The sequence below is a fragment of the Onychostruthus taczanowskii genome, unplaced genomic scaffold (assembly GCF_017590055.1).
Source record: "Onychostruthus taczanowskii isolate IOZ18803 unplaced genomic scaffold, ASM1759005v1 scaffold139, whole genome shotgun sequence".
Taxonomy (NCBI): domain Eukaryota; kingdom Metazoa; phylum Chordata; class Aves; order Passeriformes; family Passeridae; genus Onychostruthus; species Onychostruthus taczanowskii.
Genome location: NW_024498562.1, coordinates 1159718 through 1230274, shown reverse-complemented (window position 1 = coordinate 1230274; position 70557 = coordinate 1159718). Strand labels below are relative to the sequence as shown.

At 43.1% G+C, this 70557-nt stretch overlaps 3 protein-coding genes across 3 annotated transcripts in view; 2 read left to right on the top strand and 1 right to left on the bottom strand.

Annotated features, from left to right (window-relative positions):
* DYNC1LI2 (dynein cytoplasmic 1 light intermediate chain 2) overlaps nucleotides 1-17615 on the top strand; it is a 26567-nt gene extending 8952 nt beyond the window's left edge. Inside the window, exons 5-13 of the mRNA XM_041397383.1 lie at nucleotides 4960-5126; nucleotides 5468-5561; nucleotides 6186-6321; nucleotides 6619-6730; nucleotides 7419-7478; nucleotides 8192-8233; nucleotides 8638-8755; nucleotides 9728-9844; nucleotides 14617-17615. Of these exons, the coding sequence (XP_041253317.1) occupies nucleotides 4960-5126; nucleotides 5468-5561; nucleotides 6186-6321; nucleotides 6619-6730; nucleotides 7419-7478; nucleotides 8192-8233; nucleotides 8638-8755; nucleotides 9728-9844; nucleotides 14617-14723 (953 nt within the window). The 3' untranslated portion in view covers nucleotides 14724-17615. The remainder of the gene's footprint in view (nucleotides 1-4959; nucleotides 5127-5467; nucleotides 5562-6185; nucleotides 6322-6618; nucleotides 6731-7418; nucleotides 7479-8191; nucleotides 8234-8637; nucleotides 8756-9727; nucleotides 9845-14616) is intronic.
* A 10175-nt stretch (nucleotides 17616-27790) lies between these two features.
* CMTM4 (CKLF like MARVEL transmembrane domain containing 4) lies at nucleotides 27791-65293 on the top strand. The gene is made up of 4 exons (XM_041397387.1): nucleotides 27791-28378; nucleotides 45990-46166; nucleotides 55818-55916; nucleotides 56756-65293. The coding sequence occupies exons 1-4, from the start codon at nucleotides 28193-28195 to the stop codon at nucleotides 56927-56929; spliced, it is 636 nt and encodes a 211-aa protein (XP_041253321.1). The 5' UTR covers nucleotides 27791-28192; the 3' UTR covers nucleotides 56930-65293.
* A 3725-nt stretch (nucleotides 65294-69018) lies between these two features.
* CMTM3 (CKLF like MARVEL transmembrane domain containing 3) overlaps nucleotides 69019-70557 on the bottom strand; it is a 15048-nt gene continuing 13509 nt past the window's right edge. The window contains exon 5 of the mRNA XM_041397384.1: nucleotides 69019-70557. This exon is cut by the window's right edge and continues 109 nt beyond it. The gene's annotated coding sequence lies outside the window, so the exon portion shown is untranslated.

Genomic DNA, 70557 nt, shown 5'->3' with positions numbered 1-70557 from the left:
AGGAGGTATGGCAAAGCTTGAGTGCCCTGTCTGAGGAACTTAGAAGGCCTTCCAATAGTGATATCTTAGATAGAGAATTCTAAATTAAAGTATCATAGAAACTCCTGGTTTGTTCTGAGCTCTCCTCGAGTCAAGGGAAGAGGAGATGGGAGAGAGGCTGAGTTCCCTCATGCCTGGCTCCAGCGCCATCTCCTGTTCTCAGGCCTTGTGCAGGACCCTTGTGCCACCTGAACACATCTCTGACTTCTTGCAGACTGTCCCTAGGGCCACCTCTGTGCCCAGAACTTTAGCCATCATGTCCTGTAGTTCTCTTAGTAACCTGTGCTGAGGAAGGGCCCATTGTAACTGTGTCAGGGTAATGCACTGGCCAGGGTACTGCACACCAGGATGCCTGGTGACTGCTTTGGGACTGCTGCCCATCCTAAAGCCACACAGCAAAACTCTCCTTACTGAAATCCTGCTGCCTGTGCCTCCTGGGGTAGGCTGCCACTAAGAAAATGAAGTCACGGGCTGCCTGTGCCTCCTGGGGTAGGCTGCCACTAAGAAAATGAAGTCACGGGCTGCCTGTGCCTCCTGGGGTAGGCTGCCACTTAGAAAATGAAGTCACTGGCTTGCAACAACCCAAATATGTAAAAACCAGGACAATAAAGTTCACAAGGGCAGCTGCAACATAGAAATGGAGTGCAGAGTGATGGGAAGTGCTGAATTTAAACCCCCTGCAGCATAAGGCCACGTGGATGGATGTGTTTCCTGACTTCTCCGGCAGAGTATTCCCTTACTCCTGCTCCTCCATCCCAAGCTGAATGTCCACAGTGCTTTCTCTGGCTGTCACACTCAGCACCAGGACCCCTGAGGAAACACTGCTCAGTCCTGCCCCACTGGCATCCACTGGAAGTGCTGCAAGGTTGTTCTCCATTGCTAAGGTCCTGAGAGTTTCCAGACATGCCTTTGTTAGCTCACCCTTGTCAGTGCAGCTGGACTTTGGACTGCTTGTCTCTGCTGGCAGGGTTTGGGAGGCCTTTCTGCACCCAGCCCTTGCTTCTGTGTTTGCTGGTTGAGATTCTGACTCTTGGCTTGCCTGGCTGGGTGAGAAACTTCCCTTTGGAGTTAAAGAGCTTCCAGAGTGGGCAGCAGGACACACATGGAAGCCACAGGCTGCCTTCTTGGAAATGTACCCAGAGCATTGCTTGCCTGCACTCACTCCATCACTGAGCTGCTCTGGGGGTTCCTTGCTGAGAGCTTGGCTAATATGAAGTCCAGGTACATAATTTGAAATATGTGCATTTAATTCAGGCTCAGTTGTGATCATTCATTATTTGAATAATAATTTCAGGGATGTTGCCTCCCTTTTTAAGACAGCAGAGCAGATAAGGTGGCTGTCAGGAATCAAGAACTGCAGAAAGGAGGTGTACTGGTGAAATGGCAATTACACCAATGACCTCTGGGGTGTTTGAAGCTAAAGAATTGAAACAATAACATGTTTTTGCAAATTGTGTACTGTCCTTTTCAAGCTGAATTAGTTTCAGATTGTCTACCTTTTTGTTTTTCTGATGTGACATAGAGCTGAAAGATTTCTTAAGCTAAAAGATTTTTAAAAAATTAGTTTATCCAGGTATCATTTGTCTAGGAATTCTTTTCACAAGACTAAAATTTTTAATGATCAATAAAGATATGGCACAAAAAAGCTAAAAGTGATTGTGAAGCTTGAAAGAGTGTAAATATGGAATGATTGTCTCAGAAAAAGATTCTTAATTTTTCTCATTCTGCTGTTCAGGGCCTTTGGGATGTATCCATTAAGTTGTAGTATTTGCCTGCGTTTCCACATTGCAGTTAAAGAGCACTCCAAGCCTGAGATTACTGTTACTGGAACAGCCAAACCTAATCACTGAGAATTGCTGTCTCAGTGCAATGCGTGTCCTGAGTGATGCAGCAGTTTTTGGTGGAGTTACCTTGCAGTGCCTCATGTGAGCAACAGCAACAAAACAGTTTGCTGCAACCTCACTTTCATTTGCTGTGTTCAATGCAAAGCTCTAAAGAGCCACAAGTTTGGTAGATAAATCAGCACTCTAGTGGAGGTATGATTTTAATGGCACATCATCACCTGGTGAGAGTTTTTTAAACAAAATGGGCCATTCTGAGTACTCAACCTTAGTGATGGGTGGCAGAATATTACAGATTTCCAAAGGATCTGTTGGTTTTCTGGCTTCCTATTTTATATGCATCATCTTAGGGGTATTTTCTGTTGGAAAACCTAAAAAAGTAATTTTCACTACTTCTTAATAAAGAAAATAGTTGGTTTTCATACCATAGAGAAGATGATTCCTCAGTTAGTATTGTGGGGAGGAGACAATATTCATAGCTCATTAGAAAAAAAGGAAAAATAAAAGACTATGGGGTGTTTGGACGTACGACTTTATATCAATTAAATATGGATACTTTATGTCCATTAAAAGCCTGAGAATGGAGCTCAAATGAGACAGAGCTGTGGGAGGTAAGAAAAGGTATGAAATTGCTGTGTGTCAAATAAATGTTTTAACTGCAGTGAGCTGCTTTATTACTTGGCGAGAGTGCAGTTTATTCATCGGAGCATCTGACAGTGCCTGAGGTCCAGGTTCACTTGGATTTCTTAGGACTGAATTCTGAAGGGAATGGGGGTTGAGTGGAAGCCTGGAGTAGTGTTGAAGAGCCTGTTGCTGTCAGGCACTCCCACTTGTTCCTGGGTTCAGGTGGTGTCTGTGCTCAGGGTGCTGTAGTCAGAGGTTCTTGCTGTGGCTGCTACCTTGTGTAACCCAGCAGTTGTTTGCTCAGAGCTGCCCCTGTTGGCCCCAGTGTTGTGTCCCATTGCTCCATGTCTGGCAGGGGTTAATGCCAGGTCCATCCCTGGGAATCCACACAGAGCTCAGCTCCACACCGAACCCTCCCCTTTGGTGCTGCTGCTGGGTCCTGCTGACTCCTGGGGAGAGGTGGGGCTGGGAGTTGTGGCTCTCTGGGATTGTGCCCTTCATTCCCATTCAGCAGAAATTCATGAGGATGAAACCATCAGACTTCTGAAATTTCCGCCTTGCATTTGCTCTTATTTACATTTCTAAAATTCTTAGAGCATCTAGTGTTTTCTCATGTTGTCGAGTGTTACTCTTTTCAGGAGAGGCCTTTTTTCCCCAAATTTGAAGGGGTTTATTCTCAGTAAAGATTATTTTGCTTTGATATGAACAAAACCCAGGAAAGGAATCCTGTCTGATTAGAATGCTGTGGTAAATTGAGAGCTGTATTGTCAAATAGTCTTTTCTGTGTGATTAAGTCAGAGAGACTCATCCGAACCATTGTGGGACACGCAGATGCTGTTCTTTAAACTGCTCTAATACACTTGGCCTCAATAGTAAATAGTAATGGGAAAGCTAATAAAGGAAAGAGGTACTTCAGAAAACTCCTTTTCTAGTTAAATGCTTTTGGTGAGATAATAAACACGTGGAATCTGCAGAATGTGTGATGGAATTCTGATTGCCTGTCGCAGATTAAGAAACAGTCCTGGAGAAAGCATCCTTTAGAGCACTGCTGTTTCTTCTCCACAAGAAGGCACTGCCTCCCCATGTTAAAAGCAACTACATTTAATTTTCATTTGTTTGTATTTCCTTGCACCCTGGCATATATTGAATTGGTGATTGGAAGTTTTATGGTCTATATTTAGTTTGGGGTTTTTGGGCTTTTCTCTGGAATAGAGCTCTCTTCCACAATAATCACACAATTTTATATTTCAACTAAACATTGTAGAATGTGCAGCTTTAAACAGAAGAGTTTTCTGATTTGTTCTTCTTCCATGCACTCATACCATTGCAGGAATGTTTTGAAAAGGTACCACAACTTCTTTTTGCAAGGTTTGTATAAGAAACTTCCCTGAGGTTTTATCACTTCCTAAAGCTCAGGAGGCTCAGTGCAGTGAGCCTGGTACAGAGGGTGTTCTGAGCAGCCTCTCTGTGTGGCTGGGCTGGAGACTGGTGGCTTTTCCAAGGAGCTTTCCTCACTGTCCCTACAGTTACTCTGCTCCCACTGTTTCTAAAATGAAGGAGCCTTTGTGGGAACAGATCATGGAGTTTGCTTGGCTCTTTGTGTGAGAGCTCTTTATGGCTGAGTGAGGAGAAGGGCCCAGGGCTCCAGCCTGGAGCAGCCACATCCAGGACACAGATTTAGCTGGTCTGTAGCTTTGGTCTTGAATAAAAGACATTAAAGTGTAGATTGTAGCCCAGATTTGATAAGCATGTGTGGGCTCACAGTGCATTTCCAAAAAGGCCGTAATGCTATTCCTTAGGTGCTTCAGTATTGGATAGTATTCAGGATTATTGGAACACTCACTGTTGCCATGAAATCAAATTACTGAAAACATAAAAAGCATTGAGTTTCCTCCGGACACCACTGTAGTTTTGCAGAATACAACTGAGTCTCTTCTGGTAGCCTGCAGATGCCCTTGAGTCTGTGTTTATGCAGGTAGGTTTTATATTTCTAGCATTGGATGCCTGCAACAGAAATGTAGAGTAGTAGGAACTAAAGTAATTGTAAGAAAAAGTGGCTGTTTCAAGTTGGTCTTTTCTGTGTACATTTACATTTTCACTGTGCTTTCTTCCACAACAGGTACCAATTGCAGGGTATAGGCCATGTTGCTAAACCACATTTATGTTTTCTGTTGTCAACTGCCCTATAATGAAACGTTCAGGAATATGTATTTTTGCAGATAATTGTGATTATTTATAATGGCTTCAGCTCCCACTTGATTTAGCTTCCTGTAAGTTTTGATGGAGGAGTGTTGTGGTGTTGAAAAGGGAAGCAAGGCTTAACTTGCATTCAGTTCTCATGTAGTATAAAAGTAAAAAAAAACACCCTTGGGATATCTAGTTAGTTGTAGATTAATTATGGTTTAAAAAGAACTAGTTTCTTTGTTGCAGCCTAAGAATCTCTCTCTTTTGATAGTTATAAAGGAGTTTCAGGAGTACGTAGAACCTGAAGAGGGTTACCAAGGATCACCACAGAGGAGAGGCCCCTCATCTGGCCAGGAGGATGAACACGTTTCCCTTCCCCTCGGAGACAACGTGCTGACTCACAACCTGGGCATCCCCGTGCTCGTGGTGTGCACAAAAGTGAGCCTCTGCTTCTCTTTGCTGCTGTGCTGGCTTTCATTACTTCTCTGTTAAAGGCATGCTTTCTGCAGACATGCAAAATGAATTCTGGATTAGCAGTAGAGGGATTTGTTCTAAAAGTGAGCTTCTGCCATCAACATCAATTTTTACTTTGATGGAATAGTAATAACTTTATCAATTATATGTTAATTGCTTTAGCATTTGATATATCAGTGCTATTTTAGAACCAGAGACTCAAAGTAAATGTGATGGGAGTGTGTAAGATAAGGGAAGGTATTTTAAGATATATTAAATGGGATTAAATGCCTGGGTTTTTCTGGCTTGTTTTCCTGTCTGTCCAGTGTGATGCAGTGAGTGTCCTGGAGAAGGAGCATGACTACAGGGAAGAACACTTTGACTTCATTCAGTCACACATCCGCAGATTCTGCTTACAGTGTATCCTTTTCTGTGCTGAGGAAATTGCCTCTAATCTGGAAGCAAGAAGAGATGTTTTCATGTTGAATTGTACATAACATTCATCCAAGAAATTGCTCTGCAAGATTGCTTGGTATTTAGTTATTTGTTAGAGAATGTGCTACACATACCTAACCTTAGGTGAGTATGTATATTGTTTGGGTTTTTGAAAATGTTGACAGACTTATAAAATATTTTTAAATAGTACATGGGACTTGGACCTTTTGTCCCTTTACAAAGGATTTGCCTTACATTTTGTGAAGTGTTCTTTCTTGATTTTCCCCTCAGAATTTGCGATTTCCATGTAAGTGAGGTCTCATGTGTATATTAAGTTTTTGACATTTTCCAAGTGAAGTAGGATGCAGTTTTCATGTAAGCCTGGGAGGATGGATAACTTTTGTGTATGTCAAAGAAAAGTGCCGTGAGCCTTGCCCTGTTATAGCCCCTCCACCCCTGCATACTAAATGTCTCTAGTTTTGCCTTGAACTACTGTTCAAAGCTAAGTCTAGTACCTATAAATCTATTAATTCCTCTTAATAGATATAATAACTCTTATTATCATTTAGAAACTGTATATTACCTAATTTTCCTTAACTTGAAGCCCAGATGGGGCTGCCTTGATTTATACATCAGTTAAGGAGGAGAAGAACCTTGACCTGTTGTATAAGTACATTGTACATAAAACCTACGGTTTCCAGTTTACCACGCCGGCCTTAGTGGTAGAGAAGGATGCAGTTTTTATGTGAGTCACTGGGACAAGCAGCATGGTGTCAGAAGGGGTTTTATGTAGCACTGCACTGCATGTAACATGGATAGAAAAGCAAATTGAATGGTATGTTGTTCAAAAGCTTAGTATGTGGAATCCCAAATCTAAACAGCAACTGAGTGCATTTTACTTAGACTCCAGTTTTTGCATCCTTGGAATTTAGCTGAGAAATAGGGCTGATCTGTAAGAAAATTGCCTTGTTTAAGTAGAGGGCAGTAAGTAAATATTCTGTGTAGAAGCTGCAGAAAAGGCAAAGCTTTATTCTCTTTACAGACCTGCTGGTTGGGACAATGAGAAGAAAATTGCCATTTTACATGAAAACTTCACAACAGTAAAACCAGAAGATGCATATGAGGACTTCATTGTAAAACCTCCTGTCAGAAAGGTAAAAAGGGGTTATTTCTTCCCCCAAAAAATAAGTACAGTTCACTTGAATGGTTGCTAAGGACTATTAATATTGAAGAACTCCAAATATAAATGTAACTTTTAAAAAAATCTAAATATGTGAAATGTCATGCTTTCATTTATTAGTTATTTCAAATACTGCAAGAAAACCCAGAAACCATTCACCTTATTGAATGAAATAGCTATTTTAGCTATTTTATAGTCCAGGAGTAGCTATTTTACATTTTCCATTTTTGCATGCATGGGGCAGAAACACGTTCAGAAAATGGAGAATTCTTTTGTAGGACATTTCCATTTATACCCACATGGCTTTGAGATTGCCATGTGAAGGCAAAGCAAGATCATCTCAGTTTGTTGAAGAGATGCTGATGAGATTAATATCCAAACTTAAAAAGAAGAATGTGGCTACTTACCAAGAGCTGATCTCTGTAGGACAATGCCGGCATCACTGTCCATCTGCTCCAATATTTTTTATTTTACAGTATTTTTTAATGGCAACTTCTTTAATGATACTATTATTTTAAATGTGAAAGAACAGTTTAAAAAAAAAAGTGAACAATAGTCTTCAAGATTTGCCCCTCTCTCTTCCCTTTTGATCACCAAAGCATAAAAACCAGTTATGATAATTTCAGTTTTTACTTATAACAAAAAAATGTTTTGTTCAACAGTTAGTCCATGATAAAGAGCTGGCAGCAGAAGATGAGCAAGTATTTCTTATGAAGCAGCAGGTAAGAATGGAAAAATGAAAAGAAGTCCTTACTATGTAAGATTTCACTTTAATTTCTTGTTATTGCCTTTAGTTTTTCATTTCTCATTTAAATCACCACGTAGCTGTTTCTCAGCTTTGCAGATTCAGATGTATTTGTGAAGTCAGACTTTATTCTAACAAGTGCAAGTAGGAAATATGGTCACTTAACTTGGCAAGTTGAAGGGAAGAAAAACAGAAAGAAGGTACATGGAGAAGAGGAAGAAGAGACTTTGTATTTCACCACACAGTTGTATTGATCTGTGAAATAGAAATACCTTTAAAACCTAACATCTGAACATTGCAGTTTCATTACAGCCAGAGGCTTGAAAGACTTTAATGTGTGAAATTTGGCTATGCTGTAACTTATTTTCTTTATTACTCTGTGGTTTAAAAAAATATAGCAATACTTCCCTATCCAGGTGATTATAAATGTCCTGGAGGTTGCAGACTGGGGTGTCTGTGGTTCTGGCTTTGAGTTCTGGACTGGCTGTGTGAGACAAAGGCCCAAAGCTTATTTACTCCTTGCACTCAGTTCTCTAGAGGCAGAGTGGGGAAGTATGGAAATATCAAAGAGGAATCCTGTAAATATCAGGAAAAAGATCAAGTAAATTTATGGTTACTCAGCTTCACTGTATTTTATTCCTCTGTATTCTTTGAAATATATTTAATATGCTTAATGTGTTGTTTTTGCAGTCATTCCTTGCCAAACAGCCGGCAACGCCTACAAGAGCATCAGTAAGTAGATCCAAGGAAAAGAGTAGGAGGTGTTTTGTTTCCTTCAAGGGAAAAGGGAATGATTCTAACCTGCAGAGGTCCATTTCTAAATGTAACCTATATAATCTCCCCAAACTGCAGAAAGGAAATAAATAATGAGGCAATATTTTAAAATGTTGCTTATGAAATCACTGTGAAACATTGGATTATTGAACTGAAAATTTCCTGCAGTGATTCAGCCTTTCTTGTAGTAGAGGCACATCCCCAAAATAACTGATGTTTTGGGTGCTTGTTTGTTTTATTTTTCCAGCATGCATCACTACAGTGCCAGTAGAAAGGCTGAAAAAGTACGTGATGTTAAACTTGCTTAACATAACTAATCCTTTGAAATTCTTCTCTGATTTGTGTGATTTGGACTTTTTAAGGAATCTCCTGCAAGAGGCCCTGCAGGATCCCCAAGGACTCAAGGCAGAGCTGGTCCCACCAATGTACCCAGTGCCTCACCAATCACATCAGTTAAGAAACCAGATCCAAACATTAAAAGTATGAATGAGCATTTTACTGTTCTATCATGTGTTATTTCCCTTAACGTGAATCCTCTTCTGTAGAAAGATTTGGGTATCTATTCACTAATGGTATAGTTAGTTTAATAGCAGAAATGCATTTATGATATAACTTTGGATTTATTTTTTTTCTTGTCATTTGTGTGACTTGGAATAGAGTTCTGTTACTGCTAAGCAGTCATACAGAGGTCAAATCATCCTAATTTCCTTAAATTGCCTCAATATATTTATTATGCATCAGGTGGATTATTAGGATGGAGACTGCTCTAAACTACAAACCATTTTATACTTCATATCACTTATTCTGGAATCCACAGTGAACCCTGTTCCACTAAGCCCTCTCTGGAATGTCATTTGCTGTAGCAGATGGAGTCAATTGGAAAGGAAATCTTTCCCTGAGATGCAGCTCCATGGTATTGAAGGGTTTTTTTTCCCCTCTGGGTATTAAGAAGGTCTGCAGGGCCAGTGTTGCTTTTTGTTGACCACTGTAGGGCCATGTCTCACTTCCAGTGGGTAAAATGCCTTTCTGGATCCTGTCACATTGCTGATTTGACAAGTTTTGATTTATTAAAAGCAGTGTGGCATGAAAAGCTGCACTAGAATATCTGTGCAGGTTGTTAATGGGCTTACCAGTCTTTGAATTTCATGTCTGTACTTAATCATCTTGCTCTTGACTTTTACATTTATTAAAAACTTTAAAACATAAAAATATTTAGATTAAAATTTCATTACATCCCCCCATCATTCCAGAAAAGCAGGACTGTATATTCAGCCATATCTGCCTATGCCAAGGTATGCAAAGGACTGGGGTATTCAAACTGAACAAGGATGAACTTTCTCAGAGCTGAGGTTTATTTCCTTGATTGGCAAGCAATTTGTATGTATGTGAAAATAAGTTATAATTTACCAGCTCTCAGTGTTCTGTGTAATCTGTATTTGTTTTTTTCTTTAGATAATGCTGCAAGTGAAGGTGTCTTGGCTAGTTTCTTTAACAGTCTCTTGAGCAAAAAGACTGGCTCTCCTGGAAGTCCTGGTGCTGGAGGAGTGCAAAGCACAGCCAAGAAATCAGGTAATGGGCTTGTTATTGCAGTTTGTTTTTAATAGTTTATTTGGCTCCTTGGTCTCTGGGTGTGTCTCTTACACTGGTCAGGAAAGTGACAGACCTTGACAGATGACAGTACCAAAATGTCTTTAAAAGAAGAGCTAAACTACTGCAACTTCACACCTCCAGGGCTTCTGTTAAACTCTGTTAATTCTTTGAGTGAAGTTGCACTGCTGGGATTTCAGTGACATTTGAGTCTTGATCCTATGCCAAAAGTGCTGATTTATTTTTCAACTTCAGAATTCCTTCTTTTCTTTTCTTGATGCTTCGCTGTTGCACAGGAGATGCAGTTTTTTGGGTTTGGACTGGAGTTAGCAGTGAAACTATTGAAATCTCCCCAGAGCTCAAGTTGAAATGAATCACTGCTTGTGACAGCTTGAAGTTGTTCACTCATTAATTATTTAGTATTTTCTTGCAATCCAACACAGCTGGTAACACTGACAAATGGGTGCCTTCTGTGTGTGCTGTGACTGCACTGTGGGAGATCCTTGCTGATAAATAATGCAGCAGTTCAGTGAAAATGAAAGAAACCTGTCAGAGTGGTTGGTACCTACCCAGACCTTGGTGGTGCAAAGTGCATTGTCCACCTGACAGATGGAATTTACTGCTCTGATTCTTTGACTGTTACTGTTCAATACTGGCATTCCCATCACACTGAGTGTTCAGGAGCCTTCCTTCCAGAATTCTTTTCCTATTAAATTATAGATAGATGCACTACTTCTGATCCCAAGCTTGTGCAGTCTTGTGGGTGTTAATGGTGATGCCAAATGCACAGTGCCTCATGCTGAGAGGGGAAGGTAAGGCCCAGACATTCTGAACTGGAAATAAGAAATATCTGCTCCCAGCCACACTGATGGTTCTGTCAGTCAGAGAGCCCAGGCAGCTGGAGTCTGGGTATTTTTAAATTTCTTTTTAATTGGGAAGGTTTATATATGACATTTCATGTTCTAAAAGCTCAAAAATGCCTAGGATTTGACTTAGAGCAAATCAGGTATGATTTTCTGTGTTTTGTTTCAGCATGATGAATCCTGTAATTTTGTCTTTATTAAACTTAATTATGAAGATAACAAAATGGATTTGTATTATATATTATTTCCATAGTAATATTATTTCCATGTTATAAAAATGCTGAACTAATTCTTTCATAATCCAGAATGCCCTCTTCAGTTAAACACTGAAAGATGTCCCCTGCTTCATCAAATGCAGCCTCATGTGTTACTCACAAAGTCAAAATAGCTTTTATAGAAATAGAACTGGAAATATTTTTAGGTGTTATTTCATCCATGCTTTCTATCTGAAGCAAAATCAGTTAGGGAGTACCTGGCTAGTGATTAAAAAACAAACTCAAAAATAAAAGCTGTAATGTCACCTTTCCAGGGAGCCTATTCCAGTACTTAACTTCTCAGTTACTTTTTTCCCTTGCCCAGTGTTTTTGAATGCCAGTACTCTTGGTCTTGTTTGGGTGGCAGTGGAGCTCGGTGTAGCCCCTTTGTGTTTGCAGCAGTGTTTGGGTTTGAAGCTGTTCCCCTCTGCCTGTGACTTGTGTGTGGCCTGCAGGAACAGATTTGTGTGCGGGCCGTGTTGTTTGGCTGTGACAGTTCTGTCCCCCAGTTTGCTTTGTGCTCAGAAACAGCTGGGGGTGGCAGACAAGGCCCTGCCTGCCCTGAGAAGGGGTGAGCTGATCTGTGCTAAGATGTGTTCTGTTCACATCTCTCAGGGGGACACGGGGTTGATTTCATCTGTGTGACACTGAGCGTGATTTTTTTATAACAGTTCAGCCAGTTTAATACATTTTCTGCCACCTCCTAGGAGGGTTTCTAGTCTGTATCAAATTCAGTGTCTCAAAAGCTTGTGTGTTTGCTTGATCATTGTCTTCTATTCTATCATCCTGCACTGCTTTGGTAATTTATGTATATAACTTTTTCCCCAATCCTATCTTTCCAAATCCTTTGTTGTCTCTTCGGGCCTACATATCTGCTCTCTTCAACAGTGGGACAGGGTAGATTGCTGAAAAAAATACTGACCAGTGCTATGGATAACTAGTGGGTAATTTTATGAATTAAAATTATATTTTTTGCTCCTTCCTTAACTTCCTTGATTTTGATAGACTAAATTAGACAAGTTCTCTTCTGGTCTCCTGCTAGAGGCTGAGCTCTGTTTTCACCACTAGCTTGTTTGTTAGTTCCCATCATTGGCTTATTCTTGTCCTGAACAAGAATGATCAGAATATTGTACTGAGCTCTCAGATCTACCTCGTTGTAGTGCCTTCTGCAGCAGTCCTCTTTCTTGGGTGGAAGTGCTTCTCCTGAATGATCTCAGGGTTGTTTTTTCTTGGCTACATTGAGTTGGCAGCTCCTATTCCTTTGCTGGCTTTGGAAGCAGAGCAGTTGGCTTTCACTCACAGGAGAAGGTGCCTGTTCTTGTCACCTGCTGTGCTCACACCTTACGTGAACCAGTGTAAGATTAAACAGTACTGAGAAGGTAAGGGCTCCTTATGCTGCTCCCTGAAAAGCTCTTGGGTTTGTGAGGTACCTGGTGCTGGTGAGAGCACCTGTTCCTTTGTGGAAGAGTTGAAAAGAACATCTTTGAGAAACCATTATTTCCAGCAGCATTCTCTGTGCAAGTAAATGTGCTAAAATTATCTCTGTAAGCATTTCAAATGTCTAAACTGTTTAAGGAGCCTGACGTTTTCAGAAGGTTGATGACAAAAATATTTTGCTTTAAAGAGACCATCTGTTTCTCTCACAGCTAGGAATAGCCTGAGGTTGAAATGTTGAGATTCTGTCCCAGGATGAGAGTGACATTGTGGGTCTTAACAACACTGGTCAGACTCATTGATGGATTGGTTTCTACTGTGACAATTCTTACCTGAGAAAAATCTGTCTTCTGGGCAGTGTCATGTCCATTTTTCCTGCTGTGCAGTGCTTCTTTTTTGTCTTTGTTTCTGGACTCTCTTTTATGTCTAGACCATGATATTTCAAAAAACTTCAATTGGTTTTTTCTGTGGTGGATTATTTTTCCACATCTGAACTTCTATAGTCACACAGTTATTTCATTTATATTCATAAGAAGATTCTTTCAAATTCTAAGTCTGCCTTCCTTCTCTATTCCTGTACAGAGATAAAGAACTCAGGTTCCCTGCTCTCACTCTGATCTAGCAAGGGGAATTAATTGTACACAGCTGGGGGCGTGTAATTGTCCAGAACACATCTCACTGAATGAGGCCATCACTCCTTGACAAATTTGTAGGGAAACTGAAAGCAAGTGTCACTCACATTCATAATTGAGGAGAAACTCTGATTTTCTTAAAAACAGCTCCCTGTGTTTCTTCTCCTTTGGAAGGTGCTCCCCGTGGTGGTAAAGGGGAGTGTATTCCCCTGCATTGGGAGAGTTTTTCCTGTCCACATGGAATACATGAAGTATTTGCAGGACACTGCTTGGGGTTATTTTGGAGTCCTAAGGAACCAGTTCATCCAGCATAAAAAACAAAGTTTTAGTTTTTGTTTAGATTTGTTCTTGTTTAAGTGAGGATTTTGTGTGGCCTTTATTGTTTTAGGGTTTAGGCTCTTTAAACTCCCAGGTGCCATGAGTCTGCATGTGAAGTGTTTTGTATTTTAAGTTCTGTTACAGAACATTAATTAATGAACTCCTAAATTTTGCTTAAATACTCCTCCTTTGAGTAGATGCTACGTAGAGTGCTGTGGCTTATGCCTAGTGCTTAGGTCCTGGTTTCCTATTGATTAAAGGTAACCTTTTAACTTGGTTATGTCTTTGTACTTTGGAAAAAAACACTTGAATCTCTCCCAGTCAAATCTTGCCTTCTTAATGTTTTCAGCATGTACCCTGGAAAAAATCCACCTAATATTTCACACACATTTGAGCTGGAAAACAGATGCTTGTTAAATTCTTTGGCTATGTAAGGAAGCTGTACATGGTTATATAATCTACTTTTTGTCTAAAAATATAGCTTTTTAATCTTAAATGCTTGTATGCTCCATGCATTAGGCTATATTGTTCCAATTTTGGTGATGAATTTGTCTGTGTGGGTTTATAATTTTCAGAAACACTGAAGTAAGCTGATGGTTCAGTTAGGGAATTGTTAAAAAGTTTTGAGTCTAATATAGAAATGTAAGATATCCCTTTCCATGAAATACTTCAGTGTGTCTGGTTCCAATTGAAGAAGTGCTTTGAAATGCCTGCTTGGAGATATTACATGAGTATGCAGTTCCTGTCCCCTTTTTAAGGGAAGCCTTGGCTGCAGATATGAGACTTCTTCCTGTTACTTGTTTCATATTCAAATGCAGCGGGTACAAGTGCGACCAAATAAATGGGATTTCTTTTTTAGCAGGTGTCCTACATACCTTGTGCTTAAAGTTGGGTTTAAATAAAGTCCTTGCTATCAGTGCCAATAATAGAATTGTGAATGGTTGATTTTTACGGAAGATTCTAAATACAGGTTTTTAGAGTGTTAGTTGCTATAAACACATCACTGGTGGTGTTGTGCTTTTTCCTGCTGTGTAGTTCAGCTTTTCATCTCTCTAAAGTGAATCAAACCTGAGTATCAGTTTTTACACAAAAAACATCCTGCATTGTGCCAGGCTCTGTGGCCTTGGGAAGGTGGCAAAATAACGAGAAATAAATCATATATTGCCATCTAAAGGTGATTTATCGAACACTTACGCTTCTTGGTTAAAACATTTCATTGAAACTCAATTGCTTCGTGTTCTTTTTCTCTCCAGGACAAAAGACAGTTTTGGCAAATGCTCAGGAGGAGCTGGACAGGATCACTCGCAAGCCTGACCCCATGGTAACAACAAACTCTCCTCCAACAGAGAACGAGGCTTGATGGGCAGAACAATGCAGATGTAAATGACCAAATAACTATGTATAGTGATCTGATAAGACCAGGAATTTTCTGCTATGGCAGATGCTATCAGTTTTCTCTGGGCAGGGGAAATGAGCTTACTACATCATTGCCTTGTCCCAGTAAAAAGTGCACATTCAGGAAGTTTGCATATAAAATCCCTCTGTATAAGATAACCATTTAGAGTTTATATAGGGCAATTCTTTTGGTTTGGAGGTAAAGCAGGTGCAGCTGCATTTCCTGTTGTGAAGAACACAGAGAAGCAAAATGGAGAATTCTCTTAAAAGTACTACTGACTGCACACGAGGCAAGAAAGAGAACTGAAACCCTCTTTCAGAGTTTCTGGAATTGGCTACTTGTATGTTTGCAATGCATTATATTCTTGGAGTGGTGGTGGTGGAACAGCATTAACTGGGGGAAAGAAGCCAAGGTGGGGAATGGAGCCCTAAAAGGGGAAACGGATTTGGGACAGCAAGAAACCAGAATGTTGGATTGACTGGAGAGGAGCAATGTTGTCAAATCCTGTGTTTCACAGGGGTAAATAGTCACTGTTTTTAAAAGACTACTTTACATTGGAGAATTCCAGGCCAAACACTAAGAACCATGGGAATTTATTCTTGTTATAAATCTTGTTTTAGTTTTTAAAGAAGTCTTAAGAGTGTGGATGCCCTTTCTGGTGTAGCTGACAAAGGGAGAAACTAAACTTGTTTAGCTCCAAGTGCCTGGCACAGTATGTGATGTGTCCTTAGAAGGTGCTTGAACTTATTGTGCACTGTAGTACAAACAGTCACTGTTTGGTTTTATTTGAAAAACAGTAGTTTGTCAATTTGTATTTAATTTTAAATCCTGTTTTCTGATAGCTTCTGCCTTTTTTATGCCAAGAGGTTGGCCTATGAAGAATGGTGGGTGACGGATCATTTTCCCATAATGAAATGTGCTACAGAACACTCTCAGTATTTTTCTTTCTTACTTTTTTGTAACTAAATATTAGCTACCAAGCTAAAATGGATTCCTGCCTTACACCTGTGGAGGTTTTTAAAAAAAACTTTCAAGGCCCTAGTTCCAACAACATCTGCTGCAGGTGCAGCCAACTCCAATTCTGAAGATAACCTAAAAAGTATGAATGTGTACACGATGGACATCCTGAAGAAGTTGTTTTGTGTTTTCTTTCATGTAGCATTTCATTTGGAAAGATGGGTTGTGGTTGTCCCTATTGCTTTAAGGGAGCCCTGTCCATGGTCACATAAACCCTCATTCTGTACAAACACAGCTGCAGTGGTTACTGAAATGGCACTTTGATTTTATACACGGTATGCTTGTTTTACATGGACACACTACCAGAAATTAAAAATACCAAGCATATTCTGTGCTCTTAATGCTGAAGGGAAAAACCACAATTTGGATTATACAGAGTTTACTTTTTATTGATATGAACTTGTTGTACTAAATCTGATGTCTGGATATAACTTCCCTAATATATATTGTTACTTAAAGATACTGAATTAGACTGACCACTAACACAGTGCTGGGTGTTAACCTCCACTCCTATATTACAGCAAGAGGCTGTTCATGTGAGTCTGTCTAGACATCTAGAAAGCTAAGAGTATTTACTTGCCTCTGACAAACTATCATGAGTATGTTACTTGTGCCAGTTTTTGTTGTTGTTGTTGAAAATACTCTATTTTTCTTTTTCTTTTGTCTTTTTTTTTTTTTTTTTTTACTTTTTTAAGAAATTGTATGACCTGAAGTTATACAGTTGTCTAGATAACAGTTAGACTAAGACTGTGGCTGGCTGATGGTGATGTGGATGCACTTTCTGGTGTAATGGGTGCCAGTTGCAAGTTACCACACCAGAAGTAATTACACACTGTCCTCCTGACACTGAGAAGTGAGATTGGAGACTAAACCATCAAAAATTGGACAGGAAAACTGAAGTGTGTGATTGTAATGGCATAGTTTGAAAACCTCAGTCTGAAACTGCCTTTTTTCTCATCTAACCTGATAAGCACTTTTCTAGCAATATGGCTAAAACTTACAATTGAAGTATTTTCCAGATGTATAAAAATGTTGAGTATACTAAAACTGATCAAAACTGTTACTGTGTCATAACTTATCAGCTTTGAAGAAAGACAAAACAGGGACAGATTTCCAGTTTCTAATTGCAAGTGAATGCTCCTAGTTTACTGAAGAGAGGTGTAAGTAATGTAGCATCCTGTGGGTGCCAAAGTCTGCTGGCTTTGGTGAGCTGCACAGTTGTTATTCTGGTGTCTTCAAGCATTGGAACCAAAGGCCAAATGCAAACAGCCTTTACATTTTCAAGTGAAACTTCATTTTATTTGCAGATACACTTGTATGGTAGACTGTTTAAACTATTATATGCCTATATTTATATGCATTATAGTGACTGCATCTACTGTTCATGTTTAAACTAAGAAAACAAAAGATGAAAGCATTCAACTTGAAGCAAATAGAAAACTTTAAAGATTGGCCCTCCATAAAAATGCTGTGGTTATGCTGCTTGATTTTAAGTTTGCACTTTTTTTATTGGCATTTAAAAAAAAAACAAAAAAACAAAAACTGTTTAAACTGAACAGAATTTCGTATTTTATTTAATTTAACTACGTTGAAAGTGACTGCTCTGTACATGTGAACTTAACAATATACATGCTGTAAATGAAAGTTCACTGTCCTGTATACTAAGTTTATTGGTTTTTCTTCCAACTTACAATTAGGACTGCAAATGTATGAAACAAACCTTAGTCCACTTGTATGGCTTTAACCAGGTGCAGTATGCAGTCATGTGGAACCTTGCTTTCTAGTGCTGGCAAAACGAGGACGTCTTTAATTACTGGCTTCAATAAACATGAATCCAGACTGCTTTCTGCTGTGCTTTTGTCCGGGAGATGCCCTCCTGGAGCTGTCTGTGTGGGAGCAGGGTGTGGGTGAGCTCTGTGAGCAGGAGGAGCAGATTGGCTGTGAGCTGTGTCCCTGGCTTAGTGACAGCTGCCAGGCAGGGGATGGCCCAGCCCCTGCCAGTGCCAGTCCTCTGAAGCTGGGAGCTGTGTCCTGTGCCGGTGGAGCAGAGCTGTGCTTGTGGCAGCTCACAGCACTACTGCTTTGGTACAAAATAATGCATTTCATGGGGCTGGGGAGACAGTTGTGTGCTTCACCAGCTTCAGATGTATTTTGTGGAATGCTGTTCCCAAGCACAGCACTGATCCTGAATTAGCAGGATTCAAATCCAGGCTATGGAAGTTTAAGGAGTGAATTGCTGGAGTGTTGGAAATTCCTCTTCTCTGCCAGTAGTCAAGTGTTCTCACTTGGCTGGACGTAAGAAGAGCTTCCCAGTAAGCACAGAAGGAGTGGGCATTTCATTGGGATTCTGCTGCTGGTTTTCATTGTTTGTTCCATTTCATATCAACTGGATGCCTCTGTTCCCCTGCATAGATTGGAGCTCTAGATATGAAGGTTTGTTGAGTCACCTGCCTCTGAAATATAAATCAGCTAACCTTTGGCTTTGTGGAATATAATTTCTCCAGAAGAGAATCCTTATGAGGCCATGAAACAATTATCATTTTAGAATTGCCGTAATGTTTTCGTTAGCTTATTATTGTGAATAATCCATTTTCGCCTTTAAGATGGGCTTTAGAAAATGTTTGAGTATATGAAGATAATTATATTATATTTATGATTTGAGATATGATATTATATGAGTTTGGAAGAAAACCAAGTGAAGACTTCATCTTCAGATGAGGTGAAGTTGAAAGTAACTTTGAAAATATGGTGACAGTGGATGGAAGTGGAAGAACTTCTTATAACTCTTACATTTACTTTGCTGCTCTTCAACTGTGATTCTTTTTTTTTTTTTTAAAGCGAAATGTCGCCAAGTTAGAGGAAAAAAATTGGGATAATAAGGCTTTGGTGCAGAAAAATCTTTCTGAAGGCTGCTCTAAGGCTGCCCTGAGGGCTGCTTTAAGTTTTCTAAGCTGCTCCTAGAAGAGGAGTCTTTCACTTCCTGTGCTGTTCCAAATGGCAGCATTAACCCCTCTGGCTTTTCAGGTGTGGCAGGGTTTTGTTAGAGAATGAACTGCTCAGGTAAGAGCCTCTGCTTGAATAAAATAGTGAATTTCTGAGTCATTGCAGTTCAAATACCTGCATAGGAGAAGCTGGGGTTTGAGGTTGTTACCAATGACCTGAAGGAGACTGCTTGTCTGGGTCTGTGTTTAGAGCTGAATGGACTGTTTGGTACCAAACCCAAACTTGTCTGTTATATGGTCTTTTTCATTTAAAAATAAATACATTCATAGGATAGACACAGTTTAATTCCAAAAGCACTCTTTTGCTGGAATTCGGTTTCCCTTCAAGGAATTGACGTTAAAATTCCAGCCTGACATGCTACAGCCTTTGTAATAATGAACTTCTCCTTCACTGACCCACTCAGATTGTGTGGAGAAGACAACAAGCACAAATAATCACAAAAGCCAACAGTCTGAGCTGCTGCTTTGGGACACCGCTGGCTCCTGTGAGATTCTTGCACCCCCTGTAAGTGGTTTATCAGCAGCTCCACGGAATGGGCACTGCAGGTGAGCACAGGATGGGATCCAGTGGGATTTCTGCTCCCTGGAAGAGTGAAAGGAAGTGATCTCTGCTTCCAATGTACCTCAGTGAAATTCAAATGTTTAGAAAAAAGCTCAAGGCATTTTCTCAAATGAAGTTCTTCGCAAGTGGTAGCATAAATAAGGTGTTATAATGCTTCCAAATCAGGCACATCTCCAAAAACCTGAAGGATAGGGCACCTAATTTGGCTTCACCTGTCCTGAAAGAGTAAAAAGGCTTGCAGTATCAGCACCAGAGCTGTGGCCAAGTGCAGCAGTGCCCCAGGAGCGTGGTGCTGCTGTGGCCAACAGTGACTGATGCCAGGTGTGACCTGGCAGTGCGAGTGGCTCTGGAGCACTGTCACCCTCTGACAGAGCTGTGTAATCCCTGGTTTGTTCCAGAGCTCCAGGCTGTGAGTTCCTGGAGGGCTTTATGGGAAGCACGTTAGTAATTACATGCAGGAGGTCTGAGATGATGTCAGAACCAAGGGAAGCAATTAATTTTCTCTGTTGCCTTTGGTAGCAGACTTTGTGCAGCAGAACCAACACTATGAGTAGTAACACTATATCTGAAGGAAAAGATCCCTCACTCCCCTTTCCCTGACATTTAATTACAATTATGTTTTGCTGAATGTTTCTGGAGCTCAAATATTCCAAGCCCAGGAGGTGGCAGGCGTGGGATTGGTGCCTGAAGATAACAAAGCTGGATATGCCTGCAAAGGCACTGGCAAAAGGCAAAGGCACTGCTTGTCAGCTTCCCTCAGTAATTCCAAAGATATGTTTGGCAAATTATTTTTATCATCCAAGTATCTTCCAAGGAAGAGAGTGAGCTGCTGATATTTTTCCCCCCAAAAAGTTATTTCGTTCAATTCTATGAATTTTGTTAATATAAGTTAAGCTGTTCTCCTTTCTAATTTCGAGTTGATTAAATTGACACTGGTTTGACTGGTTTGTTTCTTTCAGAACAAAAGCTGAAATAGCAGTGTCCTGCAGTGAAAGCCAACTGTCCACAAGAAAGCTGAATTAGCTTGGACAAGTTGCCTTTGAGTTTTCAGTACAAATGTTTTGTAAGTAACATGCAGTGTAGCTTTATGACATAAAAATGTCATCTTTAACTTAGGCTTGCCCAAAACAATCTGTAGCTATGATATTTTATGAAAAATCCTTTGCTAGGATTTTTCCCTCTTGAGGAGCTGGGAACCCCAGGAAAGAAATGTAAACAATAACTCTCTACTGCTGTAGAATGCAACAGGTGCATCTTCCATTGGTCCATGTGGATTGTTTTCTATTGATGACCAATCACAGCCACCTCTGCCGAGGCTGTGAGCAGTCACAAAATTTTGTTATGCATTCTATTCTTGTTCTTTCTAGCTTGCTGATCAATCTTTTCTCTCTGTTCTTTTAGTATAGTTTTGATGTAATATTTTAATATAATATATATCATAATAAACCAACCTTCTAAAACATAACATCAAGCCTCGCGTCTCCACACGTGGGGAGTCCTCAACAACAATCCCTCAAAATATGCCAGAAATGGAGCTGCAACTACTGCAAGCATGTGCAGTGAAATATTGAAGCTGAGGAAAGGAACATGCCATTGTAGATCTCTGGCACTCACCTGACCAGTCTGACAGCATTCCAAAAGCCAAGGACTTGCCTTTGAGAGAGGGAGTGGAATGGACTTAATTGACAGAACTGAGGGAGTGAGACCACTGAGAAATGATGGATGGATGGATGGATGGATGGATGGATGGATGGATGGATGGATGGATGGAGAGGGCTGCTGCTGAGATCAGATCCACTGTGTGTTGTCCATGGCCTCAGTGAGAGGGACTGCAGGACAGTGCTGTGCCCTGGGGGCACCACATTAAAACCTCTCTTTTCCAGAGGAAAATGATTACCCACAAAGGACTTGGTATACTGATGATGCTCTGGAGATTATTAGAGAGTGAAGATGTTCCAAATTTTCTGACGTTCTGAAAGAGTTCAGTTACTGTGGCTACAGGCAGAGAGGGAGAAATAGGAGAGAATTCCATTTAATTAAAGACCAGTCACTGCACAGAAAATCTCTTGAATGCAAAACAAAGGCAGAAGTCCTGGAGGGAGAGCTCTGGGCACTTCCAACCAAACGCACAAGTGGCTCTTTCTCGCTCAGTTGTGGAGGTCAGTGGTGGAGCCTGACCTCCACAGCTGGGCTCAAGTTTTGGTAAGAGCCGGGAGCTCCTGTAGTGATGGGCTGGTTTGGAAACAGGCAGTGGAATATCAGCCTTTGATTTGTGCAAGACATGGGGGCTACTGCATTAATACTGGCAGTTGTTTGTGCAGTGAACCTGAATTGTTACTCCCAGGTTTGTTTTCCTGGGAAGAGCACACACGCCCCAGCACAACACTGGATTGTCAATAGGTGACTGTAATTAGCTGTGCTTAACTGGCTGAATCAGGGTGTTTTAACCAGTACCTTGCAATGCTGGGAAACTGGCAGGATCTGAAATACTTAAAACAGCAAAATCCTGTCAAAATCTCTCCCAAGTCACCTTTCAGCTGAACAGAAGTACAACATGACTATTAAGAGAATGCTGTCATATTTGAAATATTTTTAGCATAGTTTCCACTGCTTTTGCATTTGTACTCTGTCCTGTTCTACCCCCTCCCCAAAAATAACTTAAATATTTTGGCCAGTTTCAGTGACAAGAAAGATCTCGCAGACAGCTTACTTAATCCCAGTTGCATGAAAATTAAGGGCTTGGTGGAGACGATAAATCCCAAGATTTCCTCTGCTTTAGGCAAGGATTGCCAAGGAAGTTTGGCTGGTTCCTAGGCGAGCCCGGCCAAACAAAGATCTGTGGTCTGCACACACGGAACCTGGCGCAGTGCTGGCTTCCTTCTCTCCAGCAGTAGTTGGAGGACAGAAATAGGAGCTAAGCTGCTCCCTGTGCAAGGGGACCCTGGGGAGGGGGCTGGGGCAGTGGCCTCGGTGGGAGGGGTGAGGTGGGGAAGGTGGGAAGAGAAGACAAGCCTGCAAGGAATCAGGATTTATTAGTTCCTCTGTGTATGGCTGTGGAGAGCTGGGCCATACGCCTGCCTTGGGTTTATAGCCAGTGATGGAAGACTTGAAATTATTTTTCCTGTTGAAAAAAAGCAAAAAAGCCAAAACCTTCCCTTCCGTGTAGAAAACCCATGTAACCAAAGAAATACCCTGTGAAGGAATGAGCCAGATGAGCTGAATACAGAATTCTATCATATGGAGAAATTAGGTGCTGTTGCAAAAGGGAATATTCTTTGAACTGCTGTTATGGTTGCTGATGTTAGCAATCAGCTGCAGGTTAGCTGTAAGTAAAACAAATTCAGGAGGGTAATTAAAGAATGAGCTTCTCTACCATGTGCAGTTCCCCAGGAGGAGTGCAGGGGACTGGCTGGGTTGTTGCATAACAACACACACAGGATTCAAACAGTTGAGGTCAGTTGTTTTCACTGGCCCATTCCGTCCATGGAAAGAAAGAATGTAGTGAGTGTACTTCATCTTTTTTTTAAGCCTGCTAAGGGACCTTTAAAACTTTTCTTATAAAACATGGTTTATACAATTTTTTCATCTTTCCCTTCAGTTTCCCATCTCCTCAAAAAATAAACCCTGGATCTTGCCCTCTAAAGTCTGCTGTACCCTGCGTGCTGCATCACTTGCTATAAAACTACTGATGGTGCAGGGGCAGCATTCCCCTGTCCATGAAGAGGGAACAAGAGTTTTCTGGCCTTCTGCTCTAGGTCTGTATGGTTTTATGGTGTTATTGGAAGACCACCACCTCAGTCTAGGGCTTTTTTTCCCCTCAGTTCCCTGGATAAATGTAGTGCCATGAATAAAATAAACACTGCTGTCAGTGTCTCAGCATATTTTTTCCCTGCGCTTCATTATACAGGATTCTTTCAAAAGAAATATAACTCACAGTCTTGGCTGGTTCCCAGCACCATTAAAGGTCTGCTGGCACTTTTCTTAAGAATCTGGCATTTTGCTTCTCTTTTTTATAGAAATTCATTTCACCCTCTGCTCTGTAGAATTTCTGCTGCCCTTTAGCCCAGCTGTGGCTGCATGGTAACCCCTCTCTGGCACTTGAAGATTGCAGATACCCTTAGAAGTGTTTAGAGGTGAAAGGAGCAAGTGACTTCTTCATTCACTACCAAACTGGCCCAGTAGATGATACAGAATGAGATGTCAGTCGCTAATCTTGGAGTAAAAAAAAAAAAAAAAAAAAAAAAAAAAGGTTCTGTGAATGGTTCTTTTTAAAAAAACACGAAGTTGTGTTCTTGTCTGCAAGGTAAGGGTCTGACTGATCCATTTGGCAGCATTGCCTTTCTTGGTTTTGTTTCTGGGGGGTGGGGGAGGGAGAGGACTTTTTTTTTTTTCTTTTTGGTTTGTTTTTAAAAGGGAACACTGTTTGCTGACAGTGATGGTGAAGTTTCAGCAGTGATACTTTTGGCTGTCCCCTTAATCCTGCACAGCTCCTTGGCAGGGTGCCGTGGGGACTTCAGCAGCTGCTCCTCTGCTCCAGCCGTGCGAGCTGGTGGCACCCCCGGGCTGGGCACTGTCCCCAGCGGCTGCAGCCGGGGGGGCTCCCGGGCTGCTCGGTTTTCCAAGGCCTCAGGGCTGGAATCCAGGTGGAGGTGGTGAAAGTCTGCACGGGGCAATGTTGTAGCTGAGGAGAGGAGTAAGAGTCACTACCACTGCTGGCTACTGAAGCTGCACTTTTCTAAGCAGGTGAGAAGCCCGGGAGTCCCTCACTGCTGTGGTGTATGCCCAGAGACCCTGGCCAAAGGGCACGGTGCGCTCGGCCCGTGGAACTGCAAGAAGCTCTTAGAGGCTGCCCTTCATCTCAGCTTCTTTCCGTTCTCCTCTCTGCTTGTCCCTGAACTCTCCTCAGCTGGCAGGGCTGTGCTTTGACCCCTTTCCTCCGTTGGTAGGACTGGTTCTGACTCCCAGCTGTGCAATCCGGGTCTCCTCACTGTTCCCCAAGTGATTGTCACACTGTTCAGCAGCATTACAGAGAACTGACCTCACAACTCCGCTCCAGCCCAGACAGTTTTCCTTCTCCTTAAAGTCTGTGCCAGAACTTGCAGTTTCTTCTTCTTGTATTAATTCCTACTTCTGACTCGGCAAAATGATTTGCCTACCTCCCGTGCTGCTCATGGCTTCAGAACCACTGTGCACACCATGCTCCCACACTGGGAAAATGCACAATTCCATGCACTGAGGCACTTAAAGCTACCAGATGTTTTCCTAAAGCAAGTTCTTTATTAGCTTTTGAGGGTGGGGCTTGGCTTTTTTCTTTTCCCCCAACTGAAAAGCTAAGAAAAAAGCTTCAGCACTTTTTACATCGAGAATTTCAAGGAGAAAAAAGCCTCCCGTCTGATGCCGAAGTTAAACTCTAATCACCGCTCAGCTCCGCTGGAATTTGGCAGCGCTCCTTCCCTTGGAGGTCACGTGGAAATCCCGGAGCCTTTTCTTAAAGAACCTCCCGGCTCTGTTCAGGTACTCGCACAGATGGAACTTTCCCGTTAGGATTCTAATGCCTTTTACACTCTCCACTGCATTAAAGCACCATTCCTAATAAGCACCGTTCAGATCTACAAAATTTTATGTTTAAGCATTAAAATACTTTTAAGTGTGTTTAAACTACATAAAAGCACTTTAAAATCTGGTTTGAATTGATATTCCTATTCTGCTGGAATAGAATCACAGTTTTAATCTTGGAAATAGCATTTATATGTGCTTAATGAAAAGAACCCACAATTGGTTCACAAGTTCATGAGAGGCTGTAGGAATATCTGAGATGAAGGTTGAGAGATGAGGGTCTCTGTTCATTTTGTTCACTGAGAATATTTAAGATTCTCTTTCAACTGCCTTTTACACCTAATTCACCAGCTGGGTTTAATTTATGACCAGTGTCTTGGAGATTCTTTCTGATGGGGAGTTTTTAATTCTGTCAAAGCTGACCTAACTGTTCTGTAACAAACAGATAATTTAATTACAGTGTCTGTGAACAGCATACTTGGTTTTTTCCCTCAGTGCTGCTTCTTCCTTGTTTTCACTCTTCAGTTGCATTTTAGCTGGATGTGAAGAACTCAGTGATTAATTCCCTGATCTGATTAGCTCGATACTACGGTGGTGTCTTGAGTGCTGATCAGTGACCCAGTTCCCCATTTTCCTGGTCCCCGTGAGCAGGCACACAATGGAATGGCAGGCTATGCTGGAAACTCGCAAAGCCGAAGTTATCTAAGAGCGATCTGATCCGGGATGAATGCAGTGACCTTTTTCCTGGATCATTACTCCTATTTACATATTAAACGTAGACATTTTTTTCCTTCCCGTGCTGCAGAGCTGTAAAGGTGCCGTATCAGGCAAGAACGTGTGTAAAGGATTCCTTTGTTAAATGTTGGCAGCAGCCTCGGCAGGCCTTGCCAAGCCAGTCCAGCCCACCCACCCATCCAAGAGCGCGCCAGGGATCCCAGCCCAGCCTGGGCTGAGTGTGGACACTCCTGGCAGGGCTCTGCCCTGGAGCCGGGACACTCAGGAGCTGCCCTGGAGCCGGGACACCCAGGAGCTGCCCTGGAGCCGGGACACTCAGCACACGCTGGGACCAGCCCTGCTCTTGCCCCAGAACATGCTGCTGGAGCAGAGCTCACTCGCTGTGCTCTCCCTACCCCCGGAATTGGCTGCCCAAAACCAGACGGGTTCAGTGTGTCTGCGCCTCCCAGCACCCCCAAACTGCTCTCGTGATTTAAATACATTTACACTTCATGTCCTCCACTCCAGGGGAGAAGAAAGTTATTAAAAAGTTTGCAGAAGGGTGTGCTGGAGGAACTAATCAACAAGCCAGAATAAAGATCTCCTACCACCTCACCTTTTGCTAAACCACTCAACCACCTTCCCCCTTTGTCCTTCTTCACCACACCTTTAGATTCTCTTTCAACACACTGACGTGTTTTGGTTAGAATTGCAAAAGATTGACCACACTAATACTAGATGTTTCAGAGATGTTTTCCTTGTTTTGCTCAGGACAGTTTTTCAGAACTGCAACAGGAGTCCTGCAAAATAAAGGTTAAATGTCTCTGCAAGTAAATATGCATAACCTGTGTTTCTGAAACAGCCATGGAGCCCTCAGTTACAATCCAGAGACACTCTCCTAAATGACAACCACATACTCGTGATGCTTCCTGCAAGAAAAAGAGCTTTGTGACAGTTCTGATTTCCCCAGAGTTATACAAGAACTGAAATAAGAGACTGTAAACACCTATTAGTCCAGCCCTGTGCCACAGCGAGATTTTCCCCTTACGTGATTTCCTATTGTTAGGCCGGGTTCATGTGACACAAGCAAGAGTTACCCTCTTTCTCTATGCTTTGCTCAAGTTTTCTTATTTTTTTCTTTGCCTGCCTTTCTCCCTTCACCAAAGGGCAGTGACTTTCTTTTATACATCTCCCAACTCTTCACCTTGCTTGAGAATATTTGCCTCGCCCTGCTACACAGGGTGTAGCAGAGAAGCCGTGGAAGGACTTTGCACAGTCAGCTGTAGCTCCAGTAAACCAAGCTGTGACTGTTAGTGGTGAACAAACCCCTGGCTCTTTCCCTGGTTCTCTCTCCTCGCCCCTCCTTCTTTGGAGATGTTTATTCAGAAGCCAAATGACACAAGAAAAATATCTTGAAATTAAAAATCATGTGTACAGGGCAGAACCTATGAAAAGAGGGATCAAAGGGAACTGAAAGGGAGACATGAAGTAGAACACACAGGTAACTGGAAAGCAAATCCCCAGGTGGATAATCCACAGTGTTCATGGAAAACAGAACTGTAGCAGTCAGACTCTTGGAGGCCAGAGGAAGATGCTAGAATAGTTAATGTGTTCAAGTCCTGTAACGTGGAACAGGTGACAGTGCAGACTATCAGTGACAAGAACAGGAGCATGGGTCCATCAGAGCCTGGCTGATAACCATGGCAGATCACAGGATGCAACTCTGAACACGTGAACTTCACCATGGTACACAGCAGTACGGCTGTGTTTAAAAAAACCCCAATCCTTAGCAGCATTTCCCTCACCTGGATTTGCCAGGTTATGCTGCAATTTGTCATTATTTGTCGTGACATAGCACAAGGAAAAGCACCCCCAAAACCTGATTCAGAGCCAGTCAAGGCTACCTTGGAAAACGTCACTGTCTCGAAAGACAACACTCATGGAAGAACGGCGCGGAGGTTTCCGCTGCCGGAGCCGCTCGGGCGCAGTGTCGGCGCAGGGGCTCGGCCGTGAGCCCGGGGCAGGTCCCGGAGCCTTGAGCGTGCTCCGAGCCGGCCCCGAGCCGGCCGAGCTGGGGCCGCTGCGCAGCTCGGTGCCAGCAGCGGCTGCAGAAAGCCGGGGGGGCGGGCCCTGCCCGCCCTTTCCGCTCCGCGCAGGGGGAGGAGCGGCTGCGGCGGCGCCGCTCGGAGCTGGGCTTCTCTGCCGGGACCGGGACCAGAACCAGAACCGGGATCGGATCGGTACCGGGATCGGGACCGGCATCTGCATCGGGATCAGAACCAGGACAGCGGAGCCGGGAGCGCGCCTCCGAGCGGCGGGGCGGGCTGCGGCGCTCCGGGCTGTGCGCCGCCGGCCGGGGCACGGCTCTGCACCGGGACGGCGCGGCTCCGCTCCGCGCACCCTGCGCGTCTCTCCGCACCGCAGCGCGGCCCCGCTCCGCGCGATGCTGCCCGGGCGCTCCCCGCACCGCTGCGCCTGAGGCGGGCGCGGGGTGGTCATGCAGTCCTCGCTGCCTTAGCTGAGCGCGGCGCTCGGCCCGGAGCCCGCGGCCATTCCCCGGCGGCACTCGCGGCACCGGCACCATGAGGAACGGCGATGACCTGGAAGGCTTCGACGGCGAGGCGTCCAGCGCCTCCATGATCTCGGCGGCCAGCAGCCCCTACCAGCCCACCACGGAGCCCGTCAGCCAGCGCCGCGGGCTGGGCGGCCTGCGCTGCGACCTGGACTACCTGCGGGGCACCTTGGGCAGGCTGAAGCTGGCCGAGGTGGTGAGTAGCGCGGCGGGGCGCGGGGCTGCGGCCGGGCGGAGTGAGGGGCGGGCCCGGCCGGGCCGTGCGGCTCTGCCGGCGCCGCGGGAGCGAGTTCCACCGGCGTGCCGAGCAAACCGCTGCAGGGCCGGGGCAGCACGGCAGGCAGCCGCGGTACCAGCAGCACACCTTCTGACCCCGCTCATGGCGTCCCGGTGCCCGGGGTTGCCTCCCGGCCGTGCCCGGGTGAGGCTCCGCCGTTCCCCCGTGGGACCCGCCCGGTGCCGGGTGCGGAGCGCGCCGGGCCCGGGATCCGCCCGGAGCCCGCAGAGCCCTCGCTCGCCTGCTTGCCCGTAGGGGGCTGAAGTTCTCCTCAGTGCCTCTAGTAAAAAGAAAGAAACCCTTAAAAACTCTGGAACACCAAACGTGAGGTTTTGTATTGTGAAATTAAACGTGAGCTGGGTTCGTTCGTGTGCTTTGGACATCTGAGCTGGTTCAGTTTGATGGAGCCCGTGCAAGGCTTGGACCACCCCAGCAGTGAAACACGTAACAAACACCAAAGCATTTCAGCAGTTTCTGTGGTGCTAGTGCTGATGTTTGCCTTCATCTGATCTGCTTTCCAAGTCACTATGATTTTTATATTTTTCAAATCAACAAATGTGTTTTTCAGGATATTAGGAAAAGAGTCATTTTATGAAAATGGCAATCACCTTGAAATAGATTTTGAAGTGATTTCTTACATTGTGTTGCAAATTCTTGCAACTTAAGTTCTTTGAGAAATGTGATGCCAGAAACGTTTTAATATTTCGTATTTATAACTTTGGCATTTTAAACCGCTGCTGGTTAGTACAAGGCAAAACTTGCACATACAGGTTTCATGAAAAACGCATTGGAAGTATCCTGGCTTCAGATGCACACAAGTTTATAGAGGACTCTGGTGATGAATTCATTTTTTATGACTGCCCAGTAAAATCCAGCGTTTGGAAGTGTGATTTGTTTTCATCTCATCTCCTCAGCGCAGGGTAGGATCTGTGCTCTGCAAGTGGTAGCAGTGAGCGTGTTAGCCCAGTAAAACAACAGGGACCAGCAGTGTGTGTGTTGTGTGTGTTCAGGACTGGAGCCAAAGGATCTGTCATCACTGTGCAACATCTACCTGTCTTCGAGCTGTTAAAAACTGTCCATGTGGTGGAAATCCTGGGGTGGTGCTGCCTGATACGCTGAAATAATCTGCCCTCGGGATTTTTGTTTCAGTTCCTACTGCAGATCCTTTCTGCAGTACACTAATAACCATGGCAAGTCTTGTTAAAAACTTGTCAGTAAAATGACTAATTACTGATTGTAACTAAATCCTTTATTATTAAATCTGACTTGCTTGGAACAAATCCCAAAGATACTTGGAGTACACCTCGTAAGTTTTTAAGTCGTGTAAAGAAAGATGGGGGAAAACCAGGCTGTGCTGGAGTTAGCGAGGTTTCCTTGTCCCTGCACAAAGACACTGCTGCTCCCAGTTCATCCTTGGGGAGATTGATACTTGCAGAGCTGTGTCTTGAGAGGAGCTGAGCCGTGCTTTGTGCCCTTTTCATAAGAATGATCTGAGCTATTGCATGTGGTTCCCAGGAGTGTACGAATGCAGAGGGGCAGCAGTTAAGAAGAAATTAAATTAGCTACTGTGGGGTGGAAGGCTGTGTACCACTTCAGCCTGGTTACTCGTACTCAAAAAAACTCCTCATTCATGGTAATGGAAGAGCAGACTACTGACATTTGCAAACCGATGGAAAACTGAGCAGTGTTGGAAAAGAAAGGAGAGAGAGCACATTCCACTGTGTACTTAAGTTGCTTGTTTGCCAAGTATAATTATTTCAATTACAATATTCAATAATGCCTTTACAAAAATACTGTAGGAACTGAAATGTAACAGAGTCTGTGGTGTAGAACTCTATGTCTTTAAAACAAGAAGGAACTCCTGGCACTCAAAAAACATTACAAAAAGGAAAAAGGCAAGTATTGGTTAAGATAAAAGTCTCTAAGTGTATTTTAGTAAAAAAAGAATGTTACAGGAAATACTACAATGCATGTGCTTCATTTAGCATCAAGATTTATCTTAAAATACATTTGTGATTGACAGGCAAAATATCAGCTCAAGGCAAACATTGCTGCTGCTTGTTCTAATCTTTCCTTGAAGGGCTTCCCACAAACTGCCCTGTGGTGCTGAGGGAAGGAAAACTGCTGCTCTGTGGCTTGGATGGCCCTGCTTCCAAATGCCCATTTTTGACTGTCAGAAGGAACAGGAAATGGGGAAAACCCCACATCGCTTAAAATAGGTGTAAGGCTCTGTTAATTTATTGTAGATTTATCTTTATGGTTCCAAATAAAGGGGTTGTTACAAGAAGGAAACTGCGATGACATTGTAGGCATGTGGAGTAATGTAAGTCCTGCTAGAGGGGACAATAGTTTTAACTCATTAACATTTCAAGACAATATGCCCATAAGCGTCCTTTGAAGGGACACCAACATAAAGGGTTGTGATGATATTTCTTGTATGGTATTGTGCAGCTTATTTCTCAGCCTTGTTTTGGTTTTTGCTAAGTTTAGATTTGGTTGCAGACTGGAAAACTACAATTCAGAGCTACATCTCCTCTTTATGGCCAAGCTGAGGAGTTCCTAGTCCTTGGCCGGTGGTCAGTAATAACAGTGTGAGGAGCAGTGAGGGAGTGCGGGAAAGGGCCCATGTGGAACAGCTTAGCGTTGAACTGATTTCCCTGGATTTGACAGTGTTATTGCCAGGTGGGTGAGCTTTTCAGAAAGGAGTCCTTTGCCTGTGTCTCAGTGTTCTGTTGAAATAGTTGTGTGTGTTTGTTGGGATCTGTGAGGGAGCACCTGCTGCACTGGGGCTGCAGCCGTAGCCTCTTTACAGCAGCAGCTTGGAGGAAGGTGGGGAGTGTTGGACCACGTCAGGAAAGGAGTGTGCAGGGCTCCTGACACCCGAGGGTGTCACTGGACAGGTGGGGAGTGACACACGAAGGGCATGAAGGGAAATGGAAGGGGGCAGGACTTAAGGTAGCTTGGAGCTTTCATGTTTGCTTTGTGCCTTTTGGTTTTGTTCTTATGGGACTCTGAACTCCAAAGGGAGGTCAGGGAGAAGCCAGTGCATTTGTGTGCTAACCAGAGAAATGGTTTTCCTTTGGAGAGGTTGTCTCTATTGACCTTCTGGCAATTAAAAGGAGCAGTACCTTTTCTCATGGAAGGAGTGAGAGGTGGCTGTCCTTGGAGAGCAGAGCAGGAATGTTCTTTAGCATTTATTCTCATTTCTTTCTGGCATGAATTTGTTTCTCATGCTTTTGAGGGCTTTAATACTTCCCACAGAGACTGCTGTACGGTGATGAAATGAATATCACTGGAAAACTTTGCTATGGATGTCCTCAAATTATTTATTTCAGTACTTTCTGCCCATTCCCCTGAATTCCCTAAGGACAGTCTCTCCTTTTCCTGAGTGTGCTTGCTGAAAAGAGGTGTTTACTGTGGAGAGTCAGGAGGGGCCCATTCTGCCATGCCAGGGAGATGAGCTGGTTAGCAGGTACCCCCTTTTTGCTGGAAATAGTTTCAGTTTAGATGAGACTGTCTGCTTCCCCCCCCCCCTTTGTTTTAGTTTTCAGCTTTTCAAAATGCATTATTTTTCCTTGGTTATTGTAATTGTGCACCTTCAAGGATCTTACTGTCGTTAAAGCTGGGCATAGACATGTCCTACTGAAATTCCCGTGGCCAGTCATGGCTGCCCTATGTCTGCTGCTCAGTTTTCCTGGGAGTGTGGCTCCAGGTGGGCTGCTCATAGGCTTGAAGGAAAGGAAAACTAGGCAGGATCCTGTTGGGAACCCTGTTGGTTCTCACTGGAATCCTGCCAGGTTTGCACAGGCACTTGATTTAAAGTAACGTGTATCACCTTTAGCAGCTGGGCCAGTGGGTGTGAAGAATTGTGCGTGGTCAGTTCCTGTGACATTGGCAGCAGTTAGGAATGGTTTACCTGGAGCAGTGGGATCACAGAGCAGCCTTCTGGTGGGAGCAGCAAGAGGCAGAAACCACTTAGCATGTGCTGGCTCAGAGGGTGGATGGCATTTGTGGTGACTGTTGATGGCTTCTGTGGCTCAGACAGCCCTAGCCCAGGAGACATTCTTCCACTCATGTGTTTGTTCCAAATGCTACAAAAATCCATCAGATATTCCTTTTAAAGAAGATAATACTTCTGCTTGGGAGGTCTCTGAGCTGCGAGGTGCTGATGAGTGCACTGGGAAGTATCACTCCATGCTTGCTCTTGTCTTCTTGTCTATAGCATTTGGTGTTACCAGGGGAGGCAGCAGTTTGAGCTAAATGAAATCTGGTGGGAATAGCAGTTCAGATGTTCACAGTTTTCAGAATAAAAATTCCATCTTCATTGGTGAAGAGTAGCTGTGCATTGAAAAAAAGTTGTTTTGTGGCTTACTGTTCATTATACATTTCCAGATTCAGAAATGGGTTGCGGAGGCCAGGACTTCAGTGGAACTCTTGGCTGTCAGGTTCTGTTGTGATGAAGAAAACAAAATTCAAAAGCCAGGAATGCATGCCTACATGGGTAATAAGAGTATTGAGAATTCTCATTGTTAATTATATTAGAAAATTAAAGTAATTATATTTATGTTCCAAGGAACAAGCTAATTGATGACTATTAGAATCTGGTTGAAAACTATTCTGAGGTGTTCATTAATCTCATATTTAGTTATTGCTTCTTCTTGTGTCTTGAGCTCAGCATCTCAGCTGGAGGGGAGGATTACATGGAGCCCCCAACCTCCCAGCTGTGTGTGATGTGTCACAGCTGAGGGCCTGTCTGACTTGGCTGCTCCTTTGCCCCTGCAGTGCTCTGGGTGTGATTCCCAGCTGGGAATGGGTGGCTGGAGCAGGGGGCTGGGTGCTTCCCAAGCAGCTGCCATCTGGAAGTCAGGGAAGTTCCAGGGAACCACATGATCAGTGTGAATGAAGGGAGATTGCTTTTGCACTGGTTATGGTGGAGTTTGGATTTCTGTCAGTGGGGTGTTAATTCAGTTCAGGGAGCTAATGGAGGGCAGTGGGGGGATGTTCTGAGGAGGTCACAGCAGCCAGGCTATCAGTCCTGGTGGGAAGCACTCGGTGCTCCTGGTGAAAAGCAGGGTACTGCAGGAGGCACTCAGAGGGAACTTCAGGTCCCTGGCAGCCCTGTACCTGCCTTTTTTATTCACAGAGGATGGTTTCACCTTGAGGTTTAGTTCTCTTCATTTGTTCTGCACTTTGGAGGGATAGAAGCCTTCCTCCTTTTCCTTGTGGATTTAGTTGGAGCAATTTAAAGCTCTTTGTTCCTGTGCTAACACTGCCCCTTGCTGTAACTCCTCCTGGCCCTCCTGCCCTCAGCCAGCCCTGTTCCTGCTGCACTTGTCCAAACGACAAAAGGGTTTGGACAGTGCTGGACAAGGGGCTCTCAGCAGCCACAGCCTGAGCAGTGCTGACCTTTGGGCTGGGTCCCACCACTCTGCAATGTCACTTTTCCAGACACTTCTCCTCTTTCATCCCAGGATCACACTGGCAATTTATAGTCACTCTGTGATGATCTGCATCGTCCACCTTTTTATTCTCTTGTACTCTCTAAACAATGAATGTGTGTTACTGTAAGAAATCATTGTGATTTTTTTGTGTCATGTGCTGAGCTTTGATTTTTGGTGGCATTTGTAGCTGCTTGTTCAGAAGATGTTGAGTATCACAGTGGATACTGGTGATCTCTGGTGTTTAGTCTTAGAAAAAGGCTGTTATATCATATTGAGAGGATCAGATTTGTAATGCACAAATGTGGTGTCTCTTCAGTGCCTCTGAAACTCTTGACTTTTCTTCAAAAATATTTCTCTTCAAAGGTTGTGGATCTGCGTTGCTGTGTGGTGATGTTTTTATCCTAATATTTACTGTGGAAAAATAATAAGATAATTCTGTTTAGCTTTGCTTTTTATTGTTTCTTTGAGCAATTAAAGAAATTACTGTGGCTGTCTTCCCACAAAAAGGTGAATGGATATTGGTTTCTTTCAGAGTGTCTCTTAACTACCATCTGGCCATGGTCATATCTTTCTGCCAGTAACCTCCAAATTCCTGTTAATAATTTCCCTCCTAAGATGGTAGATAGTTTTTAAATTTCAGAATTCTGATTCTGAAGATTCTGATTTCAGAAGAAATTCCTACTATGTCTGTACCAAGTATGTTGTATTTTTTTCTCTTCCATTATGAACCAGTGCAATAGTAATAGATGCACTACACTAATGTAGTTCTCATGGTATTAATAATTGGAAAGCTGTCTTCTTGTAATGTTTCTGGTAATATCTTTTGTTGATGAGGCTCCCTAGTGATTTAATTATCATCTTGAGATGAGAAAGGCAAGGACTAGAAATTTAAGAGGTTGTAACTTAATCAGTGTTGGGGGAATCCATTACTTCTGGTGAGAGTTAATGCATCATTTTGCAAAATCAACTTGCACACTTTCCAGTAGCCATCATCATCCTGTGCTCTAAGTTGCATTTCATCAAAATCTCTGTTGCTTCAGGACCTCAGCAAATAATTATGCACTGAAATTTTGCATACAAAGAAAACTAAATGCACAGTGAAGAGACTTCTTGATACCTTAGGATTTTGGCTTTTACATTTTTCGAATCCTGTTCTGCATTAGTGTATAAACTCTGTAGAGAGTGTTAGTTGACTCTCTTCACGTTTTGGTCAGACAAAGCAATCCCTTTAGGCCTGAAATTGAAGGACACCCTGCAGCCTCCGGCCCTGAAAAGTACAAACAGAAGTGAGTTGGAGGGGAGGAAACTGGGGGAATATGACTTCTTTACCTGGAGCTGTAATTGGAGGATTAACCCTTGATATGTAAATGGACCAAATTTATAATTGTCTGAAAAACTCCATCGTCCATCTTGGGAGTAGCCCCTCCTGGAGGCTTTTGACTACCCAAAATGTGCCTTTTGAAGGTCTTTAATAAATACCTACTTTTATTCTCTTAACCTTGTCTAGCCTCTGTTCTAGGTAGCCACTCCAAGGCATCATCTTATCACTGGGTCAACTGCTGTTGTTCTGTAGTGCTAAAGTCACCACTTATTAGAGCTGCAATTAAAAATACATTCTTATATAAAAAAAAGAAAAGTGGCCTAATTCTCAGGTGATTTGTGTAGTTGCTTCCAAAATATGGAAGTGATGTTTAGGTTTCCCTGGAACTTGTGCCATCAACTCCAGAATATGGGAGGAGGGAAGCAAAAGCTGGACACCAACTTGCTGTAGAATAGGTGTAAGAACACCTGGCCATGAGTAGAGAAAAGATGGCTCAGAAATATTGCTGGCAATGGGCAGAGAGGTCCTAGAACTGGTGTAGCTCTCACCCAGAGTGAGAGGTCACTCACAGTCCACAGTGGGGGCTCAGGTGAACAGAAATCCTCTGATGTTTTAATCTCACTGTGCGCAAATTAAACTGGGAACTATAACTCAGAGTATCAGATTCCTGACTGTGGTGTCTAATGAACTGTAATTAAGGCTCTGGTGTGTAATGCTTTATCTTGTGGGAGAGTATGATGCATTTTTACCCAGACAAGTGTTCCAGCATCGAGCTAAACTTCTGTTAATGTGTAACTTGGTATTCAGGTGGTGATGCTTGCATGTCTTTCAATTTTCTTAAGCTTGTATGCACATTCCCAAAGTGTTCAGTTTCCAAGCGAGCTGACCTGGCTGGGGTTGTTTGCTTCATTCAGGAGAGGCTGAAAGCCCAGCAGTGCCAGCGAGCAGGAGCACGCTGTGTGCTGTGTCCGAGTTGCACGAGGTGCTGCTTCTGCTGTGACTTCACTGAAGCTAACCCAGGGCGTTTTCAAATGCTGCAAATCTGCCAGTGATACAGCATTGCTCAAAACAGGTCTGGCAGTTTTTTTCCAAATTATTTGATGAATTGACTACAACCATTTCCATATTAGGAATTTTCTGTACTTTTGTACATTTTTGAACTGAAATACTTGTGGCAAGCAAGCACTGAGCATGGTTCTGAATATTATGAAATGCTTAAGTTCTCCAAGTCTTTAACTTCTGTCCCAGGAAATTATTTTTGTGTTAGAAATTATTTTCATGCTAGAAACTAATAATGCCACTTGAATGTCGTGAATAGATTAATTAGCTATTTGATGACAAGCTCTTCTGAAAGAAACTAATTGTTGCATTTAATGCTTAGAAATACTTTATCTAACGTAGATGAAACCTTTTGTTAAGCACAGTGGTATTTAAAGCAGAGACGCTGTTGTAATTAGTAACACTTTTAATTGCTTGGTGCAGCTGTGCAGCCCCCGGTGTGCAGGGTGGTGCTGGGGGCGAGGGCAGCCCAGCAGAGCTCTGTGCTGCTCACGGCATTTCCAGGGGCACGGCTGCTGTGCCCTGAAAAACCCCGGGGTGTGCAGCTGGGCAGTGGCATCGGGGGCTCTGTGCTGCTCCGGGCAGTTGCTCCTGCATGCCCTGTGGCCGCCGGTCCGGGCAGCACGGAGGCTCCCTGCGCTCCCCAGGGCAGCTGGCAGGGCTCTGCGTGTCCTGGCCGCATCTCCTGCGTTCATGTTCTCTTTCTCCAGCGTGTCTGGACTCTTTTTGCCTTTTAAGGCATGGCATCTAAGGGGGCCTTCGGGTTACAGTCTTGGGAACGTTGGGATTGCAGGGACATTTTGCACCATTTCCTTTAAACAAAAACAAACCCAAAAAACTTCAATGGATTCCATAGGATTACTTTAAGTTCTTGACTGTTCTCTCATTAAAATTTCTTTCTTTTAGTATTTGTGGGATGTTTGGTGTTTACTCATAATTGGGATTAAACGGGGTTTTAAAGGATACAGACAGATTCTGATAGTGATGAAATAGAACTTTCACTTTTTAAAATAGCCAAACAGGCTAGTTAAACTAGAGGCTGTGCAGACCAAATACTTGACAAAGTTTATGATTATACCTTTACTTCTTAAAATCAATAAATTACTTAATTTATCTGTTTGTTACCAGATTTACAGTACTGTGTTTTAATATTGTTTTGACTAGCCAGGTTTCCAGCACAAGCTAACTTCTGAACATGGATGGGAACATGAAGCCAGTTCAGAAGTGTTGATTTTTTTTTTTTCTCTCTTTTTTAAAAGCTGAATAGAGAATTCTCATAAGTGAAGCAATAGAGGTTTTTCATACTTTATTTAAAAATCACGCAAGTAGGATCTCAGTCATATGCTGTATTCCAGCAGAGTATGTGTGTGCAGCTGCCCAAGACAACAGGGCAGTTATATCTGCCCATTTTGTTTAAATAGCAAAGATATAAAAAGCTCTGCGTCCTTACAGCTTGACTTAATGGAAGGTGCCAGGAATTGGAGTGGAGAGGACACTGCACCCTTGCTGGGAGGTTGGGGAGGGAAAGGTGGGGGCTGTACTGGGAGGTACCTCCTGAGTGCCCCACGCAGGTGTCACTAACAGCTCATAAATGCTGGTACAGAACTGGTGACTCTGCTGACTTCAGTGACACCAACTATTAAATTAGTCTGTAAAACTGACAGGATTTGACAGTGATTTTTAAGGAAGGTTTTATTTCCCTGCTTTGGTGCCTGAAAGTGAGGCTTGCTAACAGAGCAGTCAAGCTGGATTTAGTCTCCATTTTGTTACCTGTAGCCAGCTTCACTCTGTGTTACTGTTGTGGTAAAGCCTGCGTGAGTAGCAGTATAGCAGCAAATGGGACTAATGGGAAAATATTTTATTCTCCATTCTGCCCCCACTACTTGCAGCTGGCAGTGGCTGAGGAAGATGCAGATGACTTAATGCATACAAAATTACGTTCAGTGTGGCACCATAGAAATGTATGATGGTTTCTTTGACCTATTTTTGCCCGTCTCGTTGAAGAACATGATATGCAAATGCTGGTCAGATTGTGACAAAATTGGACTTGAAGAAACCAAGCTGAGTAGTCGTGCTGTTTAAGAATTTTCACTCACTGCTGTGTGCTTTAATTCTGGTTTTTATCAGCACCCTGGAGCCCTGTTCTGAGGCCTGGCCGCACTGCTCTGCAGAGCTCCCTGGGCTGGTGGCCTGTCCCTCTCTGCTCCCCTGGGGCTTCTTGAGAGAATTTGCCTGCCTGACCTTGGTGAGCTGCAGCTGCCTCTGAGGAACCTGCCCTGTCTGGCACCAGGGAGCATCGCTAACAGACCAGCTTGTGGGGCTTGGGAATTAGAATGGCTGTAAAATCTGCTTGCAGACACTGCCAGAATGAGCACGAGACAATGAATGGGAAAATTGAGCCTCAGATATTGGGATATGGTGAAAAAGGGGTGGAGAACCATCTACCTCCCTTAGTTTTTCTGTTTGATGACACTGTAGCCATTGGCACAATTCGTGCACTGTAGATACAAAACAAACCTTTCATTTATGAGTTGTCCACTTTAATGGGTTGTTCAGGAATTAAGTGATTAATACAGAATATTAATGGGAAAGTTAAAAATGTGAGACTCAGTGTTGGGATTTTGTTCATTATTGTCTTGAAGGACTTGTTTCTTATGAAAATATTATGATTTGTGCCACACAAGAATTACAGTTTCTGGGGACTGGAGGCACAGGTTCCTGTGGAGAGGAATTAGTGGGAGAAACCAGTTATCTTTGGCCTTGTTTAAAGCATGGCTCTCTGTATGGTCTTCAAATGAACCTTCCTGTAGGGGTGGGGTTGCTAAAAAACTGTTGATGGAATTTTGTTTATGGGACAGGTGGCACATTACATCCATTTTGGTCTAATCTGGAAGGTTTGTTTGAATCTCATTCAGATTTCAATGGGGAAATGTCATGTGCCTGAAACAAAAACCTCCTTGCAATGTGCCTTGGCTTCAGATGCTGTTCAGTGGTTTGTTTGGTCGACTGCTTTGTGGATAAAACCTAAAATACATCTAAATCAGACTTTTTTTTTGGGTGGGGGGGGTTCATTGTTTTTGTTTTCTTAGGAAGAACTATATTTGTTTTATCTGTCAAAACCTACCGTGTGTTTAATGGTACTTGAATTGGAATTGGTTCTGCATTTATCTAGCAGATAAGAATGTTTGTTGTATAAGTGTGTCCAAGCAATAACAAAACTCTGTACTAATGCAGTTAGCAGGAAATAAGTCACTACATCATGTCTGTAGCTTTTTTTCTTCTAGATTCTATGATTAAGTTCACTTTAAAAACTGATGCATTTCTGGTTTAGCCAGTTGAGAATTTCTTCTGTTCACTGTAGTTCAATTAATTTTTTTGTGGAATAAGCCTTAGTTTTGATGTCATAAATGCTTTGAAAAAAACATTCTGTTGTTGATTTTGAGTGTTGATTACCCTCACTCTTAAATATGACCCTTTCCCTAATACACCATCAAAATGATTCAGGCCTCAGCAATATGTTCTTTATTTAGAATTGGTCTTCTGCCTAAACTGAGAAGGAGAAGTCAGCAGTAGCTGAATCTTGGGGTTATAGAAAACTGCTGGAGGCGGCAAAAGATCAGCTGATTCAGTAAAGATTCCACAATATTTAATACACTGGAGTTTTGCCACATTACAGCCAAAAGTGAACTAAGAAATAATGAAAACTTTGCAGCTCCGTGTAAAACACTGGAGGTGCAGTGATCTGAAACTCATATTTTCTGCTTTTATTTCTACCATCACCAGCAAAGCCAGACCAGAAGTGAATTGGGAGGCCTGGTGAATTTCTCTGGCTTGGTTTGATTGTGTTTGTGCCATTAGAGCACCATTTAGTTTACCCAGGGTGCTGAATCACAGGTGGTGCTTAAGCTTCCCTCTCTGGTTAAGTGTTGTTTTCCTAAACTTTCTGTTTTGCAGGGCAAGTTTAATACTCCTTTGTGATTTAAGGCCCCTTGCAGCCTCTTACTAGAGTTAATAACACTTTTCATGGAGTCTTGAGGATGCAGAGCAGGAGCAGGCGGGAAATCAGTCATTTTTTGCTTAGGGTAAAAGATGGTTTCCTGCTGGAGGAGCAGGACTGTGTTTGAGCCATATGATCCCAAATATTCATATCTGTGCCAGCTGTTTCAGATGTGGGTTGCATGTGCTTTGCAAGGAATGAGACCCACTTCGTTTCATGCATAAAGTTGGGACTGCTGGGCCAAGGAAATGAGAACAATAAATCTAGATTTTAATTCCAGAAAGTTCAAAGTCTTCAGATACTTTAAGCAGTGTAAAAGCAATATATTCCTCCCTATTTTGTGCATCTGTATTCTGCTGTGCCATTAATTTAAACAGTCTGGATGTAAAAATGTCTTGCTAGTGTGACATTCTTACTAAAATTCTGTGGGTATTTTTCAGGCAGAAAAAATGCTGACCATTTTGTGGTTTTTTGGAAATCATGCGTAATTATGTCATTTAACCACACAGTGAGGCTTTCTGTGGTAATGTTTTAGATAAACAGGAAAACTCATTTTTTACTTTGTTTTCATTGCAAAACTATCTTTTTATTTTTAGTGCAAAGTTCTTTGATTATTTTCCTCAAAAATATAGCACAACATATTCTGACAGGAAAAATACACCACTTGCAACCTCCTAAAAGTTCTTTTTCAGTGTTGGTACCCATCACAGCAGGTCTTCTCCATTTTGGGGAAATACAGTGTTTTATGTTTGATGCGCCTGTGTTGCCAAGAAAGTGATGTAAATATGAGCCATTTACATAGCCCCAAGGCAGATGATTTCTTCATTAAGGGCCCTCCTCCAGGGGAGTTTGCAGGAAAGTTGAGATGAATTGCAGTAATGCTGGGAGGCTGGTGTGGCTGACTCCAAGGACACTGGATCCCGGAGCAAAGGCTCTCTCAGGAATTCCCTGGCCCTGAGTTGTGGTGGTTCCATGGAGCTGCTCTGGGGACTCAGTGCAGGAATTGCCTCAGCAGTGCTGCACACCCCGGGCAGTAACACTTGCCACATTATTCAGGGCTGAAAGCACAAAGTGGCATCATTGGGAAGCACATCTCCTGTTTAAACCTCTGCTTGGGGCTTTTTTTCTCCTGCCTGTGAGACGTGGTGTTGGCAGATGGGGGATGAAGGGCAGGGATGCTCAGTCACAGCACGGGAGCTGCACTGCACACGCTGGCAGAGCCAGACCTTTCCTCAGCTTACCTGAGCATAGCTCATTCCTTCTGACCTTGCTTTGTAGACCACATCCTTACAAGAGAAAGGTGTTACTGCAGCTGGCCTGGGATACCTCTGCATGGACCTGAACATCCAGAATTAGCAGATGTTTCCGTCATGACAAAGTTGCATTTTAATGCAATATTCACTGTACTTACTCTAAGAGTGGAAGTAGAAGAGAAACCAAAAGTGACTGTTGAAAAAGACAAAGATTAGTGGTAAAAGAGGGCTATCCCAGTTTTAGGGTGTGGAGGAATTAGAGTGGAATAGAAAACTCTCCAAAGTTCTTGTTTGTTTTGTCCGTCAGAGAAAACTTTCTCTCTTGCCTTGGCCCAAGAAAGCTATAGCTGTGTTATTTGTGGGGGAGAGCAGTAATTCATCTAAGTGGAGAATTCCACCACATTCAACTTCTCATTTTTCCTTGGTAAACCAGCCTTCAAACTTCGGCTTGAGGAAAAACTTGTCAAATCTCATCACCCTAAACTCTGAAAAGATGTGTGATTTGAAAGTGGGAGTTGCCTCCTATGTTGGACAAATGTCATGGTGTATTTTGTTGGCCAAGACCTGTGCTCTGATACTGTGCTGTTCCTCTGGTTTTCTGGTTTTTTTTTAGCTAGTCTTGGAACTGCAGTTGTGGGAGGCAGAAGCAGGATCCTGGGTTTTGAGTGTTACAAGGCAAGGACTGAGCTGTAGCAGCTGGGGAGTTGGGTTTTTTCTCTGCAGCTTCGTGTCTCAGCCACCTGGAGCAGTGCAAACTTGGATGGAGCATGGAGGCTTCTCAGGAGGGCTGGAGGTTCTGGATCCTTGCTTCCTCTTCCCAGGAGAGTGTGTGTAGTCAGCATGGAAAGGAAAGGCAGCAGTTTTGTCTGGGATGGGAGCTGTGGCTGCAGGCAGAGCCAAGGAAGCTCTGGAGAAGGGACTTCCCTGCAGTTTGCAGGGGGGCACTCACTGCCTCACAGCCACGCCAGCCAGGGGTGTGCCTGTTCGTTCATGGGCTCATTTATGTACACTGCCTCATAAGTTGTTGATTTCATCAGTTAAAAACCACAGTGATAATGAATGTTAACACATGCTTGGTTCATTTTTTTTAATGAACCCTATCACTGGATGAGCCGTGGCCTTTGAGAAGCAGCTTTGATTCATGCAGCAGCATTTGCACAACATTTTTTAGATCTCTGAGTAAGTCGTGGGGCTGTGGAATCAACCTTGTGTATTTCACTTTCATTTCTTGTATTCTGAGTAGTTTGCTTTTTTACAGAATACGAAGTTAGATTCCTCTCTGAGTGAATGGCCAGTGAAAGTGATAGTAGGTATGCTTTATTGAAGTTTCATGTAACTTGTAACTACAAGTTGGGAGGATGCTTCTGGCAAGTGCATAAATGTGTAGGAGGACAAGATTATCCTGATGTTTTAAAGAGAATATATTTTGTATTGAGGATTGAGATTTCTATTGTGATTAGGAAAAGGGAAGTTTCTGTAGGAGCACAGGTTTTTTCTGATGAAGTGATTAATGTGGATTTCATGTTTTGCCGTGGCTTAGCTGTGAGACAGGAGTGGCAGGTGGCAGGAGGGTATTGTCTGTAGCACTGGCAGCATGGACAGTCTTTGAGAAGGGGAACATATATTTTTATTGCAAGAAAAATGCTAACAGATTTAGTTGTAATCTTATTTGAAGTACCAAAGAGTTAAAAATAAATGGTGTGTATGGGACTATTGTCCTTTTCCTGTCTCCCTCCATCAGACAGGGAAGCAATTGGGATTTTCTCCAGCCTCTCTGATGAATTTATCAGTAGAGTTGGGCTGCCACACCCCAGGCCACTGCTGCTGCTGCACGTCCTAAACTGATGGCACATCTTTACTTGCATTTGAAATGCTTTGGGTTAAGTCAGGCCTGAGTGTACACAGCTAAGGTTTTTATCTTATAAGAGTGTGTCACAGGTAAATGTGAAAGAAAGAAATTTTATCGTTTTTTAAGGGATAAAATGAAATCTAAATGTAGAGTTGCTCTGGAGTTTATTAATTCTGGGTTTGGGAATATGTAAATAACACAGGATTATTTGGGTTCATTGCTCCAAGTGCCTCTTCAGTACGTAATTAATTTCTAATGCTGTTTGAAGGAAACTCTTTGGTCTCTTTTGAGCTTTGCCAGCCAAGATGGGTGTGTTGGCCTTGAAGAAGGAATGCTGCCTGGTGTGGAGAAGAGTCAGTGTAAAAATTTATCAGCGAAACACCAGAGTTGTTGCCCAGTGCAGCACCTGATGTGCCAGAGATTTTGGCTCCTTCAGCCTAATGTTGGTGGCACAATTCAGAGTTGTTCATGTTTTGAGAAAATGAACCTAATATTTGGGGCTTGTACTACAGTACTTCTAGAGAATAATTGCAGAAGCATACCTTTTAAAAGAAAAAAAAATGTTTACAAGTGTCATATATCAAAAATAGTGTCAAGAAAAATAGAAACTTTATTGTATTGGAGAATCTAGAAGTAGAAATTTTGCTGGTTAACATTTAGCATTAAGTTGTGATGTTGATCCTTCTTGCAAGAGCAAAGATTGGTTTTTAAAGCTTTTTTCTTTTTAATTGCATTCAGTGTCATCTTCAGTTTTGAGGCTTGTGTTTACAGAGAAGATGAACTTCATTACATGCTAATACTTTAAAATGAGGCTGTGTCTGGACAGTAATTTTTTTTGTATATGTGTCATTGCTGAAATCATAGTTTGATTCTGCTTTGATTCTGAATATTCCATTTCACGCATGATCTTTCTTTCTGAAGCTATTCAATGTCAAAGATAAAATCTGAAATGTTTAATCACTGGGTATCCATTGAGAATTTGTTTGATGTGAATTGGCCTGCTCTGTTAGCTGACAAAAATTAGTGTGGCATCTGCTGTCTTTAATGAATATGTGCTAAGTGAACTGTGGGAGGCTTTCCACCCAAGTGTGAGGTTTTTTATTAAAGTAGTTTGGTTGAGTTTTAATCTGGTTTTAAATTTACATTTTCTGCTGTATTATGAAGTACGTGGCAAATGAGCATGAGGGGTATTGTCCTTTTCTTAGAATTACTGCTCATGTTAGTGACAAAAATGCTTTCTTGGTTACTTCTTTCAAAATCCTATTTCTTCATTTTGCAAGTTTTGTTGTGGGAGGCAAAGACAAACCAATGGGTGAAGCATAAAAAGTACTTGAAGGAAGTTTTTCTGCAAAACATTGAAATTGGCAAGTAAGGATTTAGCAGAAATTGGTTTTTATCCTGGATTCTGTCAGTCTTCTAAACTTATGTTTGTGCAAAACATTCAGATTGTTGAATATTTGGGTCTGAGGAAAGAATCTCGCTTAGTTCCTCATCTTCAGATTGAAGTGCTTACTGCGGATAGAATTTTGTGGCACAGCAAGAAGAGAATTCTTTCTAAAAAATGTCAGTGGGTGAATGGGGGTGGTTGTCCTGAAAACCAAAGCAAAACATTCTTAAGGCCTTCCTTGCTTGTCCTGGAAAATGCAGAAGCCCCAACAAAACAACAAAAACCCCCAAGTCATCCGTGCAGCTGCTTCAGGCGTGGTGTGAGAGCTGTGTGCCGGTGGTGTCCCAGTGGTGTCCCATGGTGCTGGCAGCTGTCCGTGCTGGCCTCGGGAGGGGAACATATTTTAGTTCTGTCCACTGGGCAGACTTTATTTCAAGTACAGTGAGTGCCAGGGTTTTATCCTAAATGGTGAATTCAGCTCTTGTTGAATTCAGAGTGCACACGTGTTAACTCTTCCAATACATCCTCTGAATTTAGTGTGACCTGTCATTGTGTCAGTTCCATGTTTGTGATTGCAGCACCAAGGGATTTTCCTTCATCTCTTAGCTGCTTGTTTTATTGTGCTATAAGGGAATGATAAAATATGTTTTTATATGAAATATAGTGTACTGATGATGATAAATGTGGAAAAGGGAGGCATTTTTGGAGACTGGTAGAAATCCTGAATCTGTTCTATTTTGAATTGATTTAGGTCTCAATTGGTAGTGAATTTTAAGTAATAATCTTCATTGACATGTCTTTGACAATCACACAACATTAATACTCTGTAGTTGTGCTTGAGGTTGACAAGTGCATTCCATCTTCTAGTTTTGGAATAGTGTATCATGAGTAAAAAAATGAAGTGAAGTGTTTGAGGTACTGTTTGCATGTTAAGCCAGTGGCCTGCAGGGGTTTCATGCTTTTTGGGGTGTCTTGGTCATTTTGATGTTAGAGTCCTTGTAATTGGGCTCAGTTGTTCTTTGTTGAATGGGACAGATCCAGAAAAATCTTACATTACTTTGCTTTTGTTTTTGCTCCCTCCACAGTGCCCTGCTGTAAACTAAAATCACACATTCCTGAGCGTAAACCGATCATGCTCCCAATGGAAATTTCAGGAATACTTGTGGCTACTTTCAAAATGTGGAAATCTATTTATTTTTTTTTCCACTTGTTTTTCTTCCCAGCTTTTGGCGCTGACGGCGTTCATCTGCATAGAGACCATCATGGAATGCTCCCCGTGCGAGGGCCTTTATTTCTTTGAGTTCGTGAGCTGCAGTGCCCTGGTGGTCACCGGAGCTCTCCTGCTTTTGTTCAGTCTCAACCTTCACACAAGAATACCCCAGATCAACTGGAATCTCACTGTAAGTTAATTTAAATCCTCGCTGTGTTAAAAATAGCTGCAAATCTGATTTAAGTTTGGTCTTTGCTTTCTCCTGTGGTTTAGTGCTGTGTATGAGTGTTCTTTATGCTGGGTAAAGTATACATTTTACTTACATTTATTTTGAATGCTAACAGCAGAATGAGCTGTAAAATGTAGCAAGATTAAACTACACCAAATAGAGCTAAAATTGTATTCTGGTAGATTGTCTTTGTGAGGACAAACTTCCTGCTAATGCCGGCAATTATGTTTTGTGGGTGAAGTGGATAAACATGCAGTTATTTAACTTTGTAAAATGTTAAAATGATAAAAATGTAGTTATTTAACTTTGACAGATGCTGTATTTACAGCAGCATGTTGTTCTCTCTTAACATGGAGTTTTTTTATATTAGGACAAATTTGCTACATATATTTTCTTACATAGACTAATACAGTCATTGGGCAGTAGTGTAGAAAATTAAGTGCTTTCTGTGAAAATTGGGTGTTTTGTATTGCCTACACACCTATTAAGTATTGACTGGCAATGCTTAATGTGTTCTCAGATATGAGGAGTTTTAGGAGGAGAACTGCTGGCAGTGCACATTCCTTTTGTACATGTCTCTATTTTCATGCTGTATTCTGAGTTAAACTTTCAGACTGGGTTGCATAAACACAGGTCACAAAATCAACATGTTAAGTCACTGTAGCAAAAGGTCTGTCAGCTTCAAGGGCAATATTTATACCAGCTTCTTTGGACAGTACAGATACAATTGTGCCAGTGTTCTGTGTTATAACAGTAATTTTGCAAGTACTGTTGGCGTCCCAGAGGTTTTTAGGCTTCTGTGTGATTTAAAAAAAATTAAAATGTAATTTATTAATGCAGCAGTTTGCTTAGTTTCTCAACCTAAATGACTTGGTTAAATTGAGACTGGAACGTGGAATAGGATGATCCTTTCTACCCTGGGGCTGCATAGTTAGTTGATGAATTCCTTCTAGGAATGCCTGGTAGATAGATAAGGTGTTCTGTGGCTGAACTGTCCAGAAATTATCCCTTCATGGTGGCATCAGTTGTGCCTGCATAGCACTTGTTAGGAGGTATTTTGGGGAAGGGGGCAGGGTTAAAAATCCAATCAGCTGTGCTTTGGAGTTTCTTTGTTCTGTTTTATAACAGTTTTTGAGCAGTGGTCATGCTCTGCACCCCCTGCCTAATCAGCACTGGAGCAGTGTGAGCAGGTCGGGGGCCAACCAAAGGCACCTGGAATACCCTGCAGTGCTTCAGCTCAGATTGCCACAGCCAGAGGCAGAAGGAGTCTGCCATGATCTCCTAAGGCTCCTTCTGTTAGTTGTGTACTGGAGGTGAAATGCTTCTCCCATCCTTGTACCAGAGCTCTTCAGAAGTGAGAAGGGAGCTGGCAGCTTGTGTCTTCCATGACCTCATGAGACCATCCTTCTTCCCGGTGTTTCTTACAGATTCCAGCAATCTGATTGTATTTGATTTTTATTTATGATTATTTGATCTTAACAAACAGTTGGGACTGTTCCTCTGACAGGAATGAGAGATTACCTTCAGTATTCAGAGTGCTTGGGACCATTCTGTGATTCTACAGCTGTTTCTGCTCCTGCAGGTACAGAGTGTGAGATCAAAGCTTGCTGATAAAACACCTGGGGGACAGTACTTTGGCCAAGTTAGTAGGAAATTTAAGAATGTAGGGTTCTGGCTGACTTTTTTTTTCCTTTTGCTTTATTTGGCATTTTAGTTTTTACAATTTAAATGTATGTTCATACATTATTTGCCTCTTTCAATATTTATTACTTTCCTGTGTCTTGATGGTTATTTTTATACTTTCTCAGCCTCTGTATATGACACAGTTATTACAGGAGCTGCTTTCTGAACAACAATCCTTCACATCCCTGAGTGCTTTAGGAGGAAGTCACTCCTGCTTATGTATAAATTCATCAAGATGCATGCTTTTAAAAATATATATGACTTTTATAATGCATATTTCCCTTGTGGAAGGTCTCAAGCATTGCATTGAGTGCTTTAGGAGGAAGTCACTCCTGCTTATGTATAAATTCATCAAGATGCATGCTTTTAAAATATATATGACTTTTATAATGCCTATTTCCCTTATGGAAGGTCTCAAGCATTGCATGTAGAAGCTGTGTGAGAAGAAGAGGCTGTTGGCGTGCTTGAAGGAATTTAATCAACTTAAATTTAGGAAGAAATCTTTCTTTAAAAATAGCACTTCTTCCTAGGAACCATTGAAAACATTTGCTTTCAAATGATCCTGTGTATTAGAAAGTACCTGGCCATCAACTGCTATTGTCCAACACAGGATTATTTCTTTTAAAAGCTTATTAAAATTAGAATTCTTTCCAGTGTTTTGTGGATATTGGCAGATGTCCCCTGTCCCTGGCTGTAATGAAAATGTGGATGAGTACAGACTAGGATCTAACAGATATGCAAAGTTGCTAAATTTAAAAAAAATGTATCTTTTTAGCCATTTGGGGAAAAGATATTTGTTTTGATCCTAATTAGAGACTTGCCAGTAATTTTCATATCTTCCTGAAGTAAACATGCAAGAAACATGGAGCTGGTGGGGCAGAAAAGAGCCTTGTCTGGGTGTGTTGGAGAGAGGCTGGTTTGTTCCAGCAAGATGAAAGAACAGTCCCTTGTCTGTGTTGTGCAGCACTATCAATATTATGCAAAAATGCAAAAGCTGGAGAACCTGTCAGTGGAAATTTCCATTTCCTTTATGCCTCAGAGCTCAAAGGGAGCCTATTCTGCAGGGAGACAGGAGTGGCCCAGGGGAATGGGGAGCACAGCAGCTCCTGCTCCACCAGGAGATCAGGCACATTTGCTTTCAGAGAGAGCTAATGAATTCTCCTATAGTTTAGTCTTTGCCTAAATTATCCTTTTTTCTTTTTTCTAAAATTCATGATTTGCATCTCATGTGATGTACACGGAGATCTGAAGGCCTGGTATCCATGGGGTGAGCGTGAGCTGGCCTGCAGGAGCAGGAAAGGTGCTGGAGTCCTGGGACTGTGACTGGGATCCTGCCCTGGGATCTGCTGCCCAGGGCTGGGCTCTGACTGGGATCCTGCCCTGGGATCTGCTGCCCAGGGCTGTGCTGTGACTGGGATCCTGCCCTGGGATCTGCTGCCCAGGGCTGGGCTGTGACTGGGATCCTGCCCTGGGATCTGCTGCCCAGGGCTGTGCTGTGACTGGGATCCTGCCCTGGGATCTGCTGCCCACGAGTGTGGTATGACTGGGATCCTCTCTTCTGCTCAGGGAGACACCTCAGTGGTGCCAGGGAGCTGGGAACACTGGAATTTGGCAGTGTCCCTTGGGTGGATGTTTGTGTGACAAGGGAAACCTGATTGTCTGAGTACCAATGTAAATCATTGCATGATCAGCCAGTAGAATGAGCTGTTTGTGTGTAGAGGAAAAAAATCTTCCAAGGCGTTTTGACCATTGATTTTTTGTTCTAAATTACTTTCTTGAAGCACTCACTGGAGTTATGGTAGTGTATTTTTGGGAGTCCAGTTCTGACTGCAGTTTTTCAGCTTAGAGCAGCTCAGGAGTGAGGCACAGAACTGAGCACAACACAAAATCAGTTCCCCTGGGCTGGACTCAGTCCCGGGGAAGCACCAGGGAGCAAACAGGGACCCAGGTGTGTGTTAGAACACACAGATCAGCTGGGAAGTTCTGTGCTGCCTGAGCTTTGATTTCATCATCTCTGCAGGGCTAGTTGGTTTTTATTTTTGCAGCAGTGAAACCTTGTGTGGCAAAGCAGCTGACACTTGAAGAAGTTGGCAGAAAATTTCATGTGATGCCTGAATGACAAAATGGTCCTGTGCCAGCCTTGCCTCTGCACACTATTATAATTGCAAAGCTGTAGCTCAAAGTCCTTCACAGGGCAATCTTGCTTTTTATTTCTATTTTTAATTCACTTTTTCCTCTTCTGTTTTGAAAGGACATCTTGCTTTCCTTAGCTGTTGAATGAAAAATTAAGTCAGTCATCCTTGACCTTTATACTTACTGCTCTCAAAATAGCAGTACCTATTAAGGATAAAAATGATGATTTTACACGTTTAAAAACAATTGGAAGAATTAATTTCCTCTGGGCTCTTATGGACTGTTCTTGTTTGGTGCATGGTGTGAATGTACTCCGTAGTAAATGCAGTCTCAGTTTTAAATACAAGAAACATCCTGTATTTTGGGAGTTATTGAAGGTGTGGTCTTTTGCTTTTTGACAGTAACTTTCTGAAATTTATATTAATGGGCTCTTCTATTGGGGAGGCAGTGCTTATATGTATTTTGTGTTTACCTAGTAACTCTAAATATATGAGGGAAGAAAGAGATGGCAATTAATGCTCATAGGGTTAATTTGGTTCTTTCTACCTAGCACTTATTTTTGCTTCATAAACCATGTTTCCATTTTTAATTGTAGTGTGAAATACTCAAACAATGTTTAATAACAGAACAAAATTCTGGGAGTTTGACAGTTGGTGCTTGGTTTAGAGGACTGACTGGTATGTTTGTAACCTTCAACTTGACAGCTTCCTTTAGAAGCAAGGGAAGATGTTCCCAAACCTTGCAAATAAAGTACTGGTTGGAGGAAAAATCAAGGCTGTACAAAAAAATTTAAAATAATAATTAAATGAATAATTATTAATACATAATACCAACAAATATAGAAATAAATGTTATTGATAATTAAATAATAATTAATAACCACACTCCCCTTCCCTTCCCCTGACAAACAAACCAGCAAACCCAAACAAAACTAAAAGAAAATGTTACTTTGAGCTCTGTTTTCTATGGAAGATAAATCAGACACCAGCAGGCCACTGATTTCTGTCACCTTTTGTGGCCAAGTCAGGCTGTTGAAATGTGCAGGCTTTGCTTTCAGAGTACATTAGTTTGGCCCCTTTAATCTCCATCAAGATGTAAACTTGTGGATTTCAGAAAGCAAATGACAATAGCAAGCACCAGTTTAAATGTCATATCTCTGTTTACACGACTTTCAACTGCAGTGTGGCACTGTCTGCCTTTTAAAGAGTACCTGGTCACTTGTGCAGGACAATTTACAGGATAAAGAGACAGGGCAGGAATTTTGATTGAATGATTCCTAAAAACTTGTGTGAGGTTGTGGGGAGCTGTGGATAAAGACGTGTGGATGCTGCTGGAGCCTCTGAGTATCAGAGGCAGCTCCTGGTGATGTCCCAGCCTGAAAGGCTGAGCAGCAGTGTGGAAGGTTTCAGGAGTGACTTGGTGGCAGCTGCCAGTTCTGTTAACAGAGCTCTCATTGGTAGCACCAGTTCAGCTTTTCCATCCTCTTTGATCCAGGAGCTATACCTGCCTGGACCCTTAAAAACAAGAGGGTGGGATGGTTGCAGAATCATGGAATGGTGCTTCCTGCCTTCACAGCAGAATCAGCAGAACAAAAGCCTTGCCCTCTTCTGGCATCAGATATTTCTCTTGGCATAAGCCCATCTTCACCCATGAGTTACAACATCTCTTCTGCCTTGTCCTCCCCCTAAGTGGGACAGAGAGCAAATCCATGGCCTTGGATGCTCTCCGTTGGACTGGCCAGGACCACTGGGGACTGAACAGAATTACTTGCAAATAAACTAACAAGTGACCAGAAGTCATTTGTTCACTTGAAATCATTTTGGAAAGGAGAAAGGAAGCAGCAGCAGTCTGGAGTAGGTTTGATTCAGCTCAAAGATTTGATTCTGTTATGGATGGCAGCTCTGTACAGTGTTTTATGGCACAGCATACTGTCTCATGAGGTTGCTGTAATTTCAGCAGAAATTCTTCTACCTCTGTGATGTGGTTTTACTTTGTCTGTAAATATAATAGCAAGAACTTCAGCTCCATCATGCATGGATTTGAAGCAGCTCATCTTTTTTCAATTAGTTTATTCTTCTTATTGTCACGATTATTCATTTTCTCTTATGTGGAAAAAACTTGCAGTATTTTAGGGAGTGTCCTCTGCTTCTTGCTGTAGTTTGTTTTCTTTTATTTCTCCTCTTCACCCAAAACTATTGAGGTTTTTTTTTGCTTTTCTTATCTTTCTGCTCTAAGTAGTAGCTCCCACATTTTGGATTAAGGACCTCCACTGCTATTTGCATCTATGATGTTACCATTACATGTGTATATAACAGTGTTGCTGCTGTCATTGCTCCTTAAGCCTCAAAGTCTGCTCTGGTGGGTATAAAATCATTTTCATTTTAGCTTTTTCAAAACCCAGCCTTACTATATGAATGTGAATCAGTTGTTAATTGCATTAGAAAGGTTTGACCTAAACGGGAAAAATGGAATTGCAGAGATGAATAAATTGGAGCTTCAAGATAGAATCACTTCTTCAGATTTAAATTGTTGAATTCTCTGTGTGGAATTAGATATTCTTTGTAAAAAGTAAACTAGAAAAAAATGCCAATGAAGATGACAAGTTGCTGATGTACTTATATCAAAGTACATTAGAAAAGGCATCAGCAGGATTTTGTATTTAATTTCAGCAGGATTTTATATTTTGCAGCTTGGAAGAAGCTTTCAGGTCCATTTGTAGCATGGAGCTGGGTGATCAATGTGTCATGTTGTGGGCAGGCCTGGCCCTCTTGCTTACACTGTGCTCCTTTGGAAAGGTCCCCAAGCTGACAGACTCTAAACCTCAGAGGTCAGCAGGATTAATTAATTAATTAATCTGACCCCATAAATTATAGACCATCATGTGCCATCCATGTAGTCTTTAAGTGTGGTATAAGGAAGTACAAAATGTGTGTGTGTGTGTGTCTGAAAAAGCACAACCTGTATTATCCATGTAGTCTTTAAGTGTGGTATAAGGAAGTACAAAATGTGTGTGTGTGTCGGCAAAAGCACAACCTATATTATATCAAGTGAAAGGGTAGAATATTAAATACATCTTTGGCTGTTTGTTCTGATGGTTAGGTCTCCTACAATTAAAATCAGCTTCATTTTGAATGGGACTTCTGCCTTAACTTGACAGCTGTTGGTTTTGTTTTGCTGTCAGTTTTGTTGGCTTTCTGATGTTAAGCTTTTAAAACAACCAGTGTATTTAATTGTTTGAACACTGGAGTCTTCATGTACACAGCTCAATCTTTTTAATATTCAGAGCAGTTTAGGTTCTTTTGATTCATACTGTGAGAAATTTCCTCCTCTTTTCAATAACTTCTGAGGCTCTTCTCTGTATCCTGTCCAATTTTTCTTCTAAAAATGTGGATAGTGGAACAGGGTTCAGCATTCCAGTGTCCCTTGTGAAGGTAAGATTACCACCTGTTGTGTCCATATGTCCAAAGGAGTGCAAAAGTGATTTTTCTCCCTATTTTTGGTCATGGCAGCACCTCTTGAGATGCTTGCCTACAGTAGTTACTAAGTTCTTCTGAATTATTTCTTCTAGGATTTTGTCTCTGTTCTACAGGTCCTTCCTGTAGCTGCCAGATGTACTCTAGTAGTAAGATACACAACTTGACCTTGAGTTGAATTAATTTATATTTTTTTAATTATCCAGGGACTGCCCTCTCCTCAAAATTTAGTTTCCCCATTCCTGGTGACACACATATATTTACACTGAGACTTGGTGGAAGTGTTGAAGCTGGGTCTGTTGCAGATACAGTGAGACTTCCCCTCCAGTGGGAAAAAGGTTCATGCAGGTGAGAGCCACAGCTCGTGTTGGCAGCTGCAGGAGCACAGTTAGAGCTGGAAACTCAGAGCTGCAGAGGGGCACTCCTGGAGAAACTGTGTCGTGCCATTTACCTTCTAATACTGCTATTTATATAAAGTTTAAATTTCATCTCTGAAAAGAAAAAGTTATGTAATTAAAACTGCAATGGCTAGTTAATGGAATTTGGATTTGCTTGATGACCTAAGTCTCAGGCAGCATCTATCTCAGTGAGCTTGAGCAGGGGTAAAAAAAAATCTCTGTACACAGGCAGGTGAAAAACTGTTAGGAATCTGTAAAACCCACAATTTACTTTTATTTCTTTACTATTTGATTAGAGTTTGGGTTTTACTGGGCTCGTGGCATCTGAATATGAGTGTGGAAGTGGCCATGAGCTATGGGAGCCTCTCTGATTCCTTGGGAAAGTCCCTGTTTGAGATGAGGCTCAGACCAGGGAGATGCCTCATGCAGTCTGGACACTCAGTTTTGATAACCAGCTGTTGCTGAGTCAGTACCCTCAGAATGGATTGTTTTATGTGAGTAGCACGGTGCCAGAACCTTCCATTTCTGCAGTTACTTTCTGCAGCATTCTGTGGTCGTGGCTGGGAAAGGAGATGTTGTGGGGGTGGCTGGACAGCACTGTTCCCTCCAAAGTCCTTGTGCTGTGTCACTGGAGCACAGCTGTGGGACTCATACCCGGTGGAGTAAGTTCAGAGTTACCTCTTAAGTTGTCAGCGCCTGACTTCTCATTGCACTTCACAAGATGCACTTTGGGGAAAAAAAATAAAATAATTATTTAAAAAATGGAAAAAGTGAAGGAGCTGTAACAGGAAGTGAGCCTGCCTTGCATGTGGGAGAAGAAAGTCAAGTAGAACAAATTGTCCTTGAATTGAAATTATTGTGATTGCTTTTATATGGTGGGTGTTGTCATGTTCACTGTGGTTTTGTTGGGGTTTTTTGGTTTTTTTTTCTTTACCTCAAGCACAGCAATCTCTAATTGAAGGTTTTCTTTCAATCCCTTCTGTCTGTGGTAGTATTCACTTCTAGCAGATTTGATGTTTTTGCTGAATTGTCCTTTCTTGATCCCTCCACTCTGACCTCACCTGTTCATTCGTGGTAGTTTTGTGGTTTGGGAATGGTGTTCCCCAGTTTAGTGGGAGCATGCAGACAGTGAGTATCCATACACATCAGCTGTGAAAGGTGTCCTGATAACACACTGAACACCTTGTCCTGCATGAATCTAGACTTTGTTTCTTCTGTTATTTACACCCTTGAATATTTTTTCCTCGAGTCTGATCAGTTAGCCTTGTATTGATGTAATCATTCTTGTGCAAATACCTGCCATTCAGAATTCTTCCTTTGCTTCCAGTGGCATGTTAGTGACCCCGTTTGGGGTGGGGCACTGCAGCATCACCATCTGAACACCAGCGACAGGAATTGTGTGTAGCGAGTTGTTTTCCTTTGCTTGGAGCAAAGCAGTTTCCCCTGAGCGTGTTGCAGTGTGTATGTTCTAAAATGTCTGCTTGGTGTCAGTTTTATGCATTAAATAGGTAAAAATCTCTGTTCTTACCCTGCTGGCAGCCGTTACTGCCAGAAGTGGCACAGAACACGCAGTTTTGTTCAATGCAGGCCTCAAGGAAGGGTTGGGAAAGCTCCTGGCTGGGTGTGGGCAGGGCAGGGGCTCTGCTGGCTTGTGAGGGCCGGGCTGGGTGAGCCCTGCTGGGCGGGTGAGCCCTGTGCTGGCAGCGCTGCCCACAGCCGGCCCCAGCGGAGGGGATGGATGTTCCAGGGCCGCACGGTGCCCTGGGTGCCCTGGGACTGCAGCTCCCACTCCTGCCGCCCTGTGGGACACCTGGGCCACCACAGGAACTGGCACGGGGTTGCTGCGCTTCTTGTTCCAACCTTCTGTGTCATCACTTCTCATAAACAATCATCACTTAGTAATGCTACTGAATTTATTTTTTTAGGATCTGGTCAACACTGGACTCAGCACTTTCTTCTTTTTCATTGCCTCTGTAGTACTGGCTGCTTTAAACCATAAAACTGGAGCAGAAATTGCTGCTGTGGTAAGAATTTACACTTGTTTCTATCTCTTACCGTGTATGAAAATTAACTTTTACTTATTGATTGAATAGACCTGTTGCCTTTGCCATCACAATTTACTTCTACTTTCACAATTTGCTATGAGATAGTTCTTATTTTAAGAATGCTAACATCCTTGGAGCTTTGTCTGAAGGCAAGAACAGCAGGAAAATGACTTGCAGAGAACACCTTACGGTTGAACTTGCCTTTTTCTTTGGTGCCTTCTCTTTGTTGCAAGCCTATGGTAGTAAGAAGTTGAAAAAAAAGTAAGAAATTGAAGCTGTTACACATAATTTGCTTAGTTCTTGCTCAGTAGAGATGATTTTTTGTTCTTTGGAGTGAGTGTAGTAGCACTTCAGGATTTTAAATCCACAACAGTCAGTTCAAACAAATTACTTTTGTGTGTGAGTTGGCAACCTCTTCTTATTTTCTTGTTTATTTTCTTTTTAACCTGGTTTTTAAAATCACGTGAGTTCTGCAGAAGCATAGAGGCTGATGCTCTGGACTTGTCACTTTTTGTGTGCATCCCAAGGAGTGAATGAGCTTTTGGATGAAGAGCTGGTTTCTTTACAAGGGGATTCTTTGCACTGCAGGATTTAAATGTCATGTTAGTAGTGAGAGAGCTCTGTTTTCTGGGATCGTTGATCTTAGCCACTTTTGCAGATTCTCTAGTTCATTTTGAAGAAAAACATAATTTCCCAGGCCATGCTGATTTGTCAGTGCAAACAACGTAGGAAGCGGAACTTCTGATGACTTTGCCGTGAAACTGCTTTTCTTCTTGCTTTCCCAAGTAGTCTGTGCCATGTCTTTGTGCTGCCCGTAGGTGTTTGGTTTCGTGGCCGCGGCCGTGTACGCTGTGAACACGTTCGTGGCGGTTCAGAAGTGGCGGCTGAGCAGCAGGCAGCAGAGCAGCCGGCAGAGCAGCGACTACATCCGCGCTCGCACCGAGTCCCGCGAGGTGGTGCACCGGCCCGAGGCCCAGCGCCTGGACGCCTGAGAGCCGCCCTCGTGGCACTGAAACGGAAACAGCGCTCGGCTCCCTCATGGAATAAGGGTTTTGCTTCATTTGAGGAGGAAAAGGTGGATCTGAGGGTGGCGAGGATGCCCAGCCCTGCACGTGTGCAGAGATGTGTTGAGCCAGAAGCTGCTGTCACGGAGGCAGAAAATGGTGGTGGTTCAAAAGGAAGATCCCCTCAAGGCCTCCACATAGACATGGCCATATATTATATAGCTCACAGAATATATAATATATGTCTGTTCTGAAGTATGTCATTGCTCTGGATTAACTGCGCAGCTGTTCCCTTCCCTCTCTGCAGACCCGCTGTTCCTCCAGCGGCCCCGGGGACAGAGCAGCCCTGCCTGGCTGGGCGAGGCAGGAGGGACACCCACGGGAGCACATGGAGCGCCCGGACGTGCCAAGGAGCCAGGGGCACTCAGCAATAACTCAGCCAGAGGGGCCTGTCCGTCCCAAACTGTGTCTGTCTGTCCTCCTGCCCTGAGCCTGTGCACTCAGCCTGCTGGAGCTCCGTGCCGCAGCTCTCAGGGTGCGGGAAGCGCGCGGCCGCTCGGGGCTGGCTGGGCCGGCGTGCGCCGGGATGCGCTCGGCCCCGAGCAGCTGCTTGTCTGCTCTGCTGGTACATGCCAGTTTTCAGTCCAAAGTGGGAAAATAAACGTGTTTAGGAGATGGGGTGGAGAAAAGGAGCTTAAGGGGCACAGTAGAGAATTAAGGGGTTGTCATCCTACAGACTTACATTCCAGACATGGCTTTCTTTTTCTTTTTTTTCTTTTTTTTTCCTTTTTTCTTTTTTTTTTTTTTTTTAAGTTTCAGCATTTCTAGAAGTTTTTGCTAGAACTTGCTTTCCCTCTAAGCCCAGGGTAAGCAAGAACTAGCAAAAATTTATGTGCTTTTAAAGTGTTCCTAAGGTTGCACTGTTGTGATTCATGTAAGGTAAATATTTCTTTTTGAAAGGATGGTTGTTCTAAAATTAAACCTTAATTGGTAGTAGATAAACCTGATTTTTATTTTAACTGGGTGTTTCTGCAGATTTATTCCCCTTAGGATTCTTTGAAAAATGAATTTAGCTAATTGGAAAATAATATGATTGTATTGATTTGTTTAGATAGTTTTACTTAGCTGAAGTTACTTTTTTAAATTTTCCTTGTACTTCCAGTGAATGAATTACATTTTCTCTACTCAGAACTCAAATTCAGCAGTAATTGGCTAGATAATGTCACAGTGTTATTAGGAATATGTCTCTTGATATTTTCCTGTTTCTTTGGTGTTTTTATCTCTGTGGTGCATTATTTGGCATTTGTGTGCCTGTGTGAAGACAGTGTGTGTGGGAGGAGATCTCTAGAACTGCACTCCTTTGTGGTGTGAGGAAAATGAAAATCCTTGCAATTAGTGGAAGTGTTTGCCATGTGTGCCTGAGTTAGTGTGTCCTGCTGGAGCTGCACTGCTCAGGGGGAGTGCAGCACTGGAGCCCCAAGAGCAAGGGGCAGCGTGTTGTGGGTGAGGTGTTGAACATGAAAACCCAAGTTACACCAAACAGGAGATCAGGAGACGTGCCCGGGCTTTTATAGTACTGGAGGGAGCTGGGATAGTGAAAGTGTGAACCTAATGCTGCAATATTCAAACTGAGCAGCAGAGAATTATTTTGATGAGTGAAAAAAGGGTGACGAAGGTGATGCCTTTCCATTTTCAATGTATTGACATCTATAGTGCATTTCACCTCAGTGGCTAAGAATGAGATTAAAATTCAGAGTTACTGATGAGGTTAAGGAAAATTTGCATTTTCTTAGTGATTGATGGTCTACCAGTTCCTACAGTAACATTTTATTGTGCTTTATTGGATGTTATGCCAAAGGGAACACCAGTTTAAAAGAAGATTGAACCAATTCTTGGTGCTGGGTGAGAACAGGCATTCCACTGAGGGTTGTCTCACCTGGGTGCATTCCCTGAGCAGTACGTGGCACTTCCATGGCCAGTGTGGTAAGAAATAACAATTTATTATTGCCAGAACTGCTGTGACAGCCCTGCTGTTTGCCAGCACTGCCCAAGGCTGGCAGAGTTTGCAATGTCAATTATTAAAAGACTTTTTAAAAGTAGCGCAAGCATACCCAGTCAGGAATTGTAAACTGCCATCAGAGCAGTTTGGATAAATATTGTAAAAACCCCCAAGCAAACCCAAACCAGACAAAACAAAAAAAGCCCAAAAAAACCCCAACCATCCCACACCAAAATCAAGCCAAACCCACCTACTGAAATACAGAATACAGTTCTTCAGAGGATCCATGCTTTTAGAGTTGCCATCTGAAATCAGGGAGCAGGGTGGTGTCACAAGGGGCGTTTGTCAGGAGTGTGTCCTGTCACTGCCAGGGCTGAAGGAGCATTCCCAGATCCTCTGCTGTGCTCCCTGAGCTCACTGTGGTCGGGGCAGAGCTCTGGGAGCTCCCGTGCCTCTCTAGGTTTGTGCATTTGGTACCTTTCAATCCCTGCACCTTTCCTGGCCAGAAGAAGGGCAGCTCAGGGTTTTCTGTGCAGTGAGGTCCCAGCCCTGTCGAGCTGCAGTGCCCGGAGCAGAGTGGGGCAGTCACACCTCCAGTGGGGCCCTGGGGCTGCTGCAGGAGGGGTGAGCTTCCTGCAGCTGGGAATGCCAGGATTCATTACTCACACCATGCCCTGAGCCTGGCACAGCTCTCGGGGTGGAATCCAAAAGAAAACAGTAATTCTAAAAACACTAATTTAAAAAACACTATCTGATTCAGTTCGTGAAACAAAAGCAAATGTAAATGTGTAATTTCCTTATTTTGGGGACCAAAGATGATTTGAATATTGTATAGTACATAGTTTCTAAAAAATCTTAAGCACTTATTGCTCTGCAGAGACATTATTTACTATTTGGATTATATAGAAGGGAAATAAAATAGCTGTGAGAGACAACTACATTTGAAATACTAAGATCATTTGATGTATCCATGGCTCATTCCCCCTGAGTTAATTTTACACAGCGTATTGGAGAGGTATTTTTTTAAAGACTGTTGTCTAAACTGCAGTCAGACAAAAAAACTGTTGAGGAAGAAAAGAGGGTAGACAGTTTTTTGGGTTTTTTTAAATTGCTTAGACAGGTGACATTAAATTGCCTGTCTCAGCCAGTTAGTCTTGTTTGTAATTGCTAGCACAAAGGGATAATTTCTTTTAGTCCTTAAGGGTGCTTTTAGCTCCATAACTCAAACCCCACTGTAAATAGAACTAAATGAAAGCAAACAGCTGAGCTTGGTAGGAGCAGGATGCTTGAAACAGTGAGGGTTTGGATGAGTCCCCTTTGGTCCAAGAGAGCCCTCAGAGCTGGAGTCTGTGTATTTGTGGGTGCAGAATGCCTGAACTCTGCAGCCTGTGCACAGACATCACAGTGTTACGCAGTAAGCTCTGCTGGAGCAGCAGCAGAGCTGGAGGAGCCTCCCTGCCTCTCCTGCTCAGTTTGTCAGCCTCAGCTGAGGTTGGAGCCACGTCCTTGAGCTGTGCAAACGGCCCCAGCAGGAGCTCCTGAAGCCACAGAGGAACTCACTCATGTCTGAGTAAAGCCAATTCCTTCTTCCTCCACCATTTCCTTTTATTTGGAATATTCGTGCCTCATGGATCAAATGCTTTAATATTAAATTCTTGCTAAGCCTTGTTTGTTGGTCTGTGCAGTGCCAGGAAATCAGAATGTGTCCAACATCCCTTGATTTCAGCTGTGGTGCTCTTCCCTTTCCTGATGGCTTAGGAGGTTGGCTGGGTGTTCTTTCCCGTGGGACTGTGGAAAGCTGGTGCTGCTGTGAGATTCCTGGTGGGAGCTTGGGAGGGGCAGAGAGCGATCTCCCTGTGCCTTCTGAGACAGGCACTGCAGTCTGTGCTGCTCACTGGGTTCAGAGCACAGCATCAGCAAAATCTGTGCCTTGGCAGCAGCTCCTCATCTTCAGTTATAAGGTGTCTTTTACATGGGATTTCAGTAAAGGAGCAGCAGGTGCTGCTCTTTCCCTGGCTTTGTCCCCTGTTGTGACAAACACTTCCCAGTGTTTGTTCATCGCTCTGGGCTCACGGCGCGCTCTGGCATTGTTTCAGCTCTCTGTCTTTCATTGCTGCTTCCAGAAAGAGGAGGGAGAGGTTCCCACTCCTCCCTGAGGAGGAATTTGTGTTCCCTGTGTGAGTTACTGTGTCCTGGTGCTGGCTGTCCCTCCCAGCAGGCAGAGCCGTGGTTCATGCAGAGCTGTGCACGCAGCAGAGAGGATCTGCTGCAGGGGCACTGGGCTGTGCTGGGTGGGTTAACCACCAGCTTTTCATGAGCTTTAAGGTCCCTACATGAATCTGGTCACCTCTCTGCTGTTTTGGGGGTGTGCAGGCACGGCAAATGCTTAGCTAATCTGTGGCTTTATTAATGCAATCCTTTCTTCCTCCCTCTTCCTTAGGCCTCTTTCTGCATCTGTTATTTTCTTGTCTCAAGTCTCATGTCATGTTGTAATAATTTCTCCTTGTTTTCTTTCCTGGGGGGAAAAACTCACAAAAAATCTAAAATAAGCAAGAATAATGGTTTGAGGGCATAATTAAAAAATGAAAACAAACTTAATAGCAGTTCAGGTAGTGTAGGAAGTGGTATTGTCTCTCCTATGATCAGCTTTGTCCATGGAAGAGCATGAAGAACAGAACTGCCCTGAAAGCTCTGGAGCCAAAACTCTTCAGTAGGCATTCAGGATAATAAAAAGGCACAGTCTGATAATTGGAGATATGCATTCAGGATAATAAAAAGGCACAGTCTGATAACTGGAGATATGCATTCAGGATAATAAAAAGGCACAGTCTGATAATTGGAGATGTGAGAAGGACACTTGACAATCCAGAGCTTTCAAAGTGAGATGTGAATAGTAAGAACCCACAGTGGCCACAGCAGTCATGGGGATCTCAGGGGGCTGGGAAAGGGCTGGGATTGTCCAGGCTCAGCTCCCAGAGTCCAGAGGGGGATCCAGGCTGGTCCCTGCTCAGTCCCACAGGGAGGAGGAAAGCCAAGGTCTGTCACTGCTGAAAATCAGGCACTTGACTTGTGTTTGCAGCATGAAATAATGGATTGTTCGTTGTCTGGAGGGCCAGCAAAACTCGGAATTACTGTGCAGGTACAGGTGTCCTGTGTGTGAGTTTTAATGGCAACAAAAGCATTTTAAAATTATCCTGAAATCAGTACAAAAATGCACAGAATGTTTGAAAATACTTTATAGAAATTATGCCGTGTTCCTCTCTTTATTTTGACAGAGGGAGTTGGTTAAAATGAATTTATACAAATACTCAGGAAATCTCTGAATGACATTGTGTAGAGGGATTTCCTGGTATATTATTTTCCCTGTCAGCCACTTGGCCACCTTCTTAGATCTGCTTGAGTGGTGCTGTCCAACCTGAAAGGGTTCCCTTGTTTTGGTCTTTTTTTGGTTGGGTTTTTTGTTTTTTGGGTTTTTTTTTGGTTGTATTTTAAAAATCTGTGTATAATTTAATCATTTGTATACTAAAATAATCTTTTTTTTAAAAATCTGCTTACACTGTGATTTCTGGTAGCCTTTAATTTAGAGTATACAACACAATATAATTTTCTAATTTTCTTTCAGGATATGCAGCTTTCAGAAGTGTTCTTATATATGCCCAGAAATGAAAGTTGTCTATTTATCATAGGAATGTGATTAGATAAAGTAACCTATCCAGAATCCCAGTGCAGCTCTTTCATATGTGCTGGATGGACTAGTTAGTGAAATTGCCTTTTAATCTCTATGGGTTAATAAATATATTTTTATGACTAGCCACAGATATTCCTTTTTAAATTATACTTGGCAAACAGAAGATATTTAATTTTATATACAATATACATAGTTACCTTGATTGACATATTTATAACATAGAGATTTGTGTTTACTATGAAGGTTTTATCTGTATCCCGTGGACTTCATGGGTAAAACTTTTAAAAGTCAGTTAGCATTTATGGAAGGATATGGGAACTTTCTTCATGGCTTCACAGTGAGGACATAGGAGCATTTAAAAGGCATAGCCAGATTGTTTTACAAGTATCTGGGGGGGGTTCTTATTTTTTGATTGGGGCTGGTCCCTGCAGCTATTTTAATAACATCTGGATGTGAGTAATGGAATGGAATATGAGCATCTGCCTCTTCTGACTGTCACAGGCTATTGTCTAGAGCACAGGAAATTTCAGGGTATTGTATTGTTTTGCCTCGGACAAATGTCTCAATAGACCTATTTAATTAAAACCTTCATGTGTCTGAAAGAAAACATCCTCTCTTAACTAGGTTGATTTATCTCTTTTGGTACCCTTTTAATCCCAAAAGTAGAGTTGTCTAATTATCTTTAGTGATGTTCCAGCTATCCTGATGTCTGCAGGTTAAAGTGGTCCTGGCTAGCACCCTTTTATTACAACAATTGCTACCTTCATTTTTCTACTGTTTCTATTTTAATCTTGAATGTTTACCAGATTCTATTGTTGGATCTTGTGGAGGGAGAGCGTCTTAGCACTACAGCTCATCCAGCTTTAACTCATAATACATCACAGTCCTGGAGTAAGAAAATATTTTGAATTATATATTGTGTCCAATTTATTGCATTTTAAAATGACTTCTGTACTTAAGACACAACATTTATGACATAATAGGACAAATGACTTAGCTAATCATTGTATCTGTCTAGACTTACTCTCTTTTGTGTTAGTGTCGTTTTGAAACTATTTGTATATGTTGAAGTTTGTAAGGGTTCAGGAACCCACAATAAAATAGTAAAGTATGTATTTATTTCTCATTATAATGCTCAAATTTGATTTGGAAGTTGACACTTTGTATGTCTTTTCACAGAATTGTAAACAAATACCGAAAAACTGCTTCACCTAGGGTGCCTTCCTTGTGTGGTACTAACACTTGTCATTCACAGGAACAGAGATGTAAATTTATGAATCCAGTAAACACTATTTTTGTAATGTGAGTCACTAACGCAGCTCTGGCCTCGTTGTGCTTTGTTCCCACCAACTCCAGGTTTCTGGCTGCTGTGGTCACTGCCTTCCCTCCCTGTGTGCACTGGATCTGACCCCTGGGGAATCACAGGTTGTGTCTCCTTTGCTCAGCTGCCCCTCGAGCACATTCCTGGTGCTCCAGGTTCCCTTCCTTGGGCCTTGTGGAAGGATGCTCACTGTGGGGTGTCTGTATCCTCAGGGCTGACCAGCTCTGCAGCCCAATCCAAACATTCCAGTTCTAGATCATAATTTATGATTTCCAGCTTCTGAGGAGGGAGCATCCAGCCTGACCAAAAGACTTTATCTCTCTGGCTTAGAGGTGCTGTATTGACAGGTTTGTAATTGCAAACAGCTCAGAGGTATTATGGAAACACCGGGTTAGAATTCTATTTAGGCTGAGCAAAGGGAATGCAATTTTCCTTTTATCATGAGCACAAGTCTGCTGTGCAATACCCTTGGTACTTTGCTTTTGGAGCCTGCAGTGTTCTGCCCTGGAGAGCCCTCGGTGCATCTCCGTGTGGTGCGAGGGCAGCCCCCGGCTGCTGTCCTGCCCTGGGCAGTGCCCCCTCACCCGGGGGCCAGGCCAGAGCTGCCCTGAGCACCAGCTCCTGCTGCAGGACTGTGGGGTTTCGGCAGGCAGCACATTCCCCTGGAGACAGCTCACAGCCCTGGAGGATTTCCCGTTGTTCTGCAGAGCCCGGAGATGCAGCGGCTGCTCCAAGGTGGAGCTCCAGGAGCGCCTCCCTGCCGTGCCCACAGCTGGAACTCACTGCTGGCAGAGCAGCAGCTGCCGGCTCTGCGTGGGAAAGGTATCCTGGGAATGCTTGACCAAGCTCAAAGACAAGGTACTCTACAAGAAAATACAACCTCCTTGTGTAGCTTGTTTCTACACCAGTAACCATCTTTCAGTTGTTGAGTTCTTTCTTTGGTGTCTGTGCTAATAAAAAAACACAAGCTGAAGAGTTGTAAAGTCTTGCAATACACAAAGCAGTCTTGGTTTTAAAATCCATGCTATTGCAGCATAATTTAAACGGTGTATTTATCAGTTTTAAATGTCATTTTGCTTTTCCAGTCTTTTGTATATGGGCACAATACTTTTTGTAAATTTTTTTTAATTTAGTTGTCTTTCTGTCTTTTCTTTCTGGTATTGGAAGATTGGAGCTCTCTGGGTTCTCACGGTACTCTTGTGATCATTCTTCATAGTGGTAAAAGTCTGTATTTTTGTATGTAGGAGAAATGGAAGTTTTCTAACACTTATCCAAATCAATATAGTACGGAATCATTTGTGAAGGACTTCCTGTTTAATAAATGGACATATTAAAGTACTAAAACAGTGTCTCCATCTGTAAACATGGCTGGGCTGGGCTGGGCTGGGGTAATTTTCTTCCTAGTGGCTGATGTGGGGCTAATGTTGATAATTCAGAGATGTTTTTGTTAATGCTGAGCTCACCCAGAGCCAAGGCTTTTCCTGCCCCTTGTGCTGCCATGCTGGGGAGGGGCTGGGGGTGCCTGGGAGTTTGAGGGGAGCAGAGCCAGGACAGATGACCCCAACTGACCACAGGGCCATCCCATGTCTTATGGCATCACTGTATGAAGGGGGAAGAAGGAGGAAGGGGGCATGTTTGGAGTGATGGAGTTTGTCTTCCCAGGTCACCCTTCCAGGGGATGTGGCCCTGCTCTCCTGGAGGTGCTGAGCACCATGGGAATTAATTCCTTGTTTTGCTTTGCTTGTGTGCACAGCTTTTGCTTTCCCTGTGAAATTGTCTTTATCTCACCACAGGAGTTTTCTCACTTTCCCCTCCCTATTCTCAGCCTGATCCCACTGGAGGAGAGCGAGCCCAGCGAGGGCCTTGGGGGCTGCTGGGGTGAAACCACCCCAAGAGGCAGCAGAAGCCCTGAGTGCAGCACTGGGGGGGTCCTGGGCTCATAACAAAGCCAGGCAGCTGCAAAAGGCACTTTGTGTGTGGGACAGCGTGGGGGGAACACCCACCGTGCTGGGGCTGTCCCTGGGACACTCCTGGCTGCAGGAGAAACCATGGGAGAGCCCTGGGGAGAGGCAGTGGAGCAGAGGGAACGTGGAACCGCTCTGCTGCTCTCGTGCTGGTGGTGGAATTGCTCTTGGAGCAGTTCTGGTGCGCTGCCATGGGCTGCAAGGCTCCATCCTGGGCTCTGCAGCTGCCCATTTGGGACTGGAAAGGGATTTTGGGGCTGAAATGCCCCAGGAGTGGGGGAACATTCTGCTGCCTCTCGGGCTGGGGCTGCGAGTGATGCTGGGGGCATTTTTGGTTTCCAGGTGCTTTAGGCAGGAGCTGGAAGCACTGAGTCAGTACAGGTGAGAACTGTGGAAAGGCACGAGGGATGGGTGAGTCTGTGAAGGGATTTGGGAATGTGGATGCTGCACTTAGGACACCAGGGAGGGACCAGGGGCGGGCAGGGAAGGGGACACAGATGGTGGCACAAGGGAAGGATTCTCTGAGGGAGCCAGAGGCTCTTACGAGGGGCCAGTTCATTTTGCCTGTGTGGGGCTGTCAGCAGCACTGTGGCATTACCCAGAGGGGTATCCGTGGTGCTCCTGGGTCAGGAGAAGCTTCATCAGCTGACAAATTTAAAAAAAAATAATAAAAAAAAGATTGTCTAACTTATAGATACTGGATCTTCCTTCAGTCGCCCAGGAAGACTGTAATTAATTTATTATGGATCAAGCTAACAAAATGTGATGGGCTGTGTCCAAAATCCATAAAAGAAAAGGACAAGGATTTCCTGGTGAAAATAAACGTTGGAATCAGTATTTTCTTCTTCACAGAAGTGGATTTAAAAATTGACTTATTTTTAAAAAACAACCAAAACCAAACAATCAACAAAACCCCACAAAAGCAATAGCAATAAAAGACCAAACCAAAACCAAATCCCACCAACCAAAAAAAAAAAAAATCCCTAACAACCCCAAACCAAAAAACCTCCACCCAAACTCCTCTCCAAAGCTCCAAAGAAAACCACACTTAAATTTTCTGGGTAGCACTGTTTTACTTTCTGGCCTGGAAGCTTTACAAAACACTGAACACTGAATTCTTCCAGTAAAGGAATGTCCTAGGGTAACTCTCTGTGTTGCAGTGTGGATTCTTCGATGCACTCCTGTTTATTTATTCCTGACTTTTTAAAGATCCTGACTTTTAAGCCATGCAAAAAGGTGTGAGAAGATTCACATTCTCAGTGCTTACCTGAATTTCTTCTGCTTCCTTGATGCATCCTCTCCGAGGATTAAAGGAGGGCCGGGTGGGGCTGCTCTGCACACGCTGCACATGTGGCATTTGCCCTTGGAGGGCAGTTTGCATCCTGGTGCAAATCTGGAGTGAAGCCACTCAATTATTTCTGACCAGAACTGTGCTCAGTGAACTTCCTTAGCAGGACAGTGAGTGGAACCAGGTGCTTACTGAGCAGAGCATCCAGTTGTGTTCTGCTTTCCAGCACACCAGGCTGTTCTCCCCACCACAGCAGCTGAAATTCTCTGCTGTTCCTTGGTATCCTGGAAGTCTGTCAGACGGAAACTGAAGACTTGAGGAACTTCAAACAGTATCAAGTGAAAAGCACAGTTAGGTGGGGTAATAGACAGAGTGTTCAAATGATAACAGAGCCTCTTACTTCAGTCAGAATCTATAAACCAGCTACTTGGAAAGGTATTTGAATTTCTTGGAAAGGTCTTTTGAACTCTTTAGTGTCACCTGTCCAAAAATCACTGCACAAGTCTGAAGAAGTCCACAGATAAATGGAAAAACTTGGTAGGAGGGAGAGAGCCCTTCAGGCAGATGAGAGCTGTGTGAACTCACCTGAGGTGCCACTTTCCCTTCCTGTCGGTGGCTTTGAGGTCTTGGAACTTCTGGCATTGTTCCTACAAGGATTCATCCACACTCGGGGTTGGAAACTCCTCAGGCAGGCCCAGGAGCTCCAGGTGGCTGCAGTGAGGGCAGGGATTGGGCTCTGGGGGCTTTGGAAGCAGCTCCTCCAGGGGACACGAGTGATTGTGATTGGAAAGAGGTGTCTGAGGAGGCCACCGAAATCAGTGCTCAGTTGAGGGCTCCACACTGCAGGGGGGTGTTGTGCTTGTCTCCTGAACTGCAGAGAGTGCTCCCAGCACCCTTTTGATGTCAGCTGAGGAAAAACAACCAAACAAACCCAAAAAGCCAAGCTGACTTTTCCTCCGTGTGCCCCAGACCCTGAACTTGGTGCAGTATTTGTGGCAGAATATGGGCAGAATAGTGAGTCAGCCCCTTCCACCCCAATCCAATCTGGCTTTGGAGTAATTATTTTAAACTTAATTTTCTGAAATGATATCCCTAAAATACAGAACCATGTTTTCTTTCAGTCATGGGAACAGATCTTTTTTAATAAAGGGCTGGGATCTTACAGAAGTGCTTGACCCTGGGAGCAAACTGCTTTGAAACAATCGGAGCCATCGAGGACTGAAAAGCCAGTAAGGAAATTCTCTGGGCAGGCACCTCACTGCAAGCTGCTAAAGCAGTCCTCAAGCAACTAATGAAGGAACTAATTTTGTTTGCTGCCTGTTCACTTTAAACCAACATGGAAAAAATGACCAGAAAACCTCAATATATTTTGGGTGTGTGAAGGATGAACCCGAAGGGTACTTTGCTGTTTATTGGTTGCCAAGAGAGAGTACTGAATCCAAAATGTCTACTCAATAGTTAGAACAAATTCTTGGTTAAATTTTTTCATCTCGTGCCCTAAGGAAGAGGTTTGTCCTGTGGCTGGTCCCCAGGGCTGGCTCTGAGCTGTGCCCCTTCCCCAGTACAGATTTAGGATTCCTGAAGTCACTGCCTCTTGTGCTGGGCAGAGGCAAAGCAGCAAAATCAGGTCTTCAAGTAAGTAAAGACACCCAACACTTCTATTAAAAGAAGTTTAATCCAGCATGGTTTCTAAATATTAACCACGTCTCCAGTTGTGACATGCAGTACATTTTTTACTTAAAAAAAAAAAAAAAAAAAAAAAAAAAAAAAAAAAAAAAAAAAGAGAAATACAAAACAAGTATAAAAATGAGCCCAGGTCCCCTGAACATCACAGTGTGTGCCAGTAAAGTATGACAAGAGAAGGGAGAGAAGCATGGGATTTCATATAGGAAAAGGTCCAAAGAAATCTTTCTCATAAATCAGAGATTGTCTGTCCCATTTAGAAGCAACCACTTGTTTTGCATTTACTCTGTCAGTGATGAGGAAGCAGGAGATGTAGGAACTGCCTGCTGGACAACTCTGAGCCTGACCAGCACCCCTGGTCCCTGCCAGCTCCCCTGTCCTGCTGGCAGCTGCCCCAGGGAACTGGAACCCAGGTGCTGATTTTATTCCAAAGGAAATCTGCCTTTATTGTTTTATCCCCGTTTTTCACTTACTCTGTTAGTACCATCTGCTCACATTTTAATCACACCTGTTCTGGTACTGTGTTCGTTTTCAAAACATCTATACGGGTTTCTTTGCCACAGACCTGTCTGATGCCACCTGTGAGGAGCACTCTTCCCAAGCATTTATAAATGGACACAGATATTCCAGGGTAGGTTGTGCTACCCATGAAAACAGCTTTTACATTCAGAGGGCTTTTTCCCGGGAATACAACACCACAAGATAAATCGCATCCTTCCAGGGGAGAAAACCCAACCCAACCCACCCCACCCAGCCACGCTGAAAAAAGGGGGCTGGGGAGATGAATTCATTGCAGACATTCTGTAGTTTGGGGTTGGTTTCTCGGCCTTTTCACAGTGGGGAGGAGGCACTGCCCTCCTGGGGCCTGGGTACATTCAGTGTGGCGGCACCAGTGGCCAGTGGCACAGAGCAGGACATCAGCACTGGTGCCTGGGGCACAAACATCTGCAGGTTTCAGGTCCTGCTGGGAGGTATTTGCCAAGCCTGCCTTCCCTGGCTGTGCAAACACTCCCAGAGCTTCCACAAAAACAGGACAGGGCTGCCCAGAGCTGCCTCAACTGTTCCACCCCATCCTGTGGTGAAATTGCAGCAGAGGGGATGTGGCTCCATCCAAGCAGCTTAAAACAAGGGATACTGAATGTTCGATGAGCCAGCTGCCCTGCAGCACCTTTATACTTTGAGGTTTGCTCTTGCTGCAGATTTCCAGTTGTCACTTTTCCTTGTCACAGATAGACAGGAGATACAAAGGTATTGAAACCAACATGTTAACTGTAATCCATGCCTTCAATGCTTGGGAGTATTCAGACTTTGGATAAAGAAATATTGTTAGTTAATCAAGAAAAATACAAACAGGCATCCAAACCTCTCCTCTTTGGCACGTCAAGAAGTATAAAAACTCTAAGTGTTAAAGGTTTGGAATCATGAAAGCACATTAAAAGCTGTAAATGTTAAAAATGCTGTTCCCACTTACTAGAGACATGGATGTGCTCAGTGGGGAGGGGCAACAGAGAATTGAGCTGTGTTGTTTGGACAGATCTGCTGTAGGATCTGTCCAAATCCTGTTGCCAAGGAGTGTTCAATGCACTGGGAGTAGTCTCCTTTTCCACATCACTGCCTGTCTGTGCTCTGGTGGTTCCATAAACAGTGATGTGGAAAGGGGCTGAAATGAGGGG

Coding starts and splice junctions, on each gene's coding strand:
- CMTM4 (XM_041397387.1), top strand. CDS start 28,193: ATGAGGAACGGCGATGACCTGGAAGGCTTCGACGGCGAGGCGTCCAGC. Junction 28,379..45,989: donor GGCTGAAGCTGGCCGAGGTG/GTGAGTAGCGCG, acceptor TTTTCTTCCCAG/CTTTTGGCGCTGACGGCGTT. Junction 55,917..56,755: donor GAGCAGAAATTGCTGCTGTG/GTAAGAATTTAC, acceptor TGCTGCCCGTAG/GTGTTTGGTTTCGTGGCCGC.